Here is a 72,089-nt window from a genome sequence, read left to right on the forward strand (position 1 = left end):
AGGCATTAATAAAAACTATATAAAACTAGCGTTCTTTTCACTGTTAGTCTCGTTTGCTGTTACAGGTCATTTATGATCACCAGATGAAAGATTACACAGTTTCAGAAACATTAAAAAGTTACATACAGTCACTTTAAGTTTCCCTTTAACTGCCGAATCGGAAGCCAACTTCTGCAGACACCAAATGTAGTATACGTTCACTTTTCATCAGTTCACTGACAAAGTGATGGTCATTGGTTTGTCATCATTTATCAATCCAACAACCTCTTACTGAGGTCCTCTATCTTTTTCCTTTCACAATGGCTCTGTGTGCTAAGTCCAGGTCAGGTCCTCCCTGATGTAAAATCAGCAATGGCTACTTCTTTTTTATATCCATTACTTATTCAGTCTCTCTTTCAAACTCGGTGCTGACTAATTTAATGTTTGAGTGGAGACGGACAGAATTTGTGGCCGAGATGACAGAAGTTACCGATGGAGGGGATGTGAATCACAGCATTGCGCCAGAAAAAAGAGCCGAAAATGAGCGTATCTACTCAGTGTCCTGTTTCCAAAATTTAGGAGCAGGTTATGTCTCTTCACCCCTTTGTTTATTGGGTTTTACAACAAAGAATTACAGTGATTGATGGATGAAGCTATCAATATGCAGTCATAATCTGCATATTTAAAAAATAAATTATAAAACAAAACAACAAGAATACAAGATATAAACATACAATAGACAATATTAAAAAAGGAGAAAAATAAATAAAGGGAGTGTCAGCAGCACACTATGCAAGCAACATTGTACAGTTCCTCCGATCCATCTGAGAAAGAACGGAGCAGCCTGTGATGTGTTATGTGATAGCTTTTCCCTTGTGACAGATACAATAAAACAAATAAATACTTTATACTACAAAATAAATACTTGATATATAAATATGTTACTCACATACCTGAAGTGAAATGGAAGCCTGTATGTGATATTTACAGAGCACACCTTCAGCCCAGGACCGTCGCTGCAGTGACTCATTATCAGCTCCAAATCTGCAGATCTGGGTACAGTTAGAGGAAAAAGGAAGCATTACCCAGCAAACAAATTTACTTTTCTGGGCCAACCTCTTGATAAGGCAAACAGCCAGGTAGTGCACTGCTTATCAGTAAAGGGATGGTTCAACAACATACATGTTAACATTAGTCCCCTCAAAGGTTTTGTGTGTATATAGCGTATGGTGAAAAACCAAACAAGTCATCAACAAATCTACTGGGCTGACAAAAAAGTGACTGACCATATTTTCCATGATACCAAGTTACACAAAATAGTTAAATGATCATGAATAGAGTATGAGTTTGGGGGTTTCCCATGTTGTTGTGAAGTGCTCCAGGTGATTTGATGAAGATCTGTCTAAATGGTTATAGAAATACTTTACAAACCTTGAAGGCATAATGCTAAATCTATGTAAATACTATGCAAATAACATGGACAGGGTCCAACACAAAGCAGTGATTTCCCAGGTGAAGACACTCCCTGACTCCACAGGCTGGGCATGTTTGGAGCTGTTTTTGTAAGTACAGGAGATGGTTTCTTGCAATGTAGTGTCTACCCAGTGCCCTGTCAGAAAACCATATGTGGTCAGAATGTTACTTTCTGGTCTTGTTTTCCCCTTTTAGCTCCTTTTCCAATTAGTAGATCCCTTTGAGACACTAAACATTCCCACTCAAACCAGACAGGTGAAAGTCTTTCAGGATTTAGTTAAAAACGTTAATGAAACACACAAGACAACTTTTTAAATAACTCAAAAATATTCAAACTTTTTTTTTTAAAGTTCAGGCTTTCTCTCTGTGATCACAAAGAAACCCCATCATATCAGAGGTAGTAGCATCACTCACCTTAAAGGGTAACTGCCGTTTTTTTCAACCTGGACCCTATTTTCCTATGTTTTTGTGTCTAAGTGACTGATGGGAACAACAATCTTTGACATTGGTCCAGTATTAAGCGTGAACGCTGCAGTCTGCAGCGGCGAAACAAGCTACAATGTAAGTTAATAAGGCAATTGTCCAGCTTGTATTTACCTTCACAAAAGTGCTCATTTTGCCACTGACAGGCTCAGATTAATATTCTAAGTGTCTGACAACATTATGGAAAGGATTTCTAAGGAGGTCGACCTTTCTGTTAAAGAGTAAGATCCTTTTTTAAACATAAAAACATCCGCGAAATTGCGTTCGCTAAACCAACCAGACTTCATGTAAATAAACAGTAATTTTAGCATTGTAAAATACACTTCATTCAAAGTCGACAGAAACAAAATAAAACTATGAAAAGCTGTTTTGGGTCGTCTTTCCACTTTTCCAACCATTACAACTCTAGTTTTGGTAGAAATAAACGGGATTTCCGGGCAATCCCGGAAGTGGAATGTTGTGGATATAGACTAGCATTAGTTAATCAACTTTTATGGTATAGGTATATAACTTAATCCTTTCATCTCTTTTTAGGGCGCTGACACACAGAGCCGATTATCGGCCGTCGGACCGTCTGGCGAGGTCGGTGACTGAGTCTGTTCGGTGTGTTCCGTGCCGTCGTCCGTCCGAGGAGCCGTCGGCCTTCATTTTGGCCGACCCGACATGTTCAGTCGGAGACAGGGCAGTCGGGACTCACCCGGAAATGGCGAGCGGATGAGCCTTTCCAAATCTGACGAAAATCTTTTAAACTAACCTTTGTCGATCTGAAATTAAGACAGATTCAGCAACTGCATGGCCTATTTCTCGCTTAAAATGTTTTCAGAAACACGTTTCGGTGAACTATTTAAGTACAATATGAGATCGTATTCTGAACAAGTCGCCATGACAGTCTGGCTGTGAATTTACGGAGAAAAAAGAACCACGTGACGCGTTCGTCCAATCAGCTGCCAGTTTTCATTTTCTGGGAAACAATCAGACTGTTAATGGAAACAATACAGAGCAGCGCCGCCTGCTGCTATGGAGACGTATTACGTTTCGCTCACGCGCAGAGCGTATGCTCAAGTCGGCGTCTCTTCGGTGTGTTCTGAGGCACTTTTTGGACCTCGGGCACCCGACTGATCAGTCCGACTGCCTTTTCTGCCGATGATCGGCCATCTGGTTGGTGTGTAACTACCTTTAGGGTGACCTCTTACCACCAGTATCACATGTTGACATCGTGAGTTAGTGTTTAATGATGGCGGTGCCGTCTCGTCTCCTCATGGAAAAAAAAGTTGTTGGCGAACGACAACAATTAATCATGATATCCACCCATGCTATCGTCTGATGTTATTTTTTTAACATTACAGTACAAACTCCCCTTCAAAGATCAACAGTCAGACAGTGTGGGTTTGCATGTTTCATTTTACCCAAAACCCTTGCATGAATTTACATTTGTGCAATGCAGTGAGCATGTGTTCACATTCAAATGAGCTAAATGTTGTAACGGGCCCTACCCATCGTTAACTTTAAGGGCCTGTGATGATCAGAAAGGCATGCACTTTCATGTGCACAATGAGGCCTTGTATTTTCTGTGTCCTGTATCCTACTCAGCCATGATGGCTACGACTGCTCATGGTAACCATCCTGTTCATTTCATTTAATCCACAGGAACACAAAACACATCACTTCTTGTGTGCCAAAAGAGAAAACACCTACCTGAGGCCCAGGGTGAACAGCGTAACATGCAAATGCAACACACATTTGCTACAGGTTGGATTAATTTATATATTGTGTTATACTGATACAGATAGAAATGGCGGATGGAAATGTCAGATGAAGATGAAAGTGTGTGTTGAAAGCCTCACTGAGGCCCATATTGGAGCCATACTCAGCCTGTGTGGAACCCCTGAGTAAACTGTATGTCAACTGTTAGCTGGTCAAAGCCTAGCTAGTAAGTTTCATTCACTGATACTTATCAAAGCAGCACCCCTGTAGACAAAAATTGCGTGTGATATGGGATGCATGCATTCCAAGCCACCCCACCCCACTCCCTCCCAAACTCCTACTGACCCATTGTGTCGGGTTTCTTTTCCTCTTATCCTTGCCCTTGGCCCTACAGCACCCACCCATCTAGCTAGACCAGAGGTGCTGTTAGGTCAGTTGTGGTGCAGAACACACACACACACACACACACACTCCCGGATTGACCCCTGCCTATCTGTGTTCGCGGATCACTTCACAAGACAATCTCCCTATCCATCTTTTACAGGGTCATTGTGGAGCTGCCCTCAGCAGAGAAAGGAGCTTCATTCACAAGAACCCTCTTTCTCTGCCTTCTCTCTTTCACTCAGTCCTTCTGGAGGAAGGGAAGCCCTCACACAGATGTGTGTGTGTGTGTGTGTGTGTGTGTGTGTGTGTGTGTGTGTGTGTGTGTGTGTGTGTGTGTGTGTGTGTGTGTGTGTGTTGTTGTTGGAGGTCATATTTAGAATATGAAGAGGCATCAGGACTTCAAAGCTGGATATAAGAATGAGGGTGAAGACAAATGTCACCACTTCAACTTCCTGCAAACTCACACACACACACACACACACACACACACACACACACACACACACACACACACATATACACACACACACACACACACACACACACACACACAGCTTTGGTTTTAGGTATTGAAGCTTGGGGTTAGTTGAAGAATAGCCTGGAATATTCTAGAATATATCCTTATGTCAAAAAATGAAAGCTAGCAAAGTTATTTTTCTGTGCGCACACATACACAAAAAAACAAAGCAACAGAATTAGGAAGATAAAATAGCCAAGGGAACCGTGGTTGTTGGCACATGCAGGTATGCCACGCATGCATATACAGTCTGATGGCTCTTATCTCACGGCACATTTACATGAATGAGTCAATATGTGTGTGCGTGTGTGTGTGTGTGTGTGTGTGTGGGGGGGGGGGTTACAAATACCATCAGGGAGGGTCTGAGGAGGGGGAGATGAGTGAGCACACACACATACCAACCAAACCACAGAATGAATGAAAGGCAGTCCTGGGAAATGGAGTGAATGAATGGCTGACTGAGAAAATGTGATGATGACAACAATGTTTTTTTCACACACACACACACACACACACACACACGGGACAATTTGACATTCTCATTCAAGTCACAAAAAACAAACTAACAAGCATAGAGCTAGAAAATGAATTCATGTGAAATGTGTGCTTTACTAGTCCACAGACCTAAGCTGGTGCCCCGACTGAAAGCTTATCGCTGTACAGTCAAAGAGAAACTAAGTAAGGTATTAACTCTTAAATCAACCATTAACTTAAGTTGTATACAATGTGTGTAACGAGATATAAAATGTGTGCATGTCACAGCCCTTTTCTGATGGTTAGGAGCTGTTCAGTTGAGATATTAAAAGTTTAAATGCAGAAAAAATCCTTATCTTGGTTTAAGACCAGGCTGCAACCTCTGAAATTGTCATGTAAACACCTTTATCTGATTATATGGGATCACAACCAGAGTAAAGAAATGAAGCCACACATGCAATGTTGGTCTGTCAGTTCACCACTTTGGTCCAGACAGAAATATCTTTGCCATTGCCTGGATAATATTGTACAGATATCCATGTCCCCCACATGATGAATTGGAATAACTTTGATGGTCCAATGGTACATGTATGTACAATTTTAAATGTTCTAATGGTTTATGAACACATACAAATTCCCACACACTTATTTTGTGTTTAGCAGATGTAAGCTAAACTAAGGTGACTGCTAAAGGGCCGCTGTGCATAAGTACAGCCTCATATTGCTGCTGGCATGACTGCGATCCTTTCTTTTCTTGGGGCATGTATCGAACGTAATCATATTTCTCCAACACCTGCACTACCAGTACTGATATCTATTTTTCTTATCAAGAGCCTGAATTAAGAAAAAAAGGGTTATGATAACATTATATTCAAGTATCAGGCTTAACCTGTGAAGTCAAGTAAATTCAACACGTGGTTGAAATCAGTTTGGATGTGTTTAGGAAGCAATGAAAATTCTAAGTGAATGAAAACTAGGGCCAAAAGGAATGGCCTTGGTGTAGTGAATCACAGAGTTGACATATCATTTCTTTTCCAGGCGTGGGCTCTGTGGTATCCAATCAGTAGTCTGAACCAGTCCGTGCCCTGCTGGTTTCACTTCAGCTCTCGCTGTCCCTTTAAACGCTTCCTTCCCCTGTTACCATAAAGCTGCTAGAAGAGCCTCACTGCAAAAGTCACATGCTCCAGCTCCCTTTGTTTCTCCATAGGACGCCTCTACAGTATCTGTCTGTGCATAAGAGGGACAAGGAAGACAGAGTAGGGCATTTAGAAAAGTAATGTATGAAGTGGATCAGAATTACTGTTTGCTTTTCCAACTCTCTGTGTCCGCAGGATTTATATTTTGTTTTAACACCTTGTCATTTGCAAAGTGTTAAAACAACTAAATAAAATAAGAAGTTAAAAAAGTTTCCCTAGTGGCTTGTTATGACATGCACACGCTATAAATAAAATACTTAAGTGATAAACTATTTATAAAAGGTTATTAGACAATCCAAGGGGCTTATGGTGGAAAAAGCCTGACTGATTAGATATTTTATACAACTGTTTTATTTTAATCATATTGATGGGAGATTCAGTTGTAAAGAGAAAATCACATAACAAAAATACATTGTAAGAAATGTATGCATTGGAAACATTTAAGTGAACCATAACACAAATGTTAAGAGGTTCTCCAAACATAAAGTGAAAGTGAAGGTAAACAGAAGGTAAACAGTTTTCTCAGTTACAGATGTCAAGGCATGGTAAATACATATTTTGCAAAACAGAATCATATTGTATTTTTGATCCCTCACAACAACAACAAAGTAATGAAGTGTGCTGATGTGACTCCAGGCTCAACACAGAGGTGTAACCCTCTTCAGGCATTACGGTAGTCAAGTCAATAGAGAGGAATTCCAGGAATGTGAAAAGCTCCAATTCATATTGAAAGTAGATTAAAATGTACACTTAACACTAAATACCGGTTTTAACTTGAGCAACTAAATACATAGCTACAGGGCCTGATTGATATACTTTATATCAAGTTGTATATGTCAGAATATGGCTCCTGCTGTCCTCTCTTCAGTCTTAATAAAGCAGCACGGATTGATTATATATAGACAGCAGTGCTGTCAATAGATTATGCCCATTTTGATAATGTGAAAGACTATACTACCTGAAAGGACTTTGATAGGGTTATCAATAACAATGTCAACTTTTCCAGTGCAATGAACTTTTCCCCACATTATAAGTTACGCCGACATCTGCCTAGTAACAGCAATTCCTCCTATTGGTGTAACTCCAGTCTCCTCCCGTTTGTGTGTGTGTGTGTGTGTGTGTGTGTGTGTGAGAGTATGTGTGTGTGCGTGCGTGCGTGAGTGCAAGTCTGTGTTAGAGAAAGTCTTTAAACTTTATTATTTGCACTCCATTCTTACTTCATTTTAAACAGCTTTCTTGTGTTTTTGATTAATATGAACTAGTCATTTTTACTGAGATTATTAAAGCAAACTTAGGTGATATTCAACTCAGTTCCTTTCTCTCTTTCTCTCTCTCTCTCACACACACACACACACACACACACACACACACACACACACACACACACACACACACTGGGGTTCCCATTTACAGATGTTGACTCACCAGTCCTCAAGCACAATTTAGACTTCAGACTCCCATTTGATTCCGTCTAAAGGAAGCCACATGGTGAGGTTTATGTTATTTTTAAATTTTCATAATCTAACTCAATTAATAATGTATGACATTACAGATATTTAGCCTACATGTAGAAATGGGTTTAGTAGCCAATAAGATGTTAACCATGATTTTTGACAGAGCTAGGTAGTATTGCCTGATAGCCTATATCACCTGTTATTTGGCGTAGAAATTAATGGAGATAAATAAAGCAGTAGGCTACTGTGTGCTTCAGACTGCACTATTGTCCCATGTGCTCGCCTCATGTTCACCGCAGTTTGTTGAGAGAGCTTCTGCTTTCATTGAGCCTCGGGGAGAGACAGAGGAAGAAGGGGGGGCGTAAGCCGTTATCGCCCCCTACCGACGCCAAGCTGCCAACCTCCCCGTTCAGCTCTCCTCCACCGGGGACAGACGTCCCCCAGACTCAGCCTCGGACCTCCCACCTCCTCCTCAGAAGCTACAAGGCTATAGGAGTAGGGGGAAGAGGCGGGGATCCTCCCTCTCTCCCTTTCCTTATATATATGTATATAATAGAATCCCTTCCTCGCGCGCTCCCTAGCAGACTGCTCGTCTCTTTGATCGCCCCCCCCTCTCCTAACAACAGCTGACGTCATCGCGCGCACCCATCCCACCACCTCCTCTTCAGCGCGCGCTTGCCGATAAACTTTGTGAGTGTGTATGCCCGTACGTGTGCGTGTTTGGTGAGCGCGAGGCAGGGGTTTTTGTCTCGAAGGGAGAAGCGTACTGTGCTTCAGAGGGCTCGCGCACACCGGAGGAGCAACAGCACGCAGCAGCAGCAGCAGCAGCAGCAGCAGCAGCAAGAAGAAAGTGATTTAAAAATACCGGATAATAGCCTTCTGTCTGCTGTGGCCTGTTCCTTCAGTAGCCTAATACAGTGATATTTTAGGGTGATAGGCTACAAAAAATTATATCGACGCTGATAATAATATTAATACCACAAGTACAGAAGTAACGTTAACGTGAGCCTACTATGGGGGACCAGCTGCTGTGCTGCGAGGTGGACTCCATCCGGAGAGCCTACCAGGACGTCAACCTGCTCAACGACCGAGTTCTGCACACCATGCTGAAGGCAGAGGAAAACTACCTACCATCGCCAAACTACTTTAAGTGTGTCCAGAAAGAAATTGTACCCAAAATGAGGAAAATAGTTGCCACCTGGATGTTAGAGGTGGGTTTTACTTCACTTCAACTTTCAACTTAACGGTGTCTGAGTTCCGCTGCTGACTTGTTGGTAACGTTAGCATGTTGCTAGCTTATCTGTTATATATAGCATAGCCTACGCTAAAACATGATGAATTAGTGTTAAGTCTGTTAATTCACTTTGCGTGTTACATAAACGCTCTGAAAAGTCTGCCCTCGTGAGTGCTGGGTGGTCCTTAGGCTATAAGAGGAGATATAGCCACAGACAGCACTCAGTTACCTCCATGAATACATTTTTATTGAATATGTCTTAGCGTACATTTTACAGAAGGTTATGAAATGTTATCACATGGGGGAAATATTCCAAAATAACAGCAATGTACACGTATGCAGTCTGGCCCGTGCCAGTCGCATATTACGCCATCTTTGTTGTCGTAGCCTAAATGAGAAGGATTTTAATATCATTAAAAATCTATAGCATCAGCAGCAATGACAGTAACTGGATTAAATGTGCAAGAAATGCTTCTATATCATACGACGGGGACATATAGACTGCGACAGCTCGTTGGACTGCTATGAGATGGAAAAGTTAGTTTAGCTTCACATGAGTCTCTGCTGTCTGTGAGCTCGCTAAGAAAAAAGGACATTTTGTAAAAGTGCGAAAATATTAAATGCATTTCAACAGTCGGATTTGATAGATTGGATGTTTTTTAACATTAACATGAACTTTTGGATTGAATTCTTTGTGGTTTTATATTTTGTATTAATTTCTGAAAGTGTGCATGGGAGAGCCGAGGGGAAGTGTCGCCTGCACGTGAATAAGACCAGTCTTCGAAATAAATTTATTTTAAAATCATGCGTGTCACAATTCGACCCATTTTACTCTCATCCGATCAGGCATTCGATGAGGATCATTTACATGACAATTGTACCCACGCTGATAATTTTTAAATATTTATAAATATTTTATGAAAAGATGACGAAGTTGAAATTGCGGAGTGAAACTTGCATCGACGCCACCTTTGTGTCTCAGTCAGAACTAACTGCACACTAATTCCTGACTGTTTTCAGTAGGCCATACTTCAAAAGTCTTACTCGGGCCTACTTTATTAAAGTTCGACTTATGATGTTTTCGATTTGGATGTAAATTGAGTTTGCATTAAATAGCGTGTTAAACAGGATATTTAAACTCTAAACTCGAGTGAATTATATGCACACAATGTTTAGTTCCTTTTTTAATTTATTTCCAGATGATTGTGGATCTATTGCATGTTGAATGTTCAGCTGTGCACAAAATAAGAGCTATTGGGGGCACGGACTTAACAATGCATGTGAATGGGGCAATTTCCTTCCAGCATCTTCTAAGTGCTTTTCTCACCTCACAGGTCTGCGAGGAACAGAAATGCGAGGAGGAGGTTTTTCCGCTGGCTATGAACTATTTGGACAGATTTTTATCAGTGGAGGCCACCAGAAAAACAAGACTGCAGCTGCTGGGAGCTACATGCATGTTTCTAGCATCCAAGATGAAGGAAACGGTGCCCTTAACGGCGGAGAAACTCTGTATCTACACGGACAACTCTGTCCAGCCCGGAGAGCTGCTGGTAATTGACTTGTGCAGACATGGATGTTGTATAACACATACAGTACATGAGCAGCATGCACTGCAGACCACATGGCCATAACAGAGGCTTTGTAGTTCATCTGGTTTGTCAGTGTCACCATGGTCGGGAAATATCAATATTGCATAGAAAAGTCATAGATAACTTTTTTGGGGTTGAAATATAAAAAAATAAAAAAAGTCAGCAGTGTCTGAATGGCTGCCTGTGACTTTCCCATGGTGACTGGAAGGCCTCTCTAATTTCATGAATGGTCTCGGTGACTGCCAAGAAAACCCTGATCCACAGAGACACCTAGTGGCCGTTAGACAGAGGGGCAGGCTGTTGGCAATGGCAAACTGAACATGCAGAACAGCCACCCACTTTTCTTTTTTTGCTGTGACATTTACATGTGCAGCTGTTTCCATTGCTGTTCCTCCACTAGAATGGAGACAGCTGGCGTTTGGGATACTTAATGTGTAATCATATTCAGATTTACAGATCCGTTAACACAATAGACATACATGTAGTAATGTATTGAGGTGACTGTGTATATACAGTATATATAGGTTTTTTTTAGGTAAATAAAATGAAGTAGATCCAGGGGTTATGTAGCTATTAAAATTCCATAGGAACTTAATAAAATGGAGTATTTTGAACATGAAAGCCTACAACTTAAATTGCCAGAGATATAAGAGCTGATTCAATGATAAAGTGCTACCATTGCAGGAAGTGTATGTCACAGCAGATATAAAAGTAGGGGCACATCTTCTCTGTAAGTAAGTGGGTCAGTTTGAGTGAATACCTCTGGTCTGGTCCGTCCACAGCAAATGGAGCTGCTGGTTCTAAACAAGCTGAAATGGGATCTGGCTTCAGTCACACCGCACGACTTCATCGAGCACTTCCTGTCCAAGCTGAAGATCTACCCGTCCACCAAGCAGATCCTCAGGAAACACGCGCAGACCTTCGTGGCTCTCTGTGCTACAGGTAGGATACCAACCACATCTTTTTCTGTCTTCACGTGGGCAGTAAATACACTCGCTAACATTTATCTGCTAAGAGAATTATGACAAACACGTATTCGTCATGTAGGCATACACTATACACTGAAACTTATTTCTACATTTCCTATATTTCAATATATCTCACATTTTCACTTCTCGTTCTGTTTGAGTATGTTGTGCTATGACCTGCATTTTCTCATCTGTATATTTTTATTATTTTATGTAATATTCCCCTTTTCCTCTGTATGTATTACTCTGTATTAGCTTTTTATTTGTTTTTCTGTAGCCAATGACAACTAACTGCCACAGGTTTTCAGACAGGACTGATTTAAAATTGAGGACTGAGGACTTTTGTTGAGATAAAATTGTTGCTGGTTTTTGCTCTTTTTGACCCAGTTTCTGCTTTTGTTTTTCTGATGATTGCAGCCATGTTGTCATTATTAGTTAATAAATGTTGAAGGTTCAGAGGGGAAGATGCTTTTCTCTGAGAAGATGTAGGCAGGGATCTGTCTGCTCTGTAGTCAGTTTCTGTTATTTAAATGTAACAACAATCAACATGGATTAGGGTATAATGAATGGTTCTATTCATAGAAATAAAGGAAAGTAGATGCTGTGTAGTTTAATAATCCTTGTCAAACTTGCTGTAGATATTCTATGTTGTAACACGTGCATGTGCTGTTTTCCACAGATGTCAACTTCATTGCCAGTCCTCCGTCCATGGTGGCGGCGGGCAGCGTGGTGGCGGCCGTCCAAGGTCTCTACCTGAAGAGCCAGGACGCCTCGCTGTCCTCCCAGAACCTCACCAACTTCCTGTCGCAGGTCATTCGCAGTGACCCGGTATGCACACACACACACACACACACACACACACACACACACACACACCTTTTTCCAAAAGCCGTATTTGAACATGGAACAGCCATGCGTTGGGTCTTAATGTCAGCAGTGTGCTGGTGCTGACTGGCTGTTGATTGTGTGCTTGCAGGACTGCCTGCGGTCGTGCCAGGAGCAGATCGAGTCCCTGCTGGAGTCCAGCCTGCGGCAGGCGCAGCAGCACGGCAACACCACAGAGAGCAAACACGTGGACGAGGACGTGGACCTGTCCTGCACCCCCACAGATGTCCGGGACATCAACATCTGAAACGGGTGCCAGCCGCGCCGCACGATGACCTGATGGTGGAGGGAACGTTGTCGACAGAGGGTGGTGATGGGCGGGCTGGGGAGGGGGGTTCCTCATCCAAACTCAGGCCTCCCCTCCTCCTCCTTCATCCTGGTGGGCTGCTATCATGGCCGACATGTCACTCACATGCCCGCTGTCCGCTCCAGCTGCCAAGATGGGACAGAGCTCCCACACCCCGCAATGAAGCCCAAGTGACATTTCCTGCCAGTGTCCCCTCCCATCCTGGGAAAAGAAATGAACACTACAGAAATGTACAAGAGAGAAGACACCAGATACTGATGATCTGCGTGGGCTGGAGTTGAAGCCACAAAACAGACATTATTTTCTAATTCCCTCAAATATTAAACTAGGAATCTTTAAATTACCGCGGACTCAGCTGGCCTACTAAAACATCCCAAAGTGTCATGTACAGTAGGTCCCTGTAGTCTGTCTTCAGGTCTTCATCTGAAATCTGACTTTTGTTAGAGAAGAGGCTATTTTGTTTTCATTTCTCTATTGTTATATCTAATGTTTTAGACTTTCTGTCCAAGCTCCCATGTTTGTCTCGTTGCAGTGCAAACATTCATATATCCCTGCTTGCTTATGTTTAGTCACTTTATCATATATCATTTTAGACCTCTTTATCAATTAGTCTTATACCTCTTTTTTTCTTCCAAGCTTTTTCTTTTTTTTTTTTTTTTTTTAAACCAAGTGAGATGCTCTGTTGTTATGACCCTAGTGACTGTGGACTGTTGATGTTAAGGCTTGGGCATACAGTATGTGATTCTTTGTCCATTTCAGCTTGCTGTCATTTGATAAGATCAAATCATTGCACGACCATGCAGAGCATTCTGCAGTCTGTTATGTATCCTTTCTCTGTGTAGTTATACCTAAACCATTCCAACTTTGTTGAAAAAAAGAAAAAAAAAAAAAAAGCACTTTTGGTCAGCGCTGCTGGTCGTCTAAAAAAAAAAAAAAAAATCACAATGATTTAAGTTTGTTAAACAAGATGTAATTGAACCGGGGCTGAGCAGGAGTGTTTTGGTGATGGAGAGTTGAAGTGGCACTTGCAGACAGTTGGATCTGGATCGGATTCCTCTAATGGGACAAAAGAATAGACCATGGCAGAAATACTTTTTCAAAACTCGACTGAATGCTGCTTGAAACTGTCAGGAGTCTCACAGAGCCAATGGCTTTCTGTAGCTGCCTTCTAAGTCTCAAATTTGAGTTTTAGTTCAACAGATGTTTCATACAGGCAAAGCTGCTCTTCCATTCTAAGACATATTGTTTCAGTGTGCAGAGCCAGAAGCTTAGAAAAGAAGTATTATTTTTAGAGTTAAAGTAATACTTTATTTTTTATATAGTATAACATATTATTTATTCTTTTTTTAGCTTGCATTTTTCTAGTTTGCGAACTAACCCGTGGCTCCACCTGCTGTTGAATCTATTTCTGCCTGCAGAGCAGCGCTGTCGTCCAGAAATATCTGTAAAAACTAAAACTCCACTCCTGCCTCGAAATCGGCAGGACAGCGTCTCCTCTGTCGTCGCACCTCAGTTCAAACACTGCTCATGGATTCTGGGAAGGGGGATGAAGCTAAAAGAAATGTGTTGAGACTATTATTTTGCACAAACCTAAAAGACATGGGCTGCGTTTCTTGGGGACTTGCCGGGAAAATATATTGTGGAGAGCAAAGCTGGCAAGCGTACTGAGGGATGAAAAGGCAGCAACAGTGGCAAAAAAAGGGTGAAGGCTTAACAGGGAGGGGTGTCTTAACGCTGTAGAATATAAGTCACGGTTCCTACACAGGAGGGCAGACTTGTCATGACCAGGTTGATGTACGCTTTATGTATGACGATGGACAGATTAGTACGAAAAGGAGGCCTCCAAATCCAATTCTGGGAAAGTATTGATTTCTGACTATGTCAACTGTGTAGGAACCCTATACGTTAGGTTTCTGATTGTACATTAATGATAGAGAGTAGGAGAGAAACACTCCTTGTATTCCGCTGCTATAGAAAATGAATCCCAGCTACGTGTTTTAAAAACAAAAAAGCAAAACAGATGACAAAAACGTAATGGATTAAAAATGATGCTTTTCTCCTGTTGTTTGCTGCTACATTTTTGGTGTTTTTTTTTTAAATACATATAAATGTCAATATACTGCCATTATAGGTTTGAATTTTCTCATAGAAAATTGTTTTATTGACATCCTCGTTTGTTGTTTTTATGTAGATTCTATGTGATCCGTTTTTTTTTTGTTTATAATTACGTAATATGATTTTCCGAACTATTCCAAAAAAAAAAAAACAAGGAAAAATGAGACAATGTACAGAAATGCTTTGATCCACAATACCTCATGTGACAGTCAAGATCTATCTCAAATTTGTAGGCTTATTTGTTTAGTTCTTATTCTATTGTACTTGTTGGTTCAGTGCCTACTAGCTCTGATCAACCTGCTTGAGATAAAGCATCCGCAATGGAAACTAGTGAGTCCAGGGCATGCTTTGATACTGGTGCCATAACAGAAAATGGGATATGTATAACTCTGTTGAGTGTTAAGCTGTCTCGGTGAAAGAGACTTTATCCCCCCTTTAGGCCCATAGTGGCCTTTTTTCCTTTCCCCTTTTTATATTTATAAAAGGAAAAAAAGCTTTTTGCTCCCATTTTCAAACTGTCAGTGAGTTGATTTGAGTTTGTAAATAGATCAGTGTTGTGCTCGGTAAGCCATAGACTGTTTTTTGTTACAAATCATTCCACACAGTTGTGTCTACTTCATGCCAATTGTCTGCAACTTGTCGCCTACACAATAAAAACATGAATTAGATGGAGTCTGAAAAACTTGCTGTCTGTTCTTGTCCACAGAGACGATATTGAGCATATAGATGTATAGTTATACTTAATATATAGCTTAATTTTTGCAATAATTCCCCAAAACAACCGGGGACTGAGCGGTTATTAGGATTTAGTGTCATGTAACGGTAAGGTTGCTGATGCACTCACCCCTCCCTTTCCAAGCGTGAGAGTAGATGCTAGAATGTAGTCACCGAACGAAACTGGTTACATCTCGTGACCAGTATTTGTGAGTCACGTCTTGATGAATTCTAGAGTAGATTATTGCGGCGTTTGGGTTCAAATAACGTTCTGTGTGTTAACGCCTGCGCAGTATGCCCGTGTTAATCTCTCACAGTGCTGCGGATGAGGGTCAGGCTAGTCCACACAGCATTCCTGGATGGGAGAAAAACCTGCTCAGGTTTATTGGCATTTCTTTAAACCCATCACAATTGTCTTGGGCGGTGCTAAGCGCCGGACAGAGCCACGGCGCCTTTGCAAAATAGCCTCGGGAAGAAACGTTTTAGTGGAACGTGTACGTTCAAAAGTTGTTTTAGTCGTGCAACAGAAAACTCAGATTGGACAGAAAGTCTAGCTAGCTGTCTGGATTTACCCTGCAGAGATCTGAGGAGCAGTTAACCATAGTCCTCAAAAATCCACTGGAGTTTAGAACGCCAACACAAAGAAAGAGGAAGGTAACGGACATCCGGCCGAAAAAAAGGACGTCCTTTCTGGCGGCACCGGAGCAATCCCCGAAATGAAACGTTGTTGATATAGACTATGCCCGTGTTGACTTTCGATGACTACATTCTAGCATCTACCACCTATGGTGGCCTTCAGGTAATGTTAAAAAAAAGCCAGTGTTTGGTTTGTCTGTTCTAGAAACATGGCAGACTCCGTGGAAGACGAGCCGCTCCCTATGTAGATGTCAGTAGATCCCAGTTAAACACATTGCTCCACAAGTATAAAGTGCATTTGTTGGGGACTATTTTCAGCTGCAGATTAATACTCATTTGGTCCTGTAGTGAGATGTTTCAGCAGCAGGAGGGTGTGCATGGGACTGACACAAAGCAAACAGCAGAGAGTAATGAGAACATGACAGGAGCTAGTTACAACCAATTGTGGCTGCAGCTTTTCCTGGGTTTTGTTTAGTGAAATCTAGACTTATCAGCAGACTTATTCTTTAAACAGCTAAACTGATAGTGTAAACCCATTTCATTTACACCTCATTTTGAAGTGAACACAGTTACACTAAATATTCTGGAAACAAGAGAAGCACCTCTGACCAAACCTGAGCTGAAACCATTACATGATGAAACACTTTTCTAATTAACACTTTTTTTTAAATAACCGTTTAATTAATTAAAAAAGAAAATATACCATATATTTTCCAGTTCCAGCTTCTTCTACAGTATATGAGGATTTGTTGCTTTTCTCTATTTTGTATCAGTGTAAATTGAATATCTGGGTTTTGGACTGTTGGATGAAATCTTATTAGGGCCCGAGCACAACATTTGGAACCATTTCTTTTTTGTTTTAAGTGGCTATATGTAACTTTCAGTTTGTGTTGATTCTAGCCTCCGCTTTGGATAAAAGCGGTAGTGTTTTTACCACACCTACTGTCATAAAGATCTTTTAGAGTTAGCGTAAAGTACAAATATTGTACCAGAAAATTACTTTGGTAGAAGTTAAAGTCACCTTTTAGAATATTACTTGAGTAAAAGTCTTAAAGTATCTGATACTGTACTTAAGTATCATTTTCTGATATTAAATGTACTTAATTATTAGAAGTAAAAGTTAAAAAAAATACTGTAATTATGAACTTTCTTTTGGCTTCCTTATAGTAAAGCATAATAATCAGGGTTTCCACACTGTTTAAACATCAAATTCAAACAAAACAGAATGTTAATTTTTTTTTTTCTGAGGAAGAATCTTTCACTCCAACGTACAAAAACATTTTATTTAGGAAATGTAGTGGAGTAAAAGTTTCCAGAAATATACTGTAAATAACAAAGTACAGACATGTGAAAATTATACTTGAGTACAATAAAAAAAGAATTGTATTAGTGTTTGTATACCAAAAAATCATTCATTTACAATAAGAGAATACGTTACCAATGCATCGGTGCATTATAAGTGTTGCTAACGGTAACCTAGCCTCCTTTGGATGTACTGTGATATAAACCAGGTATCACTGTCACTGTGTCACAAGCCAAAGCATTAGCAAGAGTTTGTTATATAATAATAATAATAATAATAATAATAATAATAATAATAATTAAAGCTGCAAGCAGAGCGTTGGACGGGCCCTCACTCCTCTGCCCGCGTCGGGGTTACTGGTGGACGCCGCTCCTTGCGACCGTGCATTTGCACTCAGACGCAAATCGTCACCAATGAAAAGGGAACTCCCTGCTGAGTTCAATGATACCTCACACAAGATTCTACGTCATACAGTTCATTAGCTTTGAAAGGGGGCGTGGCCAAAGCATACAGGTCGGGGCAAACCTTTACCAATGAAAAAGGAAGTCTCTGCTGAGTTCATTGATACCTCACATAAGACTCTACCTTAAACGGGTCACCAGTTATGAAAAGGGGCGTGGCTTAAGCATAGGGGCAGGCCAAACTATCACCAATGAAGCAGGAACTATCTGCTGAGTTCAATGATACCTCACACAAGACTCTACCTTAAACGGTTAAAATGTTATGAATGGGGGCGTGGCTAACACATAGGGGCGGGCAAAACCATGACCAATGAAAAGGGAACTCTATGCTGAGTTCAATGTTACCTCACACAAGACTCTACATCAAACGGGTCATTGATTATGAAAAGGGGCTTGGCTAACGCATAGGGGGCGGGTCAAACTATCACCAATGAAGAAGGAACTCTCTGCTGAGTTCAATGACACCTCACACAAGACTCTACCTTAAACGGTTCAAATGTTATGAAAAGGGGCATGGCCTGAGTAAGTGGGTGTGATTAAATTATAGGGGGGGCGGCTCAGTATCACATGTAGACCACACATTGTAAGTTTCATGTAAATCGGATGATGTTTGTCATATAAGGCGCATTTCCTGTTGCCAGCGGGGGGCACTATGACCAAAAGTCAATTTTGGCCTGTAGATGTCCTCATGCCTGGACCCTTCTCAATCATGAGAAATTCCGGGCAGATACAACAACGTACACTCAAGTTATAACATCTTCTTTGTTCACGCCACGCCCACACCGTTTGACGAAAAGTTTTTCTTTTAATAACTTTTCATCTGTAAGGTGTTGAGATGATACACACCAAATTTGAAGTCCATCGGATGAAATCTCTAGGAGGAGTTCCTTAAAGTATAGCATTATATACTACTTGACTTTTAGGCCTACTTCCTGTTGCCACTAGGGGGCGCTATGACTTGGAGACAATTTTGTCAGGTAAATGTCCTCAGAGTTAGAGTCTTATGAATCATGAAAAGTTTCGAGGCAATTGGACAATGTACACTCGAGTTACACCCACTTCCTGTTTCAATGGCGAAACGCACAAAATGGCCGCCCCGCCACGGCCACGCCCTATAACGAAATTTTTTTCTTTTAACAACTTTTCATCTTTAACGTCTTAAGATGGTACAGACCAAATTTGAAGTTGATCGGATGAAATCTCTCGGAGTTCGTTAAAGTACGACATGTGGAAATGTCCAAAATCGCACTAATTTCGAACTTTCAATTCAAAATGGCGGACTTCCTGTTGGGTTTAGGGTATGGCTCCAATGACGTTTTCTGTGCGTCTTGACATGATAGATGTGTGTACCAAGTTTCGTTGGTTCGGGGCGCTAGCAAGCCATTTTTGCGCGCCTATTCCCGAAACCCTTAAAAAACGTCTTGATGCGACTTTGATGCGAGTTTTTGAATATGTTAAGCCCCTCAAAAAGGCAATTAATTTGCCGGGAAAATAATAATTCCTTCAGTTCCAATAGGGCCTTCGCCGCTGTCGGCGCTCGGGCCCTAATAATAATAACTTAGATTTATATAGTGCCTTTTTAATGAAACCAAAAAATATTTTTTCTAAACTTAACCAAGTAGTTTTTTTGCTAGTTTAAATATAGGTATAGATAGGATGGAAAACGCTCCTGTGGGTCGTATCAGAGGGTAGGAATAAACAACCTATGTGGGCGTGTGGGTTTGGAGGACTTATTGGATTATGTGATAGTAAAAATAATGGTTACTTGCAGAAAATAGAAGTAACATTAAAATCGCCTGATGTATAAGTTGTAAAACAGCTGCAGTCACAAAAGAAAGAATCCCACATATGGCTGCACACCCAACAGTGAAAAACATCATCTGCACATAAGGGTTTGAGAATCCAATGAGATTGTGAAACAACAATCAGAAGCAGGGAAGTGAGACTTTACTGATATATTGAACACAATTGTGTTTATCAGTGGCCCTCTACCACCAGTCAGAGGAGTCGAGAGATTCAGTAGATTGCTGAAACTAAACACGGGGCTTTCTACTGCATGTATCCTCCATTCAGTGCACGTTATTGACAATTTCTGTTTCTGGGGCCGCTGTCATCATTTTAAGGCAGAAAGACTTAAAAGTCAGGGGTAAAATTGTTCATTTCTAACCTATTTTACTTTGTGTGTCACAAGGGACGAGAAAGAAAGTGCTGTGTTGGCTTTTGAGTTGCGCTGTCATGTTCCTTTTTCTCTCCATTTCCGACATGAATCATGTTGAAAGTGGACTTCCTTAAGTTGTGAGAAGACACAGGTTGTTATGTTATATTGCAAGCAGATACTTAATACCATGTCCACATGCATGTGAAAATGCATATCCCTGTTTTGGCTTTCCATCCTCCAAAAACATTTAGGAAACAATCAAAAACCACAGTTCCGCTCAGTTTAATTCAGCTGTCGTGTATCGTCCAGATGTGGCTGTTCATTTGCTGCTGTGCACTAATGCTATATAAAGCTACAGTTGATACTAAATCACTTGCATTTTAGTGAGGAGCAGTTACCTTATTGTAAAACAAGAAGCATTGACAATTACATTTGCAGTCAGCTAACGTTAGCTTAGATTTATGTCATATAGATTTTACTAGACATTTTCTTCACTTTTTGTCAGGAGGTTGTTTTGAAACATCGAATGGACTAAATCTATTTTATTACATGTTTAACAAAGCTTGATTATGGAGAACGGGTCAGGAAATGCATACTGATGTCAATTCTTATTAATGTGACAGGTTTGAGCACTGCAGAGAGTAGAGAAGTATATCATTACTAGGGGTGTCCACGATTCGATTCAATTTTCAAACAGCGACGGCAATGTCACAATAAGAGCCACTAGATGGCAAAAGGGTACTTTGCAGCAACAGTTTGAGTTTCTCAGAGTTTACGAGGTGCAATTGAATGCACCATTAGTTTACAGATGTGAATACACTATGGAGTCCAATCACAGCCCACAGCTTTATCTTTGTTATTTGTTTCCATAACTCCCTCACAGGGAAGTTCAAATGTTGCCACACAGTGTCTGAAGGGAAGCAGGTGGATTTTCCAGATCTGTTGTTTCTCTGTCATCTCCAACTCATGGCCATGGTGTTTGGAAAAGAGCAGCTGCAGGCTACCGCTAAGCTAACGTTATCCTGTGGCTGTGTCTCATTCTGCATACTTCCGTCAGTACACTGCTAATGTGCACTACCACTTACTGCCGTAGTGCCCACTTTCGATGGTTAGTATGGTCCCAAAAGAAACACTTATGTTAAAACACTTACCGGAAATGACGAGCAGGATGAGCGTGACAAACACGGCGAATGCAACACATGGCAGCTGATTGGACGAACGTGTCACGTGGGTCTGGCTGCTCCCGAATTTCAAAACCGACCATAATGGCGGCTTGTTCGGAATACGAGCTTGTATTTTACGAAAATAGTTCACTGAAACATGTTTCTGAAAACATTTTAAGCAAGAAATAGGCCATACAGGTGCTGAATCTGTCTGTTTTTTTAACGAGCCGACCGCTCCTCATTTGCATAAAGTAGCCTGGATTCAACTGGATTAAAAACTTGCTGACATCCCTGGTCCCTCAAGATGGCGCCCATTTAGTGCGAGTAGGGTCATTCCACACTGAACTTTTTGACCATTTTTAGGGGGTCATCCGGGTACTTTCAGTGCACTGACTTTTTGCATTATCTACATATATACTTAAAACTAAGTGTTTGAAGTGTGCAAGTAGGCAGTTTGAGATACAGCCTGTGTCTTTAGCTGCATGCTACCTGCCAGTAAGCTAACGTTACCCTGTGTCTTTAGCTGCATGCTACCAGCTGGTTAGCTAACGATACCCTGTGTCTTTCTGCATGCTACCAGCCCATTAGCTAACGGTACCCTGTGTCTTTAGCTGCATGTTCCCAGCCAGTAAGCTACGCCGTGTTTTTTCTTCTTCTTTAAATGTGTGCAAGTAGTAGAGAGAGAAACAATACTGGGGGAATCACCGATCCTGCTCTTGATTTCGATAGTATTTAATGTCCTCTGTTCTGTTCAGTCCTTGTCATGTCATCGTCTATTTTCGAGTGTGTTAGCTTGTTTCCTGTTTACTTCTTCACGTGTTGGATTTTGGACTCTTCCAGTCGCTTTGGATTTATCTTTATTTGGTTTTCCACTCTCGTTTGGTGTCTTGCTCGTCATCCACACATAAGACTAGATTTTCTGTTTAAATAAATGATACACCTGAACCTGCTTGTTGTGGTGTCTTGCATTTTGGGTCCAGAAATCCTGTTCCTGCCTCAGCACTCGGCCAGCCCTGACACAAACATAACTAGTGATATCAAGTCAACTCAGCCTTTGCTTTTTCTTGGCCAGGTTACAATAACATTAAAACTGCTTCACAAGCCTAAATTAAAGCAACTGAACTGTATTACTCACTGAATTATTCACAAAGAAAATATGGCTGGGTCAATTCACATACTAAACATTGTGCCAAAATATGAACAATAACGTTGCCTTCAGTGGGCTTAATTGCTAGCAACAAAACAAAAAATAAAGCCCATAGACGGCACCTTATCGTGCGTTCCATTTACCACGGAACTCAGAGCTGGGAATGACGTCACAACCGAGTTGAATGCATTCCATTTACAAGTCGGATTTTTATTGTTTTCATTAGCACTAGCCAGGTTAGCCATTGTTAGCAATACCAGTTGATAACAACGCATTACACTGTTTTGTTGTGCATACAAACAGCGTAGTAACATATACACAGATAGAAGTTGGACAGGACTGTGTGTACGATTTAGTGAGCCACAAATAAGCACAGAAGTGCTATTAACTGTATGTTAGTACAGCTTCTGCGGTCAGAGGGCATGTTTCTGACTTTGACCTTGGCAAATCTGACTTTGGAGTACAAATGGAACGCACTGTTAGGATACATGAAACAGGTGATTTAACGTCATTTTTACACACAGTTTAGCAACAAAACAAAATGCAGTATGCATCCCCACTAACCTGGAAAACATTTTAAACAGTTAGTGAATACAGCGTGTCTGGGGAATACATTTCCTGCAGCGGGGGTGAGGCAGACGGACAGCTTCTGTGGTCTGATTAACAGTAAATTAATTAAATTCAGTGCCCATAACACTATTTTCCAAGCTACTGTAGCTGTCATATTCCAGGACCCGTGTGAGTGCTGGTTCCATGGTAAATCAGCCGTTGAGGCTTTTTGTCACTCTGCCTGAGGAGAAAATGCTGTACTCGTGCTGTTGTTTATTTGGTTGTCATGAGTTCGCAAGTGATGACTTCCTGTCACTGTTCCAGTTGCTCACCCTCAAAGGGGGGAGACAGCAGATGAGCGTAAGCTTGACTTCTGTTGAGCAGACGGCTCTGCAGAGTCGTATAATTGTGGCTTTGTGTTATTTCATAAAATTCTGAAGCAGTGGTGGCAATTATATAGGCCGCTGCTGAAAAAATGTATATAGCAGAAACACTGCCTTGAGTTTGGGTATAGGAGTCTGTATAGAAAGAGAAGAGCACTCGCAAACAGCACAAACATAGACACACATACAGTACTATAGCTGGAGATGATTTCATGTTCATTTTAAAGTACACTGCTATAAATGTTTCAACATGTAAATTCTGCTAATTTCCTCCTTCCTACAGTTAAGGAGAGAACAGGTCTGAAAGTTATTGTCTGGCTAATGATTAACAGGAGTATTTGTGTGTGTGTGTGTGTGTGTGTGTGTGTGTGTGTGTGTGTGTGCGTGCGTGCGTGCGTGCGTGCGTGCGTGCGTGTGTGAGACAGTACTCATTGATTTGTTATGCAAGGAATGTCTTTGATGGGGCTTCAGTGTGGAGGAAAAGGCGTGAAAGTCTAATCCTTTCCCACAGGCCTGCCAGCACCAGCTCAAACAGCAGCAGACAAAGACCCACACACATGCGCACACACACACACACACACACACACACACATATTCTCCTATGTAGTCCACTATAACTAATTCAAGTAAAACACATTTGAAACTAAATGTATGAAGTTACAGTTTTTTTCGATTGCTTAAGCACTATTTTGAAAACAGGGACCGGTTTTTCAAAACACTACACACAATTAGCACAACCACACACCCAATTAGCAGAACACCTCAGACCCTTTGCTAAACAAAGCACTCTTGCAAAAACTATACACAAATTTATAAAAAACATATTTGTTACCATATGAAATACACACATTTCATGTGACTTAATTCTGTTTGAACCAGTTACACACTGCTGTTGCTAACCTAAAACACTTTTAGCAATTCTACTTCTCAGTGATTAGAGTACTGTATATGAAGTACACAGAGAAAGTGCAAATATACAATATGTTCACCAAACACTACACAAGACCAATGCTGCAGACTGAGGAAAATACAATTTATATATATATTAGGGCTGTCAAATGATTAATTTTTTTTAATTGCGATTAATCGCTGAATTTCTATAGTTAATCGCAATTAATCGCATGCTTTATCACATGATTAAAATTCGATTATTTTGCATTTCAGAACTGTTTTTACAGTTTTTTTCAATTGCTTAAGCACAATTTTGAAAACAGGGACCGTTTTTTTCAAAACACTACACCCAATTAGCACAACCACACACCCAATTAGCAGAACACCTCAGACCCTTTGCAAAATGAAACACTCTTGCAAAAACTATACACTAATTTATAAAAACCATATTTTGTTACCATATGAAACACACACGTTTCATATGACTTAATTCTGTTTGAACCAGTTACACACTGCTGTTGCTAACCTAAAACACTTTTAGCAATTCTACTTCTCAGTGATTAGAGTACTGTAAATGAACTACACAGAGAAAGTGCAAATTTACAATAAGTTCACCAAACACTACACAAGACCAATTCTGCAGACTGAGGAAAATATAATTTATTTCGCTCTATATACCCAAGTCAGTCAACATGGATTGTCAACAACAAAATAAGTCCCAGTTTTCATGCTACTACAGTAGTGTGCATAACACTGTTAGCTCCGCAAACAACAGACAAACATAAAATACGGTATCCAGTACAGGTTACAATCACAGAAAAAACAACAAACTTTTTCAACAAAAATTATCTGAAAAAGTACAGAAAATACTAGACATTATCTCTTCGCCTAGCTGGATCTGGCCAGAGAATTTCATCAACATCACAGGCAATATCCTCATTGGCAAGACAACCGTCTTGAATGTCGAATCCATCCTTGCACAGCTGCGTCATCGACTTGGTCACAGGTGTCCTCCATGGCCTCAATGAGGGGTACCTGAGCCTGGGGCCGGAGATCGTAAACCCTCGCGTGAATATGGACCCCGTTCCTCCTTGTCGTTCTTGACCCTCAATCCTATGTAGAAAATACAGTTTTTTTGGATTGCTTACACACTAAAATTACAGTTTTTCTCATTTGCTAAGACACACTAAATGAAACTGGGATCCGCTTTATCTTCATCATCACATTATTAGCACAGCAGAAGTCTTCTCTTGCAAATGTTTTAACACTTTTTCCATTTGTTTCACACATTTTTCACACCCTTTGTCAAAACAGTTACCACAGATCTCATTGAAAGACCCCGAACTCTATTGGATTCACTGTGGTGAACAAAACAGCAGCAAGAGGACAAAATCGAGCTCAAGTTTCAAATGAAATTCGGGCAACAATTATTGACCATGTCATCAATCATGGCTTGTCCTTTAGAGAGGCTGGACAAAGGGTCCAGCCCATTCTGACTCGGAGCACTGTGGCATCTATTGTCAGGCTTTTTCGGAATGAGAACAGGTAATTCACAGTGTTACTGTAATGTATACCACTGTGTATTTCAGCTTTACTGTATTGCCCTGTTAGCAGATCAAACTGTGTCTACAGTAATGCAGATGTTTTATCAATCCCATTTATGTGACTGTCATACAGTAATGTCAATTTTGACATGCTTTTTGCTTTTACTTTATAGGATCCACACATTACCACACACTGGTGGCAGAGGAAAGATATTTAGTATTAAACAGGAGTCTGCCATTGTAGATATGGTAGTGGCAAACAATGCAATCAGACTGCGTGAAATCCAGGCAGCAGTAATTGCAGATCAGGGAGCATTTAGAAATATAAACAGTGTGAGTCTATATGGCAACTATAGATCGAGTCCTTAAACGACACCATGTCAGAATGAAGCAGCTGTACCGAGTTCCATTTCAAAGAAACTCTGACATCGTAAAGGAGGCACGATTCCAGTATGTGCAGGTACAGATTTTGTTATTGTAATACCTTGTTTACCATAGTTACATGTGACTGGAATACTGTAATTTGTTTCATGAATTTGTTCTTTTTCTTAGAGAATAATGGAGCTTGAAGCTGAGGGGGCACATCACAAATTCATTTTTGTGGATGAAGCCGGCTTCAACCTCTGTAAAGTGAGGAGACGCGGGAGGAACATCATTGGGCAGAGGGCCGCTGTCACAGTGCCAGGTCAGAGGGGTGCCAATATCACCATGTGTGCTGCCATCTCCAATGATGGGGTCCTTTGCCACATACCAACCATTGGCCCATACAATACAGAACGCCTCATCACATTTCTTGATTCATTGAAAGAAATACTGATTCCACCCGAAGAGAGAGGGCTGTTGAGGCCTGGCATGACTCTGTATGTCATAATTTGGGACAATGTGGCTTTCCATCACTCTCGCCTTGTGAACGAATGGTTTGCAGCACAGCCTCGTATTATGATGCACTTCCTTCCTGCATACTCCCCTTTTCTGAACCCAATCGAGGAGTTCTTCTCTGCCTGGAGGTGGAAGGTGTATGATCACCGGCCATATGAGCAGATGCCCCTCCTGGAGGCAATGAATGCTGGTTGCCTGGCAATAGGTGCAGAGGACTGCCAGGGATGGATGCGCCATGCAAGGAGGTATTTCCCTCGGTGCATTGCAAGGGAAAACATTCAATGCGATGTTGATGAGAACCTGTGGCATAATCGTCAAGAACGAATGGACTAAATGTGAAAGATAAAATATATCTTTTTTTTTTTTTAAAGGTATTACCACCCATAAGTTTCCTTTGATAGCTTTTTTCTTTTTTTTTTCAGTATCCATTTGAGTTTGTAAAGTGTCATATTTCATATTGATGGCTGTATTTTGTAGTCCATTGATTGAAAGAATAAATTAATTTGACCACAAGTTGTGGTGTTTGATGGAAATATTTGCTTATGTTGCATGCTTTTAATGTTTTGTGAGTGTTAGAGCATTTTGCTAACAAAATGAGTCATTTTGGCCATTGAGCTTCAGTTTTATCCTGTGTGTTAACTGTTTTGAAAATGTGATGTCAGAGTGGGCAAATGTGTTTAAGCAATTGAGAAAAACTGTAAAAGTAGTACACTATTAGCAAAACCTTACACTCAAGAAGCAAAACATCAGCCCATATTTGCACAACTATAAGCACATTGTCAACCTCACACTTGTTGCAAAACTCTACACACAGTGATTTGCAAAACACTAAACACACTTAACATACATTACACACAAAAATCTATCATGAAGTCACTTCCTTGCAATACCAAAGCACTGACTGTCAAATTACCGCACCGTCCAACCAATTGGTTCAACACAGTCATCAGGTGTGCAAACACTTGTTTGCTTAATTGTAGACACACCAATCAGGTGTATAAGCAGTATAAAAAGCAGCAGGTGAGTTCATCGGTCTTCAAGCACAAAGGAAAAAGTCAGAAAAAGAGTAAGACGAGGAGGAGAACGAGGAGAACGAGGAGGAGGACAAGGAGGAGGAGGAAGGGGAGGAAGAGGAATCAACAGAGGAGGAATCAACAGAGGAAGAGGAAGAAATGGAGGCCATGCTGGAGGTAGAGTTAGAGGTAGAGGTAGAGGAAGAGGAAGAGGAAGAGGAAGACAAGAAGGTGCTCAAAGAGGACCGAATCTGACAAATGAGATCCGCGCAACACTGGTTGACCACGTTGTCAACCACGGCCTGACGCTGAGGGAGGCTGGACTGTGAGTACAGCCAAATCTAAGTCGATACACAGTGGCAAGTGTGATAAGAACATTTCGACTGGAAAATAGGTATTGTAAAAATATCATCATATCAAAAACATCTGCACGGTTTCAGTAACTGCTTACAGTACTGTATTCTATGCACTATCAGCACGTCTGTTACCTTTTCCTGTGAAATTACTGTACTATTGTATACAGTTTTTTTTTCCTACATAGGATTGAGGGTCAGGAACGACAAGGGGGAAGGCCTCCTATGTTCACAGAACAGCAAGAGAGGGAGATAGTAAACATGGTTTTGGCCAACAATGCTATAACACTCAATCAGCTTCAAACTAACATTGTCAATAACCACGCCAGTTTCAACGATATCCATCAGGTCTCAACATCAACACTGGCACGCATCCTAAAAAAAAAACATATTCAAATGAAGCAAATTTATCGAGTGCTTTTCGAGCGCAATTCCGAAAGGGTGAAGCGACTGCGGCATGATTATGCAGAGGTATATATTCACTTTAGCAGTGTGATCTTGCATTCTGTCTCATAATCTTTTACTGTACTGTAATATGTATACTACATCTACCCTGAACTACACAATTTTGCCTGACACTGTTCTTCAGAGAGTTTTACGAATGGATGGAGAGGAGATCCAGCATGAGTTCATTTACGTAGATGAGGCTGGGTTCAACATGACGAGAACACGAAGGAGGGGAAGAAACATCATTGGCCACTGGGCTATAGTCAATGTCCCAGGGCAACGTGGGGGTAATATAACACTCTGTGCAGCCATTACACAAAATGGGGTCCTCCACCGCCATGCTCATATGGGCCCTTACAACACAGCACTCATACTTACATTCTTGGACCAATTGCACAACATAACAGCAGCAAATCAAATCGATCATATGCAATACATTGTTGTCTGGGACAATGTGTCATTCCACCACTCTGCTCTGGTTCAGAACTGGTTTCAGCAACATCCACATTTCACCGTCCTATATTTTCCACCATACTCTCCATTCCTCAACCCTATAGAAGAGTTTTTCTCGGCATGGTGGTGGAAGGTATATGATCTCCATCTCCAGGCTGAGGTACCCCTCATCCAAGCCATGGAGGAGGCCTGTGATCAGATGGAGGTAGCAGCAATGCAAGGATGGATTCGTCATTCAAGACGTTTCTTTCCAAGGTGTCTTGCTAATGACAACATTGCCTGCGATGTTGATGAAATTCTCTGGCCAGATCCAGCTAGGCGAAGAGACAATGTCTAGTTTTTTTTTTTTTACAGTAAAGTGACATGTTGTTACAGTATTATGAATCTCCATGTCAACATTTTGGGCGTGTTGAGAAATAAATGAGTTTCTTCAGTCTGCAACATTGGTCTTGTGTAGTGTTTGGTGAATTTACATTATATTTGTACTTTGTTGATGGTAGCCTACTCTAATCATAGAGAAGTAGAAGTGCTAAAAGTGTTTTAGGTTTATCACAGCAGAGTGTAACTCGTGCAAACAGAGTATAGTAATGTGAAACGTGTGTGTTTCATATCAACAAGTGTGGTTTTTAAACAGAAGTGTATAGTTTTTACAAGAGTGTTTAATTATGCAAAGGATCTGTAGTGTTTTGCTAATTGGGTGTGTGGTTGTGCTAATTGTGTGTAGTGTTTTGAAAACACGGGCTCTGTTTTGAAAATCGTGCTTAAGCAATCCAAAAAAACTGTAATACATGTAACCTACTGTAAAATGTCACAGGGAGGGGTATCAAAAGTGCTGATATGGTGCATACAATGAGCAGCGATTACTGTAACTGTAGACAGATTTTCTTTTACCTGTTTCCTTGTCGAAATGTCCTTATGACAGATGCCACTGTATATCTACTAAGATTTGGCTGAATTCTTAGTCCAGCCTCCCTCAGCGTCAATCCGTGGTTGACAACATGGTCCACTAGTGTTGCGCGACTTTCATTTGATAAATTTGGACCTCTTCTTCTTTGAGCATATTCTCCGGCTTCAGGTCTTCCTCTCCCTCTTCCTCTACCTCTTCCTCTTCCTCTACCTCCACCTCGGCCTCTACCTCTGGCTGGGCCTTTTCCTCTTCCTCTACCTCCTTCTCCTCTTCTGTGGATATCACTCTCAGTCTTCTTCTTCTGACTCCTTCCATTTTGGTTGAAGGCAGGTGAACTTACCGGCTGCATTTTATATAGTGCTTAAACCTGATTGGTGTGTCTACAATTAAGCAATCATGTGTTTGCGTACCTGGTGGCTGTGTTTAACCAATTGGTTCATGGCTGTGTTCATTTGAAAGCCTTTGTTTTGAAATTGCAAGGAAATGACATCATGATAAATTTCTGTGTCAAATGCATACAAGTGTGTTTAGTGTTTTGCAAATCACTTCTGATTCTGATTCTGATTCTGTGTGTAATGTTTTGCAAAAAGTGTGAAGCTGACAATGTGCTTACAGTTGTGCAAATCTAGGCCAGTGTTTTGCTCTTTGAGTGTAAGGTTTTGCTTATTGTGGGAAAGTTTTAAATTTAGTGTGTAAGCAAAAAAACTGTAAGTACATATTAACAATGTAAAGCAATTCTTACCAGTCTATCTTGACTGGGAATCAAATGAATGCAAAGAAAGTTACTTTATGAACTTAATATTAAGATTTGTATTTGTTATTATTTATTTACTGTAAACAAAAGTAAAATGTGTGAATCTGTCATTATTGCACAATTCCTCAAAGTACCTAAATAAAAAACTAAAAATCCCTATCCTTACCAGAGTCAATATAGTGTTTAGTAACTCCTAAATAATGTTGATTACTCACTGACGTCCAGTGATCACCGGTTAATGAGACAGCGTTTGCAGCACCTTGCAGGAGTTCCAGTTTGGCTTCTTTCTCCGTGTCATACAGGCTGTGTGTGCGTGAAAACTACCGTCCCCCTCGACGGCAATGAGACAGGTCAGAACATGCCAACCGTAGTACGTCTTTAAGACCCGAGTCCTCTACGATGCTGACAGGTCTTCAGTTAGTTGCCACCCATTTCGCAAGAGCGGTAGTAATTTTTTTGGATTTGGTTTCATCAATAGGTCGGCAACTAGCACTCTCCAAAATAGTGCTTTGCCTAAGTGGGTAGCATGCGAGTGGGTAGCATCAATCAGGTAGAGTCACGTTAATTAGCTAGGTGGTAGCTCAAGCTTGACGTGCTTCGGTGATATTTTAATTCGGCTTTGCACAATGTGCATATGGCTTTCGACTTGTCTACGAGCCGTCCGGGAGTTTTGGAAAATAAAAAGCGCCATTCAGAATTGTGTTGTTGCTGTCTTTCTCCATCATGCCTGCAGCCTACAGCAGCAGGATGTGTTATGAGGAAGTATGTACAGTTTGATGATAAGTAACGGTGCAGCAAAGGGTCAAAATAGTAGCCTGTTAGGCACGACTCGAAGCAGAGTGAAGTGTAAAATAAATTAATAAATGCCGGCATGTGATTAATGCGATTAAAAAAAAATTAACGCGTTATGCTCGGCCCTTAATTGCATCGCGTTTAACACGTTAATGCTGACAGCCCTAATATATATATATATATATATATATATATATATATATATATATATATATATATATATAGTCAGTCAACATGGAGAATCACAACAACATGTCCCAGTTTTCATACAGCTACTGCAGTAGTGTGCATAACACTGTTAGGTCAGCAAACAACAGACAAACATAAAATACTATATCCAGTATAGGTTACAATTACAGTAAAAAAAAAAAAAAAAAGATCTAAAAACAACTGAAAATACTAGACTTGCCTGCTGCATTTTCATAGTGCTTAAACCTGATTGGTGTAAGCACCAGTGTGTGTGCACACCTGGTGGCTGTGTTTAACCAATTGGTTCATGGATGTGTTCATTTGAAAGCCTTTGCTTTGAAATTGCAAGGAGATGACATCATGATAAATTTCTGTGTCAAATGCATACAGTACATGCAGTTTAGTGTTTTGCAAATCACTGTGTGTAATGTTTTGCAAAAAGTGTGAAGCTGACAATGTGCTTACAGTCTAGGCCGGTGTTTAGCTTCTTGAGTGTAAGGTTTTGCTAATTGTGGGAAAGTGTGTGTAAGCAATTGAAAAAAAACTAATATAGTTCAAATATTAATTATTTATTTTATTACATAAATAGTATAATTTACTTTGTTCAGCCTAAAACATCATTATGTAACTTGTTTACCTTAAAATAACAGCTTCAAAATCATGTGGATGCTCCTCTGACTTGTAATAAGGATAATGGTGTAAGGCTGGGTCATACTGTATATGGATATTATATCCACATCGATATGAGACTACATATCGTCTTAAATTTTGGATATCGTAATATCGTAATATGACCCAAGTGTTGTGTCTTTTCCTGGCTTTAAAGGCTGCATTACAGTAAAGAGATGTAATTTTCTGAATTTACCAGACTGTTAGCTGTTCTGTTATTTGCCTTTACCCATTAATGTCATTGGTGATTATTTGTCTAAAATGTCATTGTGTACATTTTTTGTGAAAGCACCAATAGTCAACCCTACAATATCGCCGCAATATCGGCATTGATGTATTTGGTAAAAAATATTGTGATATTTGATTTTCTCCATAAAATACTGCAGACAGACTACTGTTGGGCATGTAAGTAATATTGACTGGCTAGCTACTGTAGGTCTGTGTTGTTGCACCCGCTCGATGTTTGGCTGTGTATGTAAAGTTGTAGTCTATATCCTTGACGTTCCACTTCTGGGATTGCTCCGGTGCCGCAGGAAATTCCGCCGGATGCATGTCTTATCGCCGATGTCCGTTACCTACCTCTTTCTTTGTGCTGGAACTTTATACTCCGGTGGATTTATGAGGACTATAGTTAACTGCTCCTCAGATCTCTGCAGGGTAAATTGAGACAGCTAGCAAGACTATCTGTCCAATCTGAGTTTTCTCTTGCACGACTATTTTGCAGCGGCACTGTGCAGCGCTTTGATTGTGATTGGTTTAAAGGGCAACTATTCTATAGCATTTTCAGGATTATACTTGCATTTTGTGTTTGTACTAGAACATGTTTACATGATTTAAATGCTGCACCTGTATTCACCCTCTGTATGTATGTAGGAGCGCCTGTCTCTTTAATCCCTCCTCCCGAAAAAGCCCAGTCTGCTCTAATTGGCCAGCGCGCTTCCTGGAATGTCCGGAGCCTCCGCTCCGTGTTTCACTAGCTAGCTTCAAGCTGGAGCTACTACAACGGAGTATATAGCAGGACTTAGTACCGTGAAAAATCACCAATAAAAGCTTCTAAACCAAATATTACACAACATGTCCCAACAGTAAAGTGACCGGAATATGGGGAGAAATGACCAACATTGGCTGAGATTACAGCTATTAGCATGTAGCTGCTTAATAGTTAGCAGTATGCGAACGTTAGATTGTAGTGGAACGCAGCACTTTCTACTGTCAAAAATCGCAGATAAAGGCTTCTGAACCCACTTCACTACCCAATTGGACATGTTTCAGCAGGAATACGACCCGGAATTGGGGAGAATTTAAAAACATTGGCAACCAAGATTACATTGTTTACTGCTGTTAGCATGTAGCTACTTTAGTTAGCAGTTGACACTAATAGAATAGAAGCAATTTCTACAGTCAAAAAATAAAGGTTTTTAAACCAAATACTACTAACAGAAAATGTTTCAGGAGTAATGTGACCCAGAATTGGGGAGAACTGGCAGTCAAGGTGACATTGTTTACTGCCGTTGTTACTGCAAAACATTGTAATTTCCCCTTGTGAGATTAATAAAGTATACATTATACATTATTATTAGGGCCCGAGCACCGACAGCGGCGAAGGCCCTATTGAAACTGAAGGAATTATTATTCTTCCTTCTTTCTTCCGGCAAATGAATCACCTTTTTGAGGAGCTTAACATACTCAAAAACTCATCAAAATTGGCGGTCGCATAAATTCTGGTGAAAATGTACGTATGTTAAGGGTTTTGGGAATAGGCGCACAAAAATGGCTCGCTAGCGCCCCCTACAAAATAAAAAAAATTGAGCCCCTGCAGTACGTTTAACGTAGACTCACGAAACTTGGTAAACATATGAAGCATGTCAAGACATACAAAAAACATCATGGTTGACCCGTTTAAGGTAGAGTCTTATGTGAGGTATCAATGAACTCAGCAGATTCCTTTTTTATTGGTAAAGGTTTGCCCCGACCCCTATGCTTTGGCCACGCCCCCTTTCACAGCTAATGAACTGTATGACGTAGAGTCTTGTGTGAGGTATCATTGAACTCAGCAGGGAATTCCCTTTTCATTGGTGATGATTTGCAGTGTCTGAGTGCCGTGCAAATGCACGGTCACAAGGAGCGGCGTCCGCCAGTAACCCCGACGCATTTTAGCTCACAGGGATTTGTCTAAAATACAATTCCCTCATTATTTGCCCTCCCTCATTGTTTTGGCCATGTTTACCATGAAACCAACATTATAACATTGTAGATATGACAGAAAACACGGAAAAGCATACGTGACCTTTAAAGAAATGCCAATAAACCAGAACAGGATTTTCTCCCATCCAGGAAAGCTGTGTGGACTAACCAGACCCTCCTCCACGCTGCAGCGTGTGGATGGTCTGGCAAAGCGAGACTAGTAAAGTTGTGGACTCGCTGGTTTTTGATCATTGGTAATGTAATGATAACCAATGCACGTTAACAGCTGTCCATATTTACAACAGTGGTGTAGAAGTGAAGTACTGTTGGGGTGCCGAATTACAAAAAATACCACGCTATGTTGCTGTAAAGGCAATTGGATATGCAATTGAGAAAAAGTTAAAAACATCCAAAATGAAGGATTCTGGCTTGTTACAATATTCTTTTTGTTGTTGTTTTGGATATTGTTTTTGGATATTGTTTTTATTGGTCAAAGTAATATCTGATATCCTGACATAACATAACTACAACAGAGACCAATATGCTCCGCCGCATGCTGCTCTTCTCTCTCTGGCTCGCACACCTGACCCATGTGACCAGCACACCTGACCCATGTGACCAGCACACCAGACCCACGTGATCAGCACGCATTACTATGGATCCCACGTAACTTCTAGGCAAGTCCCACTCTATGAAGCAGCTCGATTGGTTGGGGGATTGGCATTGACCTTGAGTGGTTAAGGTTAGGATAGACGACTGGTCAGGGGATAGGACCTAAACAAATCGGGTTACGTTACCTTGTGTAAGCATGGACGCCTGGCCAATGTGAATGTGAATGCTATTGAACGGCGGGTTTTGCCTAGAAGTTGCGTGGGTTCCATAATAACGCGACCAGCACACCTGCATCCAGGAAGCCACTGTATGAGAAAAAGGAGGAAGTAACACACCTGCTGTACACTGGGGAAATCTCTATTTGTCAAAGTGATTGATAGTGTGCAGATTGCAGATGTACCATTACTATGGTGAATACAGTGTTATCTCAACATCTCTCCATTAGTGCATGTATAGGTCCTGTTTGTGCATGTGTGTGTGTATTTTGGGCCTGTGTGTAGTATGTAATAACAGAGTGTAAAAATGTAATGTCCCTGTGGATCATTAAAGTATGTCTTCTTCTTATTATTATTATTATAATAACAAATTGAGACAATGGCCAACGTGACGGAAATAAGATTCAAGTTGGAATGATTTTTCCAGGAGCAGTTTTAAAAACATTGATATGTGCAGTAATGGAGGCCCCAGTCAGTTTATGGAGCAGCAGTGTCAAAGTGAAATCAGTTCCTAAGGCTGATACTGGCTGGTGACTTTGCGTGTTAACATGGCAGTTTGCATTGAAACGGGAAAGCCGGTGGCTCCTCGCTGAACCAACTCACACTTATTTGACATGTGATAAACTATTCTGGTCCTGTCACAGGTAAGTGTATCTGGTCTGAGAGCAGGGAGAGACATTACTGAGCAGACCACATCAAACACAGAGGCAAGTATTTCCAGGATCCATTCTGCAGAGGGGGGGGGGGCTGCTGCACTTTGAGAACAGAACTCTGGGATTGAGGATGCTGATTGTTTGCTCTTATTTTGCTCACATTTGCAATATCTTTGTACCACTACCAAACCATACAAAGTAATTAATAAATGACAAAAACATGAATAATAATAAAGGGAAAATCCCAAAAAAATGAAGCAAACTTTAATATATAGACCCCTTCAAAACTGTGAGGGAAGGGCACAAGGTGAACAAATCACAAACAGGGGTCTGAGTGATCGGATCACAAGTTGACAGCTCTAAGTACAGGTGAAAACATTCTCAGGACACATTGAGATCTGATAACCAAAACCACATTTGGAGGTGGTCTGGAGAATGTGTCCACATTCTCATAGCAGTGTGTACAGGAATGTGTCCTGGGCCACATTAAGGACCGCCTAATGTGAGCAGAACAACGTATTCATTCAAAGTATTTCTCATGTCACAGAAACCACTGGGTGAATTGTGTGTTTTAGATGTTATCATCATACTGTTGCTGATGTGTCAGTGTTTTTGTTCCGGTGCTGCTTGCTCTTATATCCCTGGCTGTCTGGTGCTCTGTGCTCCACTGTTGCCTTGAAAAGGCACCTGCAGGTTACAATAACCTTATTTTTAGTTTCATAAAACATCCCTGATTTCACCAATATGTAGAATATTACTACAGACATTCCTGCTCTTATGTCGTCTACTTTTGTTATTTATTAGTCTATTATCTTCACAGCCTGCGAACTGAACGGTCAAAGCAGCGGCTGTGAAAAGGTGTAATTTCCTGTATATTCTTCACAATAAAAGTCCCCCATGATTTTGTTATTTAAAAGCTTTTATTATGAAGCAGCAAAATCAGGAAATGTTGCAGTAATGCAGTAACTTAACACTAATCCTATAAGCGAACATGGAATGTAAAATAAAACAGACATAATAAAAACTTAACTTCAAACCACAGAGATTTAGTTAGAAGCTACAAACGTGGGGCGGCCTCTAGCTCACCCAGTATGAGCGTTCGCCCCGTGTTGGCTGAGTCCTGCAGCGGCGCGGGTTCAAATCCAACCTGCTGCCCTTTGATGCGTGTCATCCCCCATCTCTCTCCCCCTTTCATGTCTATCAACTGTCACTACATAATAGCCATATGACACCAGACGCTCACCACATATCAAAATATATACATACATATATTTATTAGAAATGTTCTAATATGTACATGTGTACATGCATATACAACAACAAACATATGGGTGCCTTGTCAACCAAACCTCACACTGAGGCACAAACAAAAATCACAGAGAACAACATTTCAGACATAAAACCATCTTTTGTACGTATATAAATAAAAAAATTCCCACACAAGATTGAGCTTATTGTGAGGTTTCTTTCTCAGTCTTCCTCTTCATCATCTGTTCTGCCATTCTCCACTGGGCGCGAGCAGCCCGAATGGTGTGGTTAGGCATTGACCTCAAGTAGTTAAAGGTCCAATATGTAATATGTTTACTGTAATAAATCCCAAAATGACCCCAATGCGTCATCAGATATTAAGGAAACATGCTAAGTTGAAATACTATCTTTTCTAACAACAATGCAAATACCAGTATTTTCTCCTTTTGAAATTTTCGTTCCGTGACAGAATTTCTGTTTGTGTTTTGGCCTGTGTGTTGTTATCAACTGCCAAGTTTGACAGCCAGGCCGGGTTGCCAGATATACCTGTAAAAACGTAAACCCAGCGCACACAGCTGTAACGTTAGTACAGCCATGAAAGCAGCAAACAAACAAACGGGATCAACAAAGATAGATTCTACCCAACCTAAAAAAACCCCGTCATGTTTCTAACAGTTGCGTGACCAGAGACGTAACAAATCCTGGGTAAATATTGGAGATGTATTTGAAAGATGGAGACAGTTTAGAGCCCAAAAGGACGCAGAGTTGGCTAAATTCCTCCTGAATAGGTAAGCATTAGCTTCAGGCTAATTTACAACTAGGGACGGGCATTTTATGTAATTTCAACATTTGTGTACTCACACTGAATTATATAGCTGGAGTACCCGAGTTGGTTATTTGCAAAAACAATTAAGACACAGCCAGTAAAGTGATCCCGACTGGTCCTGACTAACACCGCCATGCTAAACCTGCTAACTGCTTACATTACCAGGCAAGCGGGCCACGGCTGTTTACAACGTGTAGCCTGTTCAGCGGCCATAGCCAATAACGGTGAGTTATTTTAAGCCAAGGAGGGGGTGTGTAAATCGGGAAGAGAGGGCCGTGAATGTGCAGTGTGTTTAGCGATTGTTGCCGTAATTCTAAGCCAATGAAGTGTGTATGTGTCGGGTGGAAAAGGACGGCAAGGTAGTGGTATTTTTAGCGGTTCCTAACGTAATTCTAAGCCAAGGAAGTGTGTCTGTCTGGCGTGTATCATCAGAGGATTTGATTGTGGTAAATTAAGAGACCTCCCATCATTCATCAGGTAAATAGTTTGAACCCTTCTATACACATTTTAAAAAGTGTATTCTAGTTTGATTTATGAAGCTAATTAGCCCAGGCATTCAAAGCTTCCTCACATTACCTCCTCCCCCAAAACTGAGGAGACGCATCATTAATGTGTCCCAGAGGAAGAGGGCTGTAGCAGCAGCAGCTCCGGCCCCACTAAGACCCCCTGCTGACAGAGATCAGCATCTTGACAGTCACTTAGACTGTATCATTGTTTATACAAACAAAAATGCTATTATATTCAACAAAAGATTAAAACATTGGTGTTTAAATGTGTATTAGACGGAGAGAGCTGTTCAAGGCATTCCACATATGGCGTTTTTCCATTACATGGTACCTGCTCGACTCGCCTCGACTCTACTCGCCTTTTTTGGTTTTCCATTATTAAAATAAGTCCCTGGTACCTGCCAACAGGTACTTTTTTTAGTATCACGTCCGTCGAGGTTCCAAGCGAGCTGAGGCGATACTAAAAGGTGACGTGAAAACCTGCAGACTACTGATTGGTCAGAGAGAATCGTCACTAATCACTGCGTCATCATTGCTAGCGACAGACGGGGGTGTAATGAACAAACCCGCCATTTTTAAATAGTTTAGCCAGCTGTGTTTTTTTTGCTGCCTCCAGCTTATTTTGAAACAAAATTTGTCTTCTGGCTGTGGCAACAACAACACACCTTCGACTTTCTATGTGTGTGTTGCGTTAGGTCACGGCAGTTTCCTGCACCGGTGCTATGCCGACCAGCCGCGTTCGCCTCATGCATGAGGCGGTACTAATAATCTGCAATGGAAAAAGGAGGACGGGGCACAGCGGCCGAGTTGAGTCGAGCCAAGCTGATTAGAGCTGCTACTAGCAGTGGGTAAGTGCCAATATTCTCCCAGCGCATGTAGCCGCAGCTACAGGGGGTGGGGGGGTCCCACACCTCTGAGACGTTGTCTGCAGATGAACCTGCAAGAGCCCGGGACTCACTTATCACCAGCAAACCTGGCAGATGTTCTTCTAGACTCCACGGTGTCAGAACAGCTGGAGGTGAAAGGCCTTTGTCATGGGTTAAAACAAATCACCTCTGTCACACTCAAAGAGATTTAAAACATTAGCTGTGAGTGAGTGAGTGAGTGTGCGCGTGCGTGAGTGAGGGATGGTGTGTGTGTGTGTGTGTGTGTGTGTGTGTGTGTGTGTGTGTGTGTGTGTGTGTGTGTGTGTGTGTCTAAATCCATTTATACCCCATTTACACGTACATGGTTATTTTGAAAAACGGAGACATTTCCCTTCGTTTTAGGCAGCCGAGGAAGTGAGGAAGAGAAGACAGAGGAAGTGATTCGTTGCTGTTGTTGCTATTTTCGGGATTCTGATTGGCTAACGTGGGCTTGAGCGTTACACTGCCACCTACAGGTTTGGCATGCTCTTGATGGCATTGACGGCATATATACACGGGTACGTGTAAACGAACACTTTTCTGAAAACTGACAGCTGTGCACAATGTTATTTTTGAGAACAGAGAGGTTGAAATGTCCGTTTATGAAAATAGCCGGCCACGTGTAAATGTAGCATTAGACACAATGGATGAGTCAGCCAATCTGTATGATCTGACTGACTGCGCAAGCACACCCACCCAGGACACACTAAGCATATCACAGCTGGGTGTTCCATTCATTCACTTGCGTGGTCCAGATTATCTACCCACACTGCCTTCTGCTGAACATAATCACTTGCTGATCTGACACTGTTTCATGGGGGAGTCTCTTTCTCTTTTCTAAAGCTTGGGCCCCCCCTGTACAGCTGCTGGGTGTACAGTCACACAACCGACAACAAGTAACGCTGCCGCAGTCCAGCCCACAAACAGTAACCAAAATATAAATGGCGATATTTTGAACAGACCATTGACCAGTACCGCTGCTGCTATACAGCCCTCGAGCAGTAAACAGGTTAACCCACAGTCTGGGGAGGGGAGTCCCCCTAGGGTTGCAGGTGACATAGTTTTTAGGGATATATCTGCCTTTCATGCCAGCGAACTGCGCCAGCATCTTGATTTACGAGAACTCGATTTGAGTGATGTCGATCAAGTCCCGGGAGCAGTTCATAACACGCTGTCTGCGGTAACAGACAGAGCGCTAGAAAGCACAAACCAGGGGAGTATCTTAAAGTGCTCATATTATGCTCACATTTTCAGGTTCATAATTGTATTTAGAGGTTGTACCAGAATAGGTTTATGTGGTTTAATTTTCAGAAAACACCATATATTTGTTGTACTGCACATTGCTGCAGCTCCTCTTTTCACCCTGTGTGTTGAGCTCTCTGTTTTAGCTACAGAGTGAGACATCTCACTTCTGTACCATCTTTGATGGGAGTCGCACATGCGCAGTAAGTACTGCTAGCTTGTCAGTTGCAGAGTATGAGGGAGTGCCATTCTAGCAGCTAGGCGAGCATTATAATGTGTGCTACAAAGTGACGCACGTTCGTCACGGAAGTAAAGGCTGGACTACAATTGAGCTGTTTGGAGCAGTTTGTGAACAGTGTTTTCTCTGGAAGATGGTAAGTCCCTTTGGGGTGGACTTTGGGCTTTTTCACTTTGTAAACCTATAATGTGCACAAAAAGATATATAACACAATAAAGAAAAGGAGAAAAGCCAAAAAGCACAATATGAGCACTTTAAGAGGTCCGTCCCTAGCAAACGATGTACAGGCCGTTATTTGTGCAGATGACGATGTAATGCAGACTCAGGTTTTACGAAGCAATGACAACCCTCTGAAGGACGATTCCTTACTCCGCATTTTCCACTGGGCGCGTCTGCGCCGTGTTCCGACTGTGCCGCGTTCCGACTGTGCCGCGTTCCAACTGTGCTGCTGTTTTGTTCCGGCCATGTTTTTCAACCTCCAAGATGAATCTCTCATTGTCCGTGGTGTTATAAAGGAGACATAATCGATATTGGGGGGGGGCGGGCTGAGAACGGATTAACTATTAGGGCGACTGGTCACTTGCCCAGGGGCACAGGACATCTAAGGGGCCCTAGGCACCGTCAAATATTATGTTAGATCACGTTATAAATGTAGTCCTCACTTTCCTAATTATATGCAGATTTTTACAACTTGTTCGATCAACTCCCTTACGAGAGTAGCGTAAGTTAGAGCGAGAATGGCAGGGTGCCTTAAGTGAGTGATGTCAGTGCCCGTGTGGTCGCGCAAGGAGAGTGAGCGGTAACTGAGAATAGCGTATGAGTGCCGCTGTGAGGAAAAATGAGAGGAAAAAGAGATAGCAAAGATGATGTACAGTAAAGTGAGTTAAAAGTGAACAATAAAACAACAAGCTTGAGCTTCTCAAGACCCAGTGACTTTATCTGTTGTCAATACCGCTGGTAAAGTGAATGGCGTTACCCCCGAAAAACATCGGCTTAACCCTTAGCACAGTGTTTCCATTTCAGCTCAGTGTCTATACTGTGTTTTGCTGTCATTTACAGCCACTCTGCTTTCTCTCCTCTATCTATTCTATTCTATCTATCTATTCGATCTAGTCCACAGACAGTTCAGAAAGCTCTATTGTCAATAAAGTAAAAAGAAGACTTTTTTTTTTTTTGAGGACAGAGCAGAGAGGGCGACTCGGCAGTCCGCTAAATTGTTGCTCTCTCTAATATAACCAATATAAGCTGCTCTGTTTAGGCTACAAAACGTGCATGTAGGCTGAAATTCAACCGTGTGGTTTTGTCGGGATTAAGCTATAAACAGAAGGAATCTCCGCTAGCTGCTAGGCTAATGTGCAATGGTAAACACTGCAACGTTAACGTTAATGTGTCCATGTCCACCTCAGCTCAATGGACTGTCCATCCTCATGTACAAAGCTGAAGTGACGAGCAACTTAAGTTTTTTTTTTTCTGGTCTGGTTATTATTTCAACACAATTTCAATTATTACAGGAATACATCTTCAACCATCTCCCTTAATTGCTATTTTTGGGACCCCTGACGAGTCAGATCAACCCAATTTGGCACAGAAAGACATTTTTAGTTTCACATCTTTACTAGCCCGACGTTGAATTATTTTACAGTGGAAGTCTCTAAACCCTTCTTCAGTTTGTTTTTCTTAAAACTTGAGAAAATTAAGTACGCAATGAGAGGAAACACTGACAATTGTTTTCATATATGGCAGCCTTTTCTATCATATTTCACAGACTTGCAAGTCTTACCAGACTAAGTTCTCTTATAATTTTTATGCATAAGATTCCAACTAAGCCAGGGTGGGGTGGGTGGGTTGTGTTTTTTATTTATATATATATATATATACAGTGAGGAAAATAAGTATTTGAACACCCTGCTATTTTTCCAATAAAAATGATATCACCAACACCTGTTTTTTTATATTGCAGACACAAATAGAAAATACAATCATTACGGTCTTTTTTTAAACATTTTATTAATAACAGAATCAAGGTTTGAAAATAGACATTTTGTACAGTTTAGAATTTAAACAGAAAAAGACACCAAAAAAAAGTACAACAAAGGATACACAGAAGGCAAAGAAATACATATATATATATATATATATATATATATATAAAGTGAGGAAAATAAGTATTTGAACACCCTGCTATTTTGCAAGTTCTCCCACTTAGAAATCATGGAGGGGTCTGAAATTGTCATCGTAGGTGCATGTCCACTGTGAGAGACATAATCTAAAAAACAAAATCCAGAAATCACAATGTATGATTTTTTAACTATTTATTTGTATGATACAGCTGCAAATAAGTATTTGAACACCTGAGAAAATCAATGTTAATATTTGGTACAGTAGCCTTTGTTTGCAATTACAGAGGTCAAACGTTTCCTGTAGTTTTTCACCAGGTTTGCACACACTGCAGGAGGGATTTTGGCCCACTCCTCCACACAGATCTTCTCTAGATCAGTCAGGTTTCTGGGCTGTCGCTGAGAAACACAGAGTTTGAGCTCCCTCCAAAGATTCTCTATTGGGTTTAGGTCTGGAGACTGGCTAGGCCACGCCAGAACCTTGATATGCTTCTTACAGAGCCACTCCTTGGTTATCCTGGCTGTGTGCTTCGGGTCATTGTCATGTTGGAAGACCCAGCCTCGACCCATCTTCAATGCTCTAACTGAGGGAAGGAGGTTGTTCCCCAAAATCTCGCAATACATGGCCCCGGTCATCCTCTCCTTAATACAGTGCAGTCGCCCTGTCCCATGTGCAGAAAAACACCACCAAAGCATGATGCTACCACCCCCATGCTTCACAGTAGGGATGGTGTTCTTGGGATGGTACTCATCATTCTTCTTCCTCCAAACACGGTTAGTGGAATTATGACCAAAAAGTTCTATTTTGGTCTCATCTGACCACATGACTTTCTCCCATGACTCCTCTGGATCATCCAAATGGTCATTGGCAAACTTAAGACGGGCCTTGACATGTGCTGGTTTAAGCAGGGGAACCTTCCGTGCCATGCATGATTTCAAACCATGACGTCTTAGTGTATTACCAACAGTAACCTTGGAAACGGTGGTCCCAGCTCTTTTCAGGTCATTGACCAGCTCCTCCCGTGTAGTTCTTTGCTGATTTCTCACCTTTCTTAGGATCATTGAGACCCCACGAGGTGAGATCTTGCATGGAGCCCCAGTCCGAGGGAGATTGACAGTCATGTTTAGCTTCTTCCATTTTCTAATGATTGCTCCAACAGTGGACCTTTTTTCACCAAGCTGCTTGGCAATTTCCCCCCCTTTCCAGCCTTGTGGAGGTGTACAATTTTGTCTCTAGTGTCTTTGGACAGCTCTTTGGTCTTGGCCATGTTAGTAGTTGGATTCTTACTGATTGTATGGGGTGGACAGGTGTCTTTATGCAGCTAACGACCTCAAACAGGTGCATCTAATTTAGGATAATAAATGGAGTAGAGGTGGACATTTTAAAGGCAGACTAACAGGTCTTTGAGGGTCAGAATTCTAGCTGATAGACAGGTGTTCAAATACTTATTTGCAGCTGTATCATACAAATAAATTGTTAAAAAATCATACATTGTGATTTCTGGATTTTTTTTTTTGATTATGTCTCTCACAGTGGACATGCACCTACGATGACAATTTCAGACCCCTCCATGATTTCTAAGTGGGAGAACTTGCAAAATAGCAGGGTGTTCAAATACTTATTTTCCTCACTTTATATATATATATATATGTATTTCTTTGCCTTCTGTGTATCCTTTGTTGTACTTTTTTTTGGTGTCTTTTTCTGTTTAAATTCTAAACTGTACAAAACGTCTATTTTCAAACCTTGATTCTGTTATTAATAAAATGTTTAAAAAAAGACCGTAATGATTGTATTTTCTATTTGTGTCTGCAATATAAAAAAACAGGTGTTGGTGATATCATTTTTATTGGAAAAAGCCATAATCACACAAAATGTATTGGTCGATCACACACACATTGTACACATCTGAAATGATACTCATGAGATACATCTGATTGTATATTGTTAACAAATCGTTACAAACCAGATTAGATGCCCAAAAATAAGTGTAAAAATAGTGGTAATAAGTTGATGTGCAGCAAAAAGTGACATAAACTTTGAAAAAAGCATCTAAAAAAGGGTTAATTTAATTTTTTTAACTGGAAGGACAAGATGCATGGTCGATGGGAAGACAACACAAAGTTTAAAGGGTAACTACCGTTCTTTTCAACCTGGACCCTATTTTCCTATGTTTTTGTGTGTAAGTGACTGATAGGAACAAAAATCTTTGAAGTTGGTCCAGTATTAAGCGTGAACGCTGTAACCAGCAGCCACTGCAATGTAACCCTATGGGGCAAATGTTCAGTTAGCGTCCACTAAAAGTTCTGTTTTTGCTGCTGACCTACTCAGATTATATAAGTGTCTGACAACATTATGGAAAGGATCCATTCAGAGATAGACCTTTAAAAACAATTTGAGACCTTTCTGTTTAACCAGAAACAGCTCTGAGGTCACTAGCGCTAAACCCACCAGACTCACGCAATACTTTTAACGTGTATAGAGCCAACATATTTTCACATGTAAATTGGTAAACTATGTGTTTATTTCAAACCAAACTAGAGTTGTGATGGTTGGAAAAGTGGAAAGACGTCCCAAAATGGCTTTTCATAGTTTTATTTGGTTTCTGTCAACTTTGATGAAGTGTGTTTTACGATACTAAAATTACTGTTCAGTCTGTAGCTAACTTTGTTGCAGAATTGCAGCAGCATTTGTGACATTGTGATTTTGGGGCAGTCTTAGATGACATACTCCGTGACAAATTAGTATGCGGCATTAATAATGACGCCATTCAGCGCCGCTTGCTGGGGGAAACTCCGCCACTGACTTTCAAGAAAGCCCTAGAAATTTCGTAAGGGATGGAGATGGCAAATAATGCCAAATAATGCCAAAAACATTCAAAAGGGTCAGGCAGGAGTGCAGTTGGTGGCTGTGCACCACTTAAAGAGAGAGGCTTTAAAACCAGCAAAGAAAGTGGAGTGTTTTAGGTGTGGAGGGGCGCACTATGCAAATGACGGCAAATTTAAAGACACTGTCTGTCATGCCTGCAATAAAAAAGGACACTTGTGTTAAAAATAAGGCTAAGAACGAAAAAGGGAAAGCGCGGCAGGCTCAAGTGCCCACACATCACGTCGAAGAAGACGAAGGAGATGCAGCCTGTGCATTCAACATGTTTGTTGTGGACACAAACGAGGAACCGCCTATGCCCTATTATGCAACAGTGACTGTTGAAGGAATGGACATTAAGTTTGAAATTGATTCTGGAGCTATGGCATCGGTCATCAGTGAGGAGACCTACAGGAGGACGTGGAAAGACAAGCCACCTCCTATTAAGCCTTCGACACTCAGATTAAGGACATACGCAGGTCAGGCCATACCTCATTTGGGAGTGTTATGTGTGAACATTTCAACATGAGGTCAAAAGGCTGAAGGCAGACTTGTTATAGCCAAGGGAGGTGGGCCCAGTCTTTTTGGTCGTGACTGGCTTCGCATAATTAGCTGAATTGGCATGAGATCAAGTAGCTCACACTACAGAGGACATTTTGCAGCGATACAGTAACGTGTTCAGAGAGGAACTAGGCACACTTAAAGGAGTGACTGTGAAGCTCCATGTTGATCCAGATGCAGTGTCACGGTTCTTTAAGCCCAGAGTGGTGCCCTATGCAATGAAAAGCAAAGTAGAAGAGGAGCTGGAACACTTACAGGCGCTGGGCATTGTGGAGCCTGTCCAGTTCTCAAGGTGGACAGTGCCCATCATTCCTGTTCTGAAGCCGGATGGAACCGCAAGGATCTGTGGGGACTATAAACTTACGGTGAATCAGGTTTCAAAGCTGGAGGAGTACCCGTTGCCACGGGTGGACGACCTGTTTGCAACGTTGGTTGGAGGTAAGCTGTTCACAAAGCTGGATATGAGTCACGCTTACCAGCAGCTACTGTTAGATGAAGAATCCAAACAGTACGTCACAATAAATACACACAAAGGATTATTCAAGTACAATCGCCTCGTGTTCAGAGTGGCATCCAGCCCGGCCATTTTCCAAAGGACAATGGACACTCTGTTACAAGGGATTCCACATGTAGCCGCATATTTAGATGACATTCTAATTACAGGGGCTACTGAGGCTAGGCACCTTGAAAACTTAGAGTAGGTGCTCAAAAGACTCTCAGACGCAGGGCTGCGCCTGAAATGGGAAAAGTGTGTGTTTATGGCACCAAGTGTGACCTACCTGCAACATATGATCACAGCAGAGGGGCTCCGTCCAGTAGAGCTTAGATCGGCCCAAAAAAATCAAGCCCGAACCTACCCGAGCCCGAGCACGTTGCGTCCGAGCCTGGCCCGGCCCGACACATTAACTGTAATTATGAGCCCGATTTAAACCCGACAATTTTTTAATACGTGGGCCGTTATAACTGACGTTCTCAACTACAATTCAGAGTTGTTTGAACTGCAGAAATCTGTTTAGAATAATACAACAAGGACGAAGCATGTAAACTGCGCTGTTTGTTTAGAATGGAACGGATCGCAAATGGATCCGAATGAAGAAACGTAAAAAAAACAAAACAATGATGAACAACATATTGTTGTCACTGCCCACGACTTGTTTAAACTGCTTCCATACCTCCGACTTTCCTCCACACTTGCTCAAAGTTAATTCTCCTGTTTTTCTTTTTTTCTTTACATCTTCAAGCTCCCGGTGTGATGCGTGCGAGAGGAGGAGACTCCGCGCATGAAGTGCTGCATTTTGTAACTGCAGCCTAACTTTTGTACACATTTGTTACTTTTATATAGCCTATATATATATTTATAATATTTCTGATTATGGCATAGCTATCTCCCTACCCAAATAAGATAATAAGGTAATGGATAAAAAAAAAAAAAAAATTGATCATCGCTTGATCAAGGGTCCGGCCCGGGCCCGGCCCGGCCCGAGGATGCAGTGGAAAATAAGGACAGAGGACCGGTCGGGCTCGGGTCGGGCTCGGGCTTGGGCCGAGAATCTAAACTCTACCGTCCAGTGGAGGACAAAGTGAGGGCTATCAAGGAAGCTCCAAGCCCCAAGAACTGAGCTCCGCTCATTCCTGGGTATGGTGAATTACTATGGAAAGTTCCTGCAGGATCTGTCAAAGGTGCTAGCCCCACTTTACAAGCTGCTGCACAATGACACAAAGTGGCAGTGGTGTGCAGAGCAGGAAAAAGCATTTAAAGAAGTGAAAGAACTCCTCCATTCAGCAAAACTGCTCGTTCACTATGATCCAGACAAAGAGATTGTTCTCTCATGTGATGCCTCACCCTATGGAGTGGAGGCAGTCCTCTCACATGGAAGATGGCTCAGAGAAACCCACTGGATTTGCTTCAAGGACGCTGACGGCTGCAGAAAAAGGTTACTCTCAGTTAGACAAAGAAGGTCTAGCCATTGTTTTTGCAGTAAAGCATTTCCATCAGTACTTATATGGGCGTGTTTTCAAGATCTACACCGACCATAAACCACTGATGAGCCTGTTCAGTGAAATGCGCTGCAGTCTTTTCATTGGAAAATTTGTCACAGACACCTGTAAAGGCAGGCCAGGTCAAGCAGTGAACAGCGAGAGACCCCGTGCTGTCCAAAGTAAAGACTTATCTGTTGCAGGGCTGGCCCAAGGTGGTTGACAGTGAAGAACTGAAACCATATGCCAAACGCAAGACAGAACTCAGCCTACAGGATGGCTGCATTTTCTGGGGGTCGAGGGTAGTCGTACCTTCCCCAGGTCGCTCACAGATTGTGGAAGAAATACACGAGACCCATCCAGGAGTGTCAAGAATGAAGAGCCTGGCAAGGTCCTATGTCTGGTGGCCAAAGATGGATTTAGACCTGGAGAACAAGGTAAAGTCATGCACACAATGTCAGTCTAATCAGCACATGTCGCCACCAGCCCCTTTGAATCCCTGGGAGTGACCAGACCACCCCTTGTCTAGACTACATCTGGACTTTGCTGGCCCGTTCATAGGGCAGATGTTTCTCATAATGGTGGATGCCCACTCCAAGTGGATAGACGCTCACATCATGACCAACATCCCAGCAACCATAACCATAGACAAGCTCAGACTCAAGTGTTCGCAATCCACGGGTTGCCTGACACAGTGGTCACGGATAATGGTGCAACGTTCACCAGCGAGTTGTTTGGTGCGTTCATGGAACAGGATGGAATCTGTCACGTTCGTACAGCTCCTTTCCACCCGGCCTCAAATGGATTAGCGGAGCGAGCTGTCCAGACGGTGAAGGAGGGTCTGAAGCGAATGAAAGCTAACTCTCTAAGCACAAGGCTTTCACTTTTCCTGTTTAAATACCGCCTTACACTACAGACTACTACTGCACGTACTCCAGCAGAGATGTTGATGGGGCGTAGGCCTAAGTCAAGGTTGGACCTGCTGCGTCCAGACATAAAGGCCACAGTGCTAAGAAAGCAGGAAAAGCAGAAGGAGTGTACGATAAACAGGCTAGAGAGAGACAGCTGAAACCTGGTGACAATGTCTGTATCAGAAATTTCAGCAACAACCCTAATCAGAAATGGCTACCTGGAGCTAACCTGACGCAGAGCGGTCCACTCTCATTTGTTGTTAAACTGACTGATGGACGAGTGTTCCATAGACTCAGGACCACATCTGCCTACGTCATGATACAAGCCCAGAGATCGTCAGCACTTCAGAGTTTCCCCTGGTGAGCCAGACTACTGTGAGACCATCACCAGAGGAAAAGTCACAGGGAGAAGAGTCTGTGCCCCCTAGAGAGGATGGACAGTTGATCATGGACACACAGACCCCTCTTGTGACCCCAGTGCCTGAACCACCCAAAACACCTACACCAGCTGTGCCCGTTGCAGCAGAGATAGTGCGCAGGGCACAGCGTGCGCAGATACCTCCAGACAGACTGAATGTTTAAGTACTCAGTTGATGTGTTAAATTGAATGGAATGTGCATATGCTAGGTTGTAAGTGTGTATGCCAAATAGTAATGTTTTGTTTTGAAAAGGTATAATGGATTAAGGTGCAAAGTTGAAGGTGAAAGATAATGACACTAAATGTTACGATGTTAGTGATCTTTCATGCCACTAGGTGGAGCTCTCGTAATTATGTGGCATTAGTTTTAGTACTCCCTCAGCTACTGTGTGTTGAGCAATGTTTACTTGCTAGAAGAGAGTGCTAGTTCCGGGCTCTAGAAGACTGCTTTTTCTTGCCTGTCCACATTTGATATTAAAGCTACCACTCGGTACAACCTTCGTATTATTGACCAACTTAGACGCAAAAACATTGTAAAATAGGGTGCAGGTTGAAAAAAACAGTAGTTACCCTTTAAACCAGGGGTCACCAACCTTTTTGAAACTGAGAGCTACTTCATGCGTCATGAGTCATACGAAGGGCTACCAGTTTGATACACTCTTCTGAAATAACAAATTTGCTCAGTTTGCCTTTAGTTATATATGATTATTAATGATTTATGATACTCATCTATGTGAAGACGCTGATTACGTTAATGATTTCTCACAATAATTATCAACAATGACTTAACAAGGTGGGAAACAGATAATGTCAATATTCAATTTTCATTTTTAGAACAGGCCTGAGGGCTACTCATGTGGTCCTTGGTGACTACCTGGTGCCCACGGGCACCGTGTTGGTGACCACTGCTTTAAATGCATTGGCATAAAGCGTGTACATGTCCTGCCCTATTAAAAAGCGTTTAACAACGTAGGTGTCACGTCTGTGCCTTCCCTGGCAGTGTTACAGAGCTTATTCACACTCTCTAACCCCCCTGGATGAGATGGATCAATAAAAAAATTTTATTATAATGATTGACATGTTTGTTAGTGATCCTTTTAGCTCTTTAAAAATTTAAAAGGGCAGAAAACTTTGTCAAAGAAATTGGGAATCCTCTTTTTTTGTCATTGTTTAGTGAAGAAATTTAAAAAGGCTGAAGAATTTTTTTTTAATAGTGAACCCTATTGCTGGCTAAAAAACTGGAAGAGACCCAAAAAGTAAGACATCACATAAAACAAACTAAATAAGAAACAAAAATGCTGTAAAAACTGTCCAATTTATCAATAAATATTCACCTTGTTCCATAAAAGCTGCTTGACCTGTGTTTTAAAAATCCCTCGTGATGATAGGAGTTTTGTAGCAGTAGGCAAACTATTCCATGCTGTGATACCAGTGTAAAAAGAATAAAAAAAATGTTCTGTTTATTTAGAATCACATATCAGCACTTAACACATTCCGCATAGTTTGATAGAAACATACAGTGATTCATCTTTACAATTTTTTTTTTTTTTTTAAATATACAAATATGAACAGAACACGGGGTGCTTCAAAGTGGCAAAAAGTTAAAAATTAAAAAATAAGAAATTACGAGCAGTTAAAAAAAGAAGGGCGTTTAGGAGCAATATACATTTTCCACTTTTCCCATATTTCCTCAAATCTAGTTTTCTCTAGTCTCACAGAAAAGGTAATTCTTTCCATTATATAGATTTCGTAAATAATGTCATACCATTCCTCTATAGATGGGCCATTTGGCTTAAGCCATTTCTTTGTAATTGCGTTTTTAGCAGCTACGCTCAGAATACCAAACAAGTATTTTTTTTTACTATTTACAGATGTTGAGTGTAGAAAACCAAAGAGAAGTTCATCCCAATTAAAAGCAATTTTTTTTCCAAATATCATCACTAATTCTGTGTAGCCCTTATGCCAGAAAGCATTTACAATTGGACAGGCCCAGAACAAGTGGCAATGGTTTGCTTCCTGAGGACCACATTTTCTCCAGCAACTGGAGGAACCTGAGCTTTATATCTTCCATTGAAATTCACAATATTTGGTCCAGACTCCCTCTGTTTCAGAAAGCGAAACTGTTGGTTTCGCTTTCCCATTTTTGTTTAATGTAGATGTTACTATTCGTCTTAACTCCTTGAAGTCCCTTATAAAATCTTGAAATTATTTTAAGCCTAAGTATTCTAGGTAAGATGTTCATTTTCACAGATTAAATTCGTGACTCAAAACTCAGTATTGGAATTAAATTCCACCTCTTTATATCCTCCTGTACTTTCTGATTTAATTGGTTGAAATTTAAATCGTACAATTTTGCTGAATCTTTAGGGAGGTTTACCCCTAAATATCTCATATATTCCGGGTCCCAATTAAATTGAAAAGTGGAGCTTATATTCTGACTAGGCATATAGTTAAAACTAAGTATTTGGGTCTTTTGAATATTCAATTTGTACCCCGAGACTGCACCAAAGACATCCAGAAAAGACATTAGTTTTAATATTGAAGTCTCTGGGTGTGACAAATAGATTAAAATGTCGTCCGCAAACAGGGAAATTTTATGTTCTCGTCCTAGCATTTTTATACCTGTAATGCTATTATCTTGAGTAATCCCTTGGCTTAAAGCTTCAATAAATATTGCAAAAAGTAGAGGACTAATTGGACAGCCCTGTCTAGTCCCTCTTTCCAGACCAAATGAGTTTGAGATGTTCCCATTTATTTTTATCCTTGCCCTTGGATCATTATATAGTGCTCGAATGGTCGTGATAAAAGTCTGATGGAATCCAAATTTCTGCAATACTCTATATAGAAACTCCCAATTGACCCGATCGAACGCATTTTCTGCGTCGAGGCTCAGGGTCGAGGTCTTTCATTTCCGTATACCACTCAGATGGGTACCCATCTGGACAAGCAGCTTTATTTGGTTTCAAGTTCGAAATTGCGTTTTTAATTTCTCTATCTGTAATTTCCTCGATTAGAGCCCTATTTTGATCATCCTTCACTTTTGGTAATTTTATCAGGTTGAAGAAAGCATCCATCCTTGTTTCATCTATTCTAGGCTGAGAGTATAGGGTTTTATAAAAGGTTTCAAATGATTGATGAATTTCTTTAGTTTTACAGTGTATAGAATTTGTTGTAGGGTCCTTTATTTTGAAAATTGTTTTTTCTGCTTGTTGCTTTTTTAGCCTGTAAGCTAATAATTTAGTTGATTTCCCTCCCGCTTCATAATATCTTTGTTTCAAGAAGATTCACTTTTTCTTAATGTCATTTGAATATATTTCATTTAGTTCATTCTTTGTCCTATCTATTTCCATTATGTACCCTGATTAAGTGTCTTTTGATGGATGTCTTCTAGTTGTTTTAATTCTGTTTGTAACCTATCCATCCTTTCCCTCCTCTGTTCTTTTTTTTTTTTTTTTTTTTATTTGAACAGTAACCAATCATTTTCCCCCTTAGAACAGCTTTACAGGCATCCCAGAGGATCGGTGGGGACACTTCCCCGTTGTCATTGTCATCCAGATAGTTTTTAATGTCCTTCCTGATTTGCTGCCTACTGTGATTTAAAATCCCTGTGTTTAACCTCCAAACAGTATTCTTTTTCTCAGAGCCTAGTAATAGGTTTAGTAATACTGGTGTATGGTCCGACAGATCCATGGTCCCAATAATGCAGTTCAACACACTAACCAGATGTCTTTGGAACATAAAAAAGTAGTCAAGCCTGGAATAAACAGAGTGTGGGTGAGAGAAAAAGGTGTAGTCCCTTTTGGTCGGGTTCAGTTCTCCCCATATGTCTGAAAGTCCCAGATCCTCTAGCATTAATTTGATGTTTTTGGTAGTTTTTTTCTCTTCTGGGATGCAAGGCTTTGAAGAGTCCAGAGCAGGTTGGAGTCTAACATTAAAATCACCTCCACAGATAAAGATACCTTGGGCTTCAGAAATTACTAATCCAAAAATGTGTTTATAAAATTCCCAATCTGATCCTGGGGGGCCATAAACATTTAAAAAGGTAAATAAAACGCCCTGTACCAGTACAAATCTTCCATCAATATCTTTTTTTTCATATACACACTCAAAGTTTAATTTGCTAGAAATTAAAGTCGCTACTCCTCTCTTCGAGCCCTGCCCACAGGAGGATGAATACTGTTTAAATTTCCATCTCTTGAGTTTTTCATGCTCCAATTCTGTTAGATGCGTCTCTTGTAAGAGAGCAACTTCCACTCCCTCCCCTCTTCAGTTTTGTCAAAACCTTGCTCCTCTTAATTGGGTTTCCCAGGCCATTTACATTATATGTTATTACTTTAACTGACTTGGTACTTAGCATCATATGTCTTTGAGTATGTTATAACCACCCAGACGCCGAAAAATAGCTTACCTTTTACACCCCTGGCGCAACTAAGAACAGTAGCACTAACGCAAACAAGCAATACCTTAGTGAGTCCAGAGGGAAAATCTCTTCCTCTTGTCAATGAAAGAGGGCCCTCTTCAGCTTTAAAGCTGGTGCATGGGTCCATGATATCCTGAGGTGTCCCGACGCCAAAAACTGTCCTTCATAAACCCATAAATATTACTTTCTGAAAACCCCCATTAAATACCAGGAAACCTGTATAAGTCCAGTCCTATAAACTTCTTAACCATATTGTTTGTAGCTATAAGCACTTCTGACACCTTGAGAGCAGAGGGTTACTTATCTGAAGTCCCGGCGCGGAAAGCATGAAGCCGGTCTTTGAGGCTTTGTGTGGAGCCTGTATGCTCGCAGTTACCACGGTTACCGCGTCTTCCGCGTATAGCCAAGTCAGCTGGCTGACTCGGTCCAGGAGGGACGTCGGAGTTTTTAAAACGGTCATTGGTATCCCCCTGTCTGCCATGTCCGCCGTCGCCACCTCCGCCGAGTTATAGATGACCGTGCCGTCCTTGTAAAACAGTCTGGCCGGAAACGGAGTCTGAAATCTTATATTTTTCTCCTTCAGGGCGGCTTTTGCCTCTTTATATTCCCTTCGCTTCCTCAGCAGCTCCGGTGCGTAGTCGTGATCCAGGTGTACCCTTTTCCTTTGAAAAGCAAACCCTTTCCTCTGCCAGGCTCTTTTCAGCATGTCCTCCTTAGTTCTGTAACTTGAAAACTTGAACACGATGGATCTCGGCGGCGCTTACGGTCGGAGGCTTCGGAGCGAGCGACCGGTGCGCTCTCTCAATATGTAGTGCAGTAGTGGGGGAGAGCTCCAGACCCTTCATTAATAAATTCTCCACAAAAGAAATCATTGTGGCGACATTATCTTCAGCTCCTTCTTTTACCCCATGTAGCCTGATGTTATCACGTCTTGAATGTCCCTCCAATTCAGTCAATTTAGCTTCCATCTGCTCCTGTAGTTTCGCCAGCTGCGCCAGTACATCCTCCGTTTGACTGGAGCCGTGTCTCGGCCGTAGTGATCCGCTCCTCGGTTTCTTCCACTCTTTTGTTCATTTTGTCAATATCTTCTTTACTGCTGTTTAATTGCTGAGTGGAGTCTCTCCTGAATTCTCGCAGCTCTTTTAGAATAACACCTAGGTATACGTCGTGGCTTAGCTCCGAGTCCGTGTCCACGTGCTCGTCTTCCTCCATATTGCTGCTAGCTTGCGATAGCTTACCATCCTCTTCTTCGTCGAGGTTATTACTTTTAGCATGTTTCTTGTCTTTTTTGGGCATTATTTTAGGCATTGTTTACCCGTAATATCAAACCTTGCTTTAGCGCCTCTCTACTGAAATTCAAGTTATATCGGGCAACTTTTAATTATTGTTATCGGGACCTGCCGCTCTATGCTGCCATCACGTCCGCCAGACCGGAAGTCCGTAAAAAGAATTTTTAATTGCATTGTTAGCTCTAGGAACTATGCAGGAGCGGATGCTGGCCCTAGTATTATGACTATGCTGCGTATGGACCATGGTTACATTAGAGCATAAATATTTGGGGGCATGACTATTAACAATGTTAAACATATGGTTCAGCTTAAGTTGTTCTACTCTTAGATGTAGAAGAACAGTGTTTTGCAGCACTTGGAATTTGTTTTTTAAGTTTCACAGTCAACCCAGAAAACCATGCAGAGCAAGCAAAAATCTACATGACATTGAATCAGAGTTAATACCAATAATTTCTTTACAGAAAAATCAAAAAGCTTTGTCTTGCGGTATAAAAACTTCAACTTGGCTGCAATGGATTCACCTATAAGTGATTGATCCAATGTTAAACCCAAATATGTGACACTTGATTTGGATACAATTTCAGACCCATTACACATCACCTTTAAAGTATTTGATTTTGCCAACTTGGTTTTTGTACCAAACAAGATTGATTCAGCCTTGCCCAGATGCATAGAGAACTTATTGTCTACTAGCCACTGGTTGACAGACTCAAGCTCTATGCCAAGAGTATTTTCAATGTATTTTACATTACACCCTGGGACAAGTAAAGCAGAATCATCAGCATATAATAGCAACTTGCACCGTACCACAGCTGATATGTCATTTATATATATACTAATAATAACAGGGGCCCCAGGACTGAACCTTGGGGCACCCCGCATGTTACACTCAGAGAGGGTCCCCTCAACATCGTCCTATCTGTTAGGTAAGAAGTGAACCATATGAGTGCTGAGTTACTAAAACCCATGCACTGTAGTAGTAACTGTAATGTGATTACTGAGTTATCAACAGTAACGCTACTGACGTTACATTACTGCGTTACAGACGTGTGTGTGTGTGTGTGTGTGTGTGGGGGCCCCTCCTCCTGCTTGTGGTGAAATCCAATGCCACCATTTGATTCAGAGGCTCCTCCGCTGTCGGCCAGCCGGCCGGCCCGCTCAGCAGCATTTGTCACCACTGCTTTTCATGTCACCACTCACCACCTGCTCCCCACATTCCTCTACATTCTCTCAAAGAGCTCCGTCCCTCCTCCTCTCCCTCCTTCTCTTCCTCCTCTGCTTTCTCCTCTTCTCCTTCACCTCCTTTTCTCTTCCTTTCCTTCTTCCTATGATAATTATTCCTCTAACTCTGTACTCTTCTTCCTCTCTCCTCTCCACTTTACTGCAGCTATAACCAATCCATTCCTTTTCTCTTTCTTTGGATTCTTCATTTGATAATTGCTCACTCGGCCAGCCCCCCCCGTTCTCTTTTCTGTTTGCCTTCAGAAGCTGCCGACTGGAAGACAGCGTTCACCTGCTGCCTGACACTGCATAAACCAGCTGCTACTGTACCCCAAACACACCCACACACACACGCACACAGTCCTGTTGGGTTATTGTCCGTGTGAGTTTGGACATAGAATAGAAAGCAGGCTGACTGACAAAGGCTGAAAAAGTCCCTTTGGTCCCCTCTGGTGCCTCCTGATGCTACTGGTGTGTGTGTGTGTGTGTGTGTGTGTGTGTGTGTGTGTGTGTGTGTGTGTGTGTGTGTGTGTGTGTGTGTGTGGACCAACAGCAGCAGGTATACATTGTGTACAGTAGAGATTGGTGATTTGGAGAGGGACATGAGTTAAACATGAGCCAATGTAAAGTGTGTTGGCATGCTCTCATCATCCTCTCTGTGTTCCTTCTCTTACAGGATTATTCCCATTTTATTTTGGACCATTTCTTTATGACAATCCCCACGCTGTACTTTAACAGACTAGACCTACACCGTGACCAGCCAATTGATATATGCATAATATGATATATATTGCTAATATTTTCAAAATAATAATGTATCGATTGGCCTATATTTATACTTACCCAAATTTGAGCAGTTGTTATTAGTTGCATTGTTTGATAAATTGAAATGCATGTATTGCATTTAAAGCTATAAAGTTTTACTTACAGGATTTACTTTATTTTTTGTCAGGAGCAGTGTCACCAGTTGTCCATCCTTCTGAAAGCATAATCTTTCTTTTACTCAAGCAGCAAACGTTTAGCGTCTGTGAGAACAAGCTTTCCTCTCCTGACACCACACAAGGCATTGTGCATCCTGCAATCATTGTTTTTTTTAATCTGCTGGAGTTAGTGCGGTGCCAGCATTATATCCATGCTAACAGATATAGCTAACACTATGTGTTGTATTTGGCAGCACTTCTCATTGCTGAAATATAAATTTGCAGCAACTACCTGAAGGTCATGTCCTATAAATTCCACTCTTCTTACATTTTTTTACGATTGCCATGACAATTTTTTCTCTTAACACATTTAGCACAACATCCATGTGTGTAGACACAATTAACACATTTCTTGTTGCTTTTGACACAAAATGCATACAGTTAACACATATTTAAAATGCTTGAACTTCCTTTACACACAAGCTGGACCAAGACCAAAACAATGGATCTTTACAGCCAAATTTACAAATGCTTTCACACTGTATGTCAGAACTATCTGTTCTGGCTTATAGGCTAAAGTCAAAGTGAACAGCTGCTCATATTGTAAATTTAAACACAATTATATCCCCTGCATTTTGTTCCATTGCTACTGAGAAACAGCAGATTGAAGTTATGCAAATAGGTCAATACACAGCTGATTGACATCTAGGAAACACACTCAGGTGTTGAGGTTCTTTCAATCGCATGACCATATAGTCTACTGGAAACCCCTACATGGCCCATATGAAACCCAGAAATGTTGTTTCCTATGAACTTTTATGATTGAAATATCTACAGCCCTAGTGGATAAAATTAAGCTTGGTTGCTAAAAGTTGCATTTTGGGCAATGTTAGTAATTAGCATAATTAGCTTATTTAGGTAACACAGCAGAATTTCTGGGGTACAGTAGCAGTTGTCTCAGATTTCAGTTCTGGACATTTATGCAAATTAGCGCATATTCAATAAAATTATGCTTAATTTAAATATTTAAACATAACATTTAAGAAAACTTGTAATACATTTTCTTTTTGTCTTAACGTCAGTAATCAAATTGGGAAGTTCCATGTTGATATATATTAGTTACTGTTTTTAGCCTATTCACCTGCGTTGTCTAACCCTAAATTAGCTAATTATGCTAATTACTAACTTGCCCAAAATGAAACTTTTAGCAACCAAGCTTAATTTCATCCATTAGGGCTGTAGATGATATTTCAATCATGAAAGTTCATAGGAAACAACATTTCTGGGTCCAAGAAATTTCCAGTAGACTAATATAGTAGTACTCTAAAAGAGGACCTATTTGGGCTGATCTTGTGTGGAAAATGAACAATATAAATGAAGACAAGTACCAGGGCAGTTATGTCTCTGTCTTCTTTTTTTCATAAACCGTACATTCTATAAAGCTACTCTGACATGGGTCATTCATTTTGCAGCAAAAGAAATAAAATGCATGCATTTACTAAACCCAACAAAAAATGTCTCCAAAAAGAAGTCTGTTTCTATTGAAGTCTATGAGAAAATTAGCCTACTTCTCACTCAATTTATTACCTCAGTAAACATTTTTTACAGGTTTATGGTCTCAAAGTCTTCTTCAATACAGCATGATGTTCATTTAGTAAATGATGGTCCTGTTTATTTTAAAATAGACATTAAAGCAGAAGATGATTTAGGACCCGTCAATCAGGACAGAGGCTTAGCAATGCTAACCATGCTAACACCCTGGACATTAAAATAGACCTCAACTTGTTTTTGGGTGTTGTTCATGTTTTCATCTTCAACTTTGAACGTCTCACTGTGTGCTTTCACTTCAGCAAAGTTGATTTGAACATTTTGGTCGCCTAAAAATGTCTTGTTTAGCGTTCGGTAGCACCTTGCCAACCTAGCTAGCTAGGGCTTGCATTGGCTGGTGATTTAAGACTATGCGACAGTCCTCATTATTTCACATTATTTCAACATAAACATGTATTTTAAAAGGTCTTCATACCCATACATTTTAAAATAAATTAATAAATACACACATGGATGTTGTGCTAAAGTGTTAAGAGAAATAATTGTCATGGCAATCATAAAAAAATGTAAGAAGAGTGGAATTTATAGGACATGACCTTTAGGTAGTTGCTGCAAATTTATATTTCAGCAATGAGAAGTGCTGCCAAATACAACACATAGTGTTAGCTATATCTGTTAGCATGGATATAATGCTGGCACCGCACTAACTCCAGCAGATAAAAAAAACAATGATTGCAGGATGCACAATGCCTTGTGTGGTGTCAGGAGAGGAAAGCTTGTTCTCACAGACGCTAAACATTTGCTGCTTGAGTAAAAGAAAGATTATGCTTTCAGAAGGATGGACAACTGGGGACACTGCTCCTGACAAAAAATAAAGTAAATCCTGTAAGTAAAACTTTATAGCTTTAAATGCAATACATGCATTTCAATTTATCAAACAATGCAACTAATAACAACTGCTCAAATTTGGGTAAGTATAAATATAGGCCAATCGATACATTATTATTTTGAAAATATTAGCAATATATATCATATTATGCATATATCAATTGGCTGGTCACGGTGTAGGTCTAGTCTGTTAAAGTACAGCATGGGGATTGTCATAAAGAAATGGTCCAAAATAAAATGGGAATAATCCTGTAAGAGTTGAAACTTCAGTGAGAAGGAACACAGAGAGGATGATGAGAGCAACTCTATGTAAAGACCATAGTGCTCTCGCTCTAGAGCCGGAGGCAGGATATGTGGATTACACCGCGGTCAGGTAGCTGCTTCGTAACTTGGTCATAAACAACAAAGTCTCTCGCCGTTTCTTGAATTTGTCTAAAGAATTAGGCGTCAACCCTTACCGACAGAAGTTCCTGAATCTCGTCGTCTTTCCAGTAAGACATTTCCATCGCCGTTTTCTTGTAAATCACCCTTCTTCTTCTTCACCCTCGGTTGTTTGTATTCTTCCAATTTAGTGCCAGCTGCATGATAGAAATGTCATTAACCCACCCACTCACTTGCTCAGTTGGCCACTACACAGGCTGTTGTAGACAGCTAAACGTTTAGAGTCACACTTTTTCTTTTTTAACATTTTGATTATGTATACAGTAGGTTATCAGTCTGTAAACTGTATATTATATGTATATAATATATATACATTCTGCTTCAACTTTGGCCTACTGTACTTACTTACTTACTCTGTGCAATGAGGGATTATTGTTGACAAATCAGGTGTTGCTGGGACAATGCCAGGGCAAATTATGAGGGCGGAAGCTGTGAGAGAACACCACAACCTAACTTCACTTCACTTTTTTTTATAGTGATAAAATAAAAGTGAAGCTATAGTTGCTCAGAATGTTTCCATAACAGTCATAACATAGAACATTTATTTGTGCCCTTAATCAACACACAACCCTATCTCCTAAAACTTACGTTCCCATACAACAAAACTGCATTCTAATTACATTCCCAGGTAAACATATTTTTCAGCGACCAGTGTACGTTGTGCAACAGTCGCTGTTTTAAACGTGGTTAACGTGGGAATTGAAACAAAACTACTTGGTTAGGTTTAGAAAAATATCACGGTTTGGGTTAAAATAACTAAGCTTGTTACATAATTAAGTGGTTTTACACAGGACACAAACAGCAGCCTTCTGGGTGAAAGCCCTGGGTATGTTTGACACATCCACCCTGAGCTCCCTAAGCGGACTTTGATTAAACCTATCTGTGATATGTCAAAAACAAAAGTAATCCGAGACAAAATATGTTTACCTCGAAAAATAATTGAGAATGTAGTTTAGTTGAGATTGTTGCGGCCCAAAATGCCTGATTTCGCGGGAGCTTTTGTAAAGAATTGCGATAAAAGTTGCGATGTCTTTGTCTGTTTGTTGCAATGAAGTTGCGGGAGACAGTGAAAGTTGCAAAAAAGTTGCGATTTTTTTTTTATAGTTCTTTAAAAATCAAAAGGAAACATGTTTTGGGGAGAATAAAACTATCCTGGGCTGAGTTTTCCTAGTAACCTTACCAAAAAGGCTCAGGATACTGTAAATGTTGGTATAATATGAAAATGGCTGGTGGATTTAAGACAAAAAAATAGTAATTTATTGAATGAATCAAATTTGAACATGTCTGTCAGTGGCTTGTTGATCTTAACATTGTTAGTTAATTTCCTATCCTGGCCTGGGACACACATTCATACGGTTTGATAAAGTACTGACTTTAACTTATCATTGCACTTACAATAACGAGCGCAGCTGTCCTCAATTTAGGTCATTGTGTCGTCTCATCTCCTTTTTCTCCTGCATCCACCGTGTGTGTTGTTTGTGTGAGTGTCTGTGTGTGTGTGTTTGTGTGTGTGCAAGCGTCAGTCGCGGGTGGAACGTAGCAGTAGCCCCACCCACTGCAGAGAGCCGACAGCCAGGATTGAAACGGCAGCAACTTCAGCGACTTTTAAATCGTTACAGTCTACATTGATGTTAAAATCTATACAGGTTGGCAGGACGGTCTGAAATGTTTTGCACGGTCTTTCGCTGTACGTTTTGTTGGTAAATGAGTCACACACACGTCTCGTCTTCATATCAAAAACAAGGAAATGATCAACCCCGTTCTCACTCCCGCTTGGTCATTGGCTCTCAGAGTGCACGTGGGACTGCTATGACTGGTTGAAGTCGCGGGAAACTTCAGGTTATTGGTCAAATGTGCGGAAAAGTTGCGGTGATTGGTTGAATTCGCGTGAATTGGCGCGATCGCGACATCGCGAAATCCTGGAGGGACTGTTAAACACAGCTCACCTGAACTTTAACAGAAATCAGTGGTGTAAAAAGTGGGTATGCGCTTATATGCGGCGCAGCACCATAGCGATGGTAAAAAAAATAAAACAATAAAAAAATTTTAATTATTTTTTTGGTATTTTCTATATGTAGCTGCTGTTGTGTATTTCTAAATCATTTCTGCATTTCCTCAACACTGGGAATGTAGCAGCGAAATGGGGGTTTACGGCTAGCTTAAAATATGCAAAACCAAGGTTGCTGAGCTGAAAACTGGTAAATATAAGGTAGCATGTACAATAAATGACAAGAATCTAGAAAACCTAACTAATGCAATAACTCTGGTTTACCATGGAATCATGCATAGATTTGCTACCAAACTTGGAGACTTGCAAATATTCATGTTAACAGACTGTTCTCAGACTAGCTAGTGTTTGCTAACACTAGCAGCTAAAGTGGGGTTTACGTAAGGTGACCAGATTTCTGAGACAAAATCCGGGGACATTTTCAGCTCAGAAGCATAAATACCTCCAAAAAGGTAATGTTTTTATCTTTGTAAAACTTAAAACGGGGACACTGCCCCAGGGGGGGTCACATGGGCATGCTCCCCTGTGAGAAAATTTTGACATTTAAATGCATCAATCTGGTGCACTTCGAAAAGAAATTCAGAGGTTAGACTTGATTATTCTTATCTATGAATGGAAATATTTGTGCTGTAGCCTGAACTATTTTGCACTTCAGGATTTTAACCATGCACACACAGGTTGAATAGATTTTTTTCTTCATATTTTTGCATTAATGTTACTAGGAAGCATACCAGTAGAAATATATATTCATATTTGTAAGTGGGATTTATATATATATATATATATATATATAAGTAAGTGGGATTGTCTGGAATCTGGCAATATAATATGGTGGGATACATTGGCTAACAGAAAATGTCTGTGTTGACATAAATAGTTTACATGAGAATACATTATAATTTTGGCCCTTTGGCTGAGTCTCTGTCTGTCAGAGGGAGAGCAGGAGTGCGGTTGTGAAGAAGTTGGTAATTTCATGTCGCAGATTAACACTTTTGCATGCATTATATCCGTGTCACATTCTCATTAGGGGCTGAGCCCCCCTAAAGGTCTGATCCTAGAATCGCCCCTGCTGCTACTTCATACTTGTACTCCACTACACCTCAGAGGGAAATGTTGTAATGTTTACTGCACTACATTTATCTGACAGCTTTTGCTTTATTGCTTCACGCTGGGCTTGTTTCTGCAACAGCTCATTGAGTATCAGATACAATTAAAACTATTGAGGAAATATTTTAATTTAATAAGTCCAGTATTCAATGATCGGCAAAGGCGAAACAAGCTATAATGTAAGTTAATAGGACGTCAATTGTGCCGCTTGTATTTACGTTCAAAAAAGTGCTCGTTTTGCCACTGACAGACTCAGATTAATATTCTAAGTGTCTGACAACATTATGGAAAGGATTTCTAAGGAGGTCGATCTTTTTGTTAAAGAGTAAGATCCTTTTTTAAATATAAAAAGTCGGCGAAATTGCGTTCGCTAAACCCACCAGACTCCATGTAAATAAACAGTAATTTTAGCATCGTAAAATGGGCATTCTAGAACATCTCTGAGCTCTGAGGCTTGCTCTGGCTGTCTTGAGCCTGTGCGTGTAGGGTGCACGACTATTTCATTCCAATTTCGGGTCTGTCAGTCACAGTGAAAACCGGGGACATTTCTGGGGACATCTCCAGCCGGGGACAGGTCACCGAAACCGGGGACGTCTGGCCACCCTAGGTTTACGGCTAGCTTAATGCAAACCAATGTTGCTGATAGCTACATTTAGATTTTGGTTAAACCCTATGGTACCAATCCCATGCATGACGTATCTCAATTTTATTAATGTAAAATAACAACTGGCAAATATAAGGTAGCATGCACAATAAATGACAATAAGCTGAAAACATAACTTATGCAATAACTCTGGTTTACCATGGAATCATTAATAGATTTTGTTTTACCATTAGCTATTCATGTTAGCTGTGCTGTCAGACATACAGGCTATAGTTACATCTGTTGGGTGACATAGAAGCTGTAATTACAGGGTCACATCTCTCTCTCTCTCTCTCTTTAAAGGTCTGTGCTAAGTGGCTCTCCATATTTGTACTTTTTCAAATCCAAAATGTGAATGTAATTTCAAGAACAACACAACCTTACTGCATAATAGTTGTCTTATCTGATGCCATCACTAGGCTGATTTAAGAATTGAATTTAAGCTGCTATATTTAACAGTGAGTTCATTTCATTCAGGTGTGAGGATGGTGGATCAGGAAAGACAAGGGAAGGCAACAGGTAGGTCTAACATTAGGTGTTAGCGTTAGGCTCCAAATTTTCTAAATGACGACTGATCTACGAGTGGAAAACTGGAGGTCACGAGATCATTGGCTGATATACTTTAAAATAAACCTTTATTATTTAAAGCCCATACATGATGATGTCTGGCACACTTATTATTTTTTGGGTACACTGGGTAGTTGCACCTCTGACAGAAATATATGTGAGTGTGTGTGTGTGTGTGTGTGTGTGTGTGTGTGTAGGAGAAAGGGCCAGAGCTTGTGATTATGGTGTAATCACTGAATGACAGCACCGCCCTCTAGTGGCTCGCTGCTTACATAGTCTGTAGAATGTCCAAGGATCAGTTTTTCCATCCCTCTTTCGTCAGTGTACATTACAGGTATCTGGGCAATTTTTATCACTCAGATTATATTTTCTCCAAATGTCCAAAACATCATACTGCCCTAAAGAACACTGTCTTGCCATTGTGCGCTGTACTTAATTAGGGATCACCGAATCCAGATTTTTGGGGTTCGGCCAAATACCGAATCCACTGGTTAAGATTCTGCCGAATCCGAAACTGAATACCAAATCCTACTCCCATCCTCAGTCCATTAACACAGTAAACACATTAATGAAGTAAACAATGTCCACAGCCTCTAAAATAGTTAAATGTAACAACTAGAGATGCACCGATTGACCGGCTGGTGACCAGAATTGGCCGATTTTCACGTCATCGGCCATGACCAGATAAGTCTGACATATGCCGATTTTATGCCGGTCAAATGCACTCGGGCGCCGCATTATTTACATCGCGCAACAGCAACACCACACGTGCACATGCAGGGTTTTCGCTGTATGCGTGTAGCAGAGGCGCACTGCCGCTCCATCAGCTGTTTATGAAATGTCATAAAGTCGTAATTACACGTCTCGAACAGTCAGCCGCTCTCTCTCCCCTCTGAGGCTGAAAAACTGGAACATGAAAACCGCACTCACGCGGGTCCCGTGAAATATGACAGCTACAGTTTATTGGAAAATAGCGTTGGGCACACTGACTTTGATGAATTTACTGTTTATCAGACCCCAGATGAGACAAGAAGCTAACGTTAGCAAATGCTGTGTGGTCCCTCTGCCTCTGAAGCCCTGCTGTGTAAAAAAAAGAGACGCTGTATTCCTCCGACACGCTGTATTAACGTTACACTTTAGATGTGTGTTAATTTCCCACACCAGGAGTAATTTATATAGTTGTATTTTATAGCGATCAATTATCTATTTAAAAAATGTTTTATGTTCTATGCAAAATGTAACATTTTCTATTAAAGAAAAGATAGAAAATAAATATTTATATGTGCTGTAAAGTGGTTAGAAAAAATTAATTCGGAATCGACTAAAATCGGTATCGGCCTAGAAAGTTGTAATCGGTGCATCTCTAGTAACAACTTGATGTTGAATTCACACATTCTTTTCACATCGTAGGAAAGCACATCGCAATTGCCAGATGAGTGACAATTTAGTTTGGCAAATTTTCACTAACCAGTGTATGAAAGCATGTTGGGTGGGTGAAATTAGAAAGCTAACGTTAGCTAACGACAGAGATGTTCACAAGTCATTTTTTGGAAGTCCAAATCGAGTCTCAAGTCTTTGAGCTCGAGTCCAGTCAAGTCTCAAGTCTTTTGCCACGAGTCCAAGTCAAGTTTCAAGTCTCTGGCCATCTGATCTGTCCCTAACACTGTATTGTTAAATCTTATGAATTCAAAACATGTCCTGTAGCTACCATCCATACTAGTGTTAATTTCGTCAGACGAGACGAAATATGTTCGTCAAACGACCTTTTTTTCCATGACTAAGACGAGACGATGACGAACTGCACCAATGTCCAATAACGCTGACTAAGACTAAATTAACATGCATTATTGTTGACGAAAAAAGACAAGAATAAAATGTTTTGCATAAAATAAAAACTAAGATAAAATCTCTCTTCATTTTCGTCTACAATCGTCTCTACTTTTTCATCATGAGATAGAATATTCAGCTGTTACGCTCAAAATATTCAGAATGAGTTTGTGCTGTTGCTGCCAGCCTGTGGCTGCACACTGTGTGCTTAAGGTGTGGACACACAGAGCTGATAATCGGCCGTTGGACAGTCTGGCGAGGTCAGTGACTCCCATCTGATTGGTAGAGTGCTAACCTGGAAACGGGGAGTGGAATGAGCGTGACTAGAGTCTCTCAAAATCTAACGAAAATCTTTTAAACTGACCTTTGTTGATCTGAAATGAAGACAGATTCAGCAACTGCATGGCCTATTTCTCGCTTAAAATGTTTTCAGAAACACGTTTCGGTGAACTATTTTAGTACAATATGAGATCGTATTCTGAACAAGCAGCCATGATCAGCCCATCTGCCTTTTCTGCTGACGTTTGGCTCTCAGCTCTGTGTGTCCACACTTTTACACAAGGTAACGTAACCCCATTTGTACAGGTCCTATCCCTGACCAATTGGCTATCCTAACCTTGTCCACTCAAGGTGAAATGCCTAACCCTAACCAATCGAGCTGCTTCGTAGGGCAGGTCTTATAATTTCGTGGGCGGTGAGACCGTTCTCTTAATACATCCATGGGCGAGACAGGTCGGGAATGGCGAGTATGCCCCTCGCCAGACAGACGACATGCTAGGTAGAAGGAAGATGCTCAATATTTGGTCGCATTTTACATACACTGATATTGACAAAAAGTCAGAATGTGTCATTATAACTGACGGGAAGCACTGCGGACAAAAAATATCGGGGAAAAATACCACCAACCTTAAGCGACATCTAAAGGCTAACCACCCACACATTCAGGTAAGCTAACTTAAGTCTCATAAACTAATGCTGATTTTAGGCATCTACGCTGTAAATCAACCAGTTAGCTATGGTGTTGTGGCACATACATTATGCAGATTATATTTTATAGCCATTATACCAGACTTGCTATTTGGCTGTCAAGTTGTGAAGTGGATAAAAACGAATGGCAAAGCTAACGTTGGTTTGAACTTCAAAGACGTTAGCTTTGCCAACTTTGAAATTAGATGTTAGATTGAGCTCCTAGCATCTAGCTATGCATGTAACACTTTTAGTTTAACATTAACTGTTAGATGGCTATCATATCAAAAGGTAGACATGCTATAAAGGCTGCTAGCTCACGTCAGAATTTGTGTAGATAGTGTAGCAATAAAATAGGATTTACATGTAAAACACGTAACCTCAAAGGCTAACGTTGGCTAACCCTCATCAGTGCTAACACTGCTGCTTTTGCATACTTACAAGACAAGTGTAATGGCAAGTGATCGTTTCAGTCTTGTCTTTTAGATTGTTAAACTAGCTGTCTAACAATCTAAAATACATCTATCTTGAAAACAGCATGGTATTGACACATGAGCAGTTAACATATTTTATGTAACTTATTTTGCCACGTGTGTGTGTGGGCCTTCACATCATAATCAAAATAAATGTAATTAGGCGGCATAAAGGCAAATGTACATGTAACGAAAAAAGTTTAACAATTACATGTAATATTGCTCCAAATATCATCAATAATGGTGTGTGCAATAACATGTATAACTTGCATTAAGTTGGTAATTTACTTTGTCATATAAAATATGTCAACCTACAGTTTTGATCTTGGCTTGTCATTAAGTTATTTATTTTCCACATGCATTTAATGAGGCCTCATTGTATTTATTCTTACCATAGATTCCAGATGTGGTCAAGCAACCAGCCAGGAAAGAGGAGAGGCCAGGGTTCGAATTATGATTTCATCTTTGTGGGGGTAAAGTAGTCTAGCAAATTTTGAGCATTAAACACTTCATTTCCTGCATTCTGGTGAATTTTTATGCACCTATTTACCTTTTTTCTGAATAAATGTATGCTAGAAATATTTTTATGTAAAGGGAAACATAGATTACAATCCAAATATAAAAACATAATATTATATTATAATAAACATATATTGCAATAAGGCTCTCAGGCATTCTGTATTGCTATTTATTCTCCTGTAGATCGACTTTTCTAATTATATCTGAGTCAACACACATGTAGCCTATAGACATCATTTACTCTTCCCTTCTCTTTTGCATCTTTTGTTGAGGAAGTAACCTCGTTAAATGTGCATATGACAATTATTCACCTCAATGATACATGAATTCGTTTTAATGGATTAATAAAGCCCTGGACTGTAATATTTCAGATGTGTTTGAGCAAGATTACTGCTCATGTCTAAAACATTGTGTATATTCAAAATATAACTCATCTATGGAAGCCTATTTCCGCCAGTGAAAAATAAAAAATTTTATGAAAATCTTGTCTTGATAAAAATATATCCTTGGTAAGTCGAAATTATTAGATAAAAAGTCATAATTATGAGATAAGAAGTCATAATTATGAGATAAAAAGTCGAAATTATGAGATAAAAAGTTGAAATTATGAGATAAACAGTCATAATTATGAGATAAAAAGTCAAAATTATGAGATAAAAAGTCATTATGAGATAAAAAGTCATAATTATGAGATAAAAAGTCGAAATTACGAGATAAAAAGTCATAATTATGATAATTAAGTCGAAATTATGAGATAAGAAGTCATAATTATGAGATAAAAAGTCATAATTATGAGATACTTTCACTTAACAGTTGAAGAAACAGCTATTTGGCAGAGGTTCTCTTATTCAGACACAGAAATGGATTGTGAGTACATTGAGGACTACTTTAAACGTGGCTTTACAACAGACGACGCACTCTTGAAAGGATATTAGCCAAGAAGCAGCTCTGGCGTAGAAAGAATAGAACTGCTGTGGCTGAGGTAGCAACATTCATTGAACAGCAACTGGAAACATCTGGTCAGTGTCATGGTTACAGATGGATGCACCAAAAATGTTGGTTACATGGAATTGTGACTGACAGAGAAACAGTATGAATACTGCTACAGTTATTGGATGGTGAAGGTGTTGATCTGAGGTCAAAAAACAGACTGCGAAGGCGTGTTTACCACAGCTGTGGTCCAAACTATGTCTGGCACATTGACGGCTATGACAAGCTTAAGCCATTTGGAATTGCAATCAGTGGATGCATTGATGGGTTTTCCAGAAAGATGATATCGCTTGAAGCTTACAAAACAAACAATGACCCAAAGATCATCGCTGGCTACTTTATGGATGCTGTGATCAATGCTGGTGGGTGCCCTGCCAGACTCAGACTTGATTTAGGAACAGAAAATGGCCATATGGCTGAAATGCAGCGTTTTTTGCATTTTTCTGAAAACCAAGCTGAAACAGACAGTGTAACCTTTGGTCCAAGCACTGGAAACCAACGGATTGAACGTTGGTGGCTGATCTTGCGAAGTGAGTGTGTCCAGTTTTGGATGGACCTATTTGATAAACTAAGAGAAGATGGCTACTTCTCAGACAACTTCTTGGACAAGTCCTTGATCCAGTTTTGCTTTCTTCAAACAATACAGGTAATTGTCACGTTATAAAATAAAGGATTGCCACAATTTACCAAGTAAGTCATTGCATGTGTTCGGTGCAGAAAATGAATAAATTATTTTTCTCTTTGACAAAAAGAATATGTGGGTTAAGGTACAGTATTCAGAGGAGCTTTGCATCAAATAAGTAAACATTATTTAAGAATTGTCCTGTGCAAAAAATTGCATGATGCCAAAGCCCCTTTTCTCATTTCAATAGCTGCGAAAATATAATTGCAACATTAGTTGCACTGCAGCAAATTACTTTTTGCAGATATCTATATTATTGTTCCAACCCATCATATTACAACCAGAAGATAAATTTCACATTAAACAAACCATGGTCAGGACTACTTCACCAATGGCCAATATTTTTTATACACTGCCTTTTATATATCTGCCTCACTGACTATTATTTTCCTCGTAGGAAGAACTTAATGAGGTTGTATTGACTTGGAACAACCACAGAGTCCGTCAATTTCACAACTCCCGATCACCTCATGGACGTCCCTCCATATTGCATGCAGTCCCTCAACTGTACGGAGGCAGAGATTGTTTGCACCATGTGGACCTGGAGAAGGTTCAAGTTTGCCTTGAAGAGTGTGTGTTCAAGGACTTCCCATGTGATGAAGATGTGTTCCATATCTGTGTGGACCTAATGTCAGAGTATAATCTGAAATTAACAAATGATATTTTTGAAACAGTTAACCTATATATCGAACTCAGACAGCTGATAAACAACGAACTCAATCTAGATCATTAACTTTCCTGGGCCTGTGTCACATTTTATATTTCAGAAAATGTTTGTGTCCTGTTACATTCGAGGACAAATTGAAACTGGCATACTGATTGCAACTGTAAAATTATAATATACTGTTACTGTGTTTTCACCTGTCATGAATGCAGATATATTGGTAGCTATTTCACACATCAAAGATGTACTAAATATTTTCAATTCTTTCTAACAGAATATATGTACACACAACAAATTAATTTGTTTGTCCTTACACTATTTATAAGAACGGATTAAAAATGCAAGATCCACACATGATCTGAAACTGATTTTTTTTTATTCACATATTTAAACAATCACATCATGCAAAACTGCATATGATTTCATTTTAACTGCAATTTAATCTAAGCCTATAATAGTGACCCATGTATTGGCTTATGGAATGGTTGAACATGTCCAGTTGTCTTTTGGTAACAAGAAGAGCACCTGAATAAAGTAAAATAGTGCTTGCAGTGTAAAATTTAAATAAAATACATACATTGTAACAAGATAAGACCAATAATGTGACAATTACCTACTTGTTTTTTTATGAACAAAACAAATTATTTTAAATGAAGATATTGTGGGTGAAATGAAATAAGTGCTCAAATAAAGATTTCTGAAGTTATCTTCATCAAGAAAATTGTAGTTGTATAGTTAATGGCATACCCTGTTATAAATATGGAAAAAATATAAGTGAGCAGCCTTAGTTTATTTGCAACAGCGAAATGTTGGAACCCTTCTGTGCAGCTCACTTATATCGACAGAAATTATAAAGTGAACCTGATGTTTAGTGGTGTTTTCTCAAAAAGAACAGTGGGGCTGGTTGTTCTGTGTATGGAGGTTGGATGAATGTCAATTTTTTTTTTTAAATTTGAAAACAAGTTGTAAAAAGTTAAATGTATCAAATATAACACAGACAGTTTCCTCCATTTTTCTCTCAAAGCCCAAATTAATCAATACATGGCATGCATTTAATAACAATAACAGTAAGCTGTCTAAAATAACTAATTTAACCTCAGGCCTATTGGTGAAGTCTAGCAATATAAATCATCAATCTTAAAGTGCTCATACTATGCTTTTTGGCTTTTTCTCTTTCCTTTATTGTGTTATATATCTTTTTTGTGAACGTTATAGGTTTACAAAGTGAAAAAGCCCAAAGTCCCCCCCAAAGGGGCTTACCATCTCCAAC

The 72,089-nt window shown here is 40.5% G+C and overlaps 2 protein-coding genes, 2 long non-coding RNA genes and 1 pseudogene across 4 annotated transcripts in view; 4 read left to right on the top strand and 1 right to left on the bottom strand.

Annotated features, from left to right (window-relative positions):
• Positions 1-4,431, bottom strand: part of LOC116041351 — a 15,062-nt gene extending 10,631 nt beyond the window's left edge. Inside the window, exons 1-2 of the long non-coding RNA XR_004102927.2 lie at positions 4,422-4,431; positions 1,581-1,588 (exon numbers count right to left, since the gene is read on the bottom strand). This is a non-coding gene — a long non-coding RNA (uncharacterized LOC116041351). The remainder of the gene's footprint in view (positions 1-1,580; positions 1,589-4,421) is intronic.
• A 3,834-nt stretch (positions 4,432-8,265) lies between these two features.
• On the top strand, positions 8,266-15,434 carry ccnd1 (cyclin D1). Its single transcript, XM_031286941.2, has 5 exons — positions 8,266-8,875; positions 10,233-10,448; positions 11,270-11,429; positions 12,135-12,283; positions 12,432-15,434. The coding sequence occupies exons 1-5, from the start codon at positions 8,678-8,680 to the stop codon at positions 12,585-12,587; spliced, it is 879 nt and encodes a 292-aa protein (XP_031142801.1). The 5' UTR covers positions 8,266-8,677; the 3' UTR covers positions 12,588-15,434.
• Positions 15,435-26,064: 10,630 nt separating this feature from the next.
• Positions 26,065-26,990, top strand: LOC116041124. The gene is made up of 2 exons (XM_031286986.2): positions 26,065-26,171; positions 26,264-26,990. The coding sequence occupies exons 1-2, from the start codon at positions 26,097-26,099 to the stop codon at positions 26,921-26,923; spliced, it is 735 nt and encodes a 244-aa protein (XP_031142846.1). The 5' UTR covers positions 26,065-26,096; the 3' UTR covers positions 26,924-26,990.
• A 786-nt stretch (positions 26,991-27,776) lies between these two features.
• LOC116041329 lies at positions 27,777-28,641 on the top strand. Its single transcript, XR_004102913.2, has 3 exons — positions 27,777-27,997; positions 28,145-28,427; positions 28,546-28,641. It is a non-coding gene; the product is annotated as an uncharacterized LOC116041329 (long non-coding RNA).
• Positions 28,642-46,397: 17,756 nt separating this feature from the next.
• LOC116041233 lies at positions 46,398-49,891 on the top strand (annotated as a pseudogene).
• The last annotated feature ends 22,198 nt before the right edge of the window (positions 49,892-72,089 follow it).

This window comes from Sander lucioperca, chromosome 3, assembly GCF_008315115.2.
Source record: "Sander lucioperca isolate FBNREF2018 chromosome 3, SLUC_FBN_1.2, whole genome shotgun sequence".
In the NCBI taxonomy this organism is placed as follows: Eukaryota; Metazoa; Chordata; class Actinopteri; order Perciformes; family Percidae; genus Sander; species Sander lucioperca.

Coding starts and splice junctions, on each gene's coding strand:
- ccnd1 (XM_031286941.2), top strand. CDS start 8,678: ATGGGGGACCAGCTGCTGTGCTGCGAGGTGGACTCCATCCGGAGAGCC. Junction 11,430..12,134: donor CGTGGCTCTCTGTGCTACAG/GTAGGATACCAA, acceptor TGTTTTCCACAG/ATGTCAACTTCATTGCCAGT. Junction 12,284..12,431: donor AGGTCATTCGCAGTGACCCG/GTATGCACACAC, acceptor GTGTGCTTGCAG/GACTGCCTGCGGTCGTGCCA.
- LOC116041124 (XM_031286986.2), top strand. CDS start 26,097: ATGAAGCAGCTGTACCGAGTTCCATTTCAAAGAAACTCTGACATCGTA. Junction 26,172..26,263: donor CACGATTCCAGTATGTGCAG/GTACAGATTTTG, acceptor TCTTTTTCTTAG/AGAATAATGGAGCTTGAAGC.